At 49.6% G+C, this 69795-nt stretch overlaps 3 protein-coding genes across 4 annotated transcripts; 2 read left to right on the forward strand and 1 right to left on the reverse strand.

Moving 5' to 3' along the window:
- Positions 1-3862: 3862 nt before the first annotated feature.
- SPATA2 (spermatogenesis associated 2) lies at positions 3863-13245 on the reverse strand. 2 transcript variants are annotated; one of them, XM_090286554.1, is made up of 4 exons: positions 13083-13245; positions 7948-8098; positions 6618-7059; positions 3863-5580 (listed from the first exon to the last, which is right to left on the reverse strand). In XM_090286554.1, the coding sequence occupies exons 3-4, from the start codon at positions 6951-6953 to the stop codon at positions 4354-4356; spliced, it is 1563 nt and encodes a 520-aa protein (XP_090142680.1). In that variant the 5' UTR covers positions 6954-7059; positions 7948-8098; positions 13083-13245; the 3' UTR covers positions 3863-4353. The 2 variants fall into 2 exon arrangements, with proteins under 2 accessions (XP_090142680.1, XP_090142679.1); XM_090286553.1 differs by lacking the exon at positions 7948-8098.
- Positions 13246-24745: 11500 nt separating this feature from the next.
- Positions 24746-38145, forward strand: RNF114 (ring finger protein 114). Its single transcript, XM_090285315.1, has 6 exons — positions 24746-24937; positions 28667-28817; positions 30972-31078; positions 31445-31559; positions 37576-37683; positions 37991-38145. Exons 1-6 carry the CDS (start codon positions 24786-24788, stop codon positions 38054-38056), a joined length of 699 nt encoding a protein of 232 aa, XP_090141441.1. The 5' UTR covers positions 24746-24785; the 3' UTR covers positions 38057-38145.
- Positions 38146-52713: 14568 nt separating this feature from the next.
- On the forward strand, positions 52714-58128 carry SNAI1 (snail family transcriptional repressor 1). The gene is made up of 3 exons (XM_090285316.1): positions 52714-52860; positions 53512-54039; positions 57596-58128. Exons 1-3 carry the CDS (start codon positions 52779-52781, stop codon positions 57778-57780), a joined length of 795 nt encoding a protein of 264 aa, XP_090141442.1. The 5' UTR covers positions 52714-52778; the 3' UTR covers positions 57781-58128.
- Positions 58129-69795: the final 11667 nt, after the last annotated feature.

Genomic DNA, 69795 nt, shown 5'->3' on the forward strand with positions numbered 1-69795 from the left:
AGAGGTTGGCCACAGCTTAGAAACTTGAACCACTAAAGCTGAGTTCAGTGTACATGAAGGTTCATCATATTCCTCTTGTAAAGTTTTGTTTGTCAATAAGCAAATGGGGAAAATATGGCTTAAGGAAAAGAGCATCAGGGACCTCCCCCTTCCAGCTGCTGCCTCACCCTCTTCTTCACTGGCTTCCAGCTGAGTCTCATGTGGCTGCTCCCCTCCAGCCAGAACGGCCTCTCCAGACGAGGAGGATCAGGGAGGGAAGAGCACCTTAGAGCCACACAAAGTACTTTTCCATCCCAGGGACCAGACATAGTTGTATGTCCATGCCTGGCTGCAGGAGAGGCTGGGAAAGGCAGTGTTGCTGTGGCCCAGTAGCTCACTTGGTTAGAGCATCATCCTATACACCCAGGTTGTGGGTTCAATTCCCATCAGGGCACATACAAGAATCAACTACATAAACAAGTAGAATAACAAATCAATCTCTTTCTCTCTCTCTCGAATCAATCAATAAAAAATTTTTAAAGGCAGTGTTTATTCTGGATGGCCATATGCCTAAAACTCAGGGCTTCCGTTACCAAGTGAGAAGGGGTGAATGGAGACCAGGGTTCGATTTGCATTGTCTGCTACCGCTCTCATCCCTCTGACATTGGTAGAGGCAAGCAGGGTGCCACAGATGGGTGCTCAGAGCTGGCAGTGGAGCTAACAGCTACCGTACAGCTGGTGGGCCTGATGATGTTTAAATATGCTTGTCATTTACATATACAAATTAAGCAATCTGCTTGAAGTCTCCGCTCCGCTTTGGATGCAGAAGCGAGTGTCTGGCTTCCTTTGCTCTCCCAGGCTGGGTGTTCACCTCTAGTAAGCCGTGTTCCTGCAGCCAGGATGGCAGTGCCATTTCCTATGCTGTAGCTAGAACCAAACCCAGCACCTGGACCTTGATCTGGCCCGAGGCCTGGATATTTGTTCAGACAGTGTGTGGAATGGAGAAACCTGTTCAGTCTCTTCCCCTGGCAGCTGAGCCACCAGGTGGAGGCCAACCCAACAGAACACATAAAGCCAGGACGTCCCAAACCACAGCTGCTTTTATACCACCCTTAAGATTTTTGCCACGTACTTTGCTCTTCAGCCAACTGTTATTTTTTTAAAAAACACCTTAAAATTGGTTTTTAAAGGGATCTCCTATCATTGCTGTAGAAAGAAAACCAGTACGGCCTACACCTAAAAGAAGGTAACTGAAAATCTAGCTAAGATTCTGCCAAAGGCTCTGAGCCTGACGCCTGCTTTCTTTGTTAAAAACAAGCTAGCATTAAACTGACTTCCTCCTTGAGGTGTTTAAATGGATTGAAAGAATAAAAAATGGAATTAACTTTTTCACATCATCCTTCAATGTCATTTAATGCCTGTCAGTCACCAACAACAATCATTTCTCCTGGGCAACATGGCTGCACTCTGTAGACTTGTTTCCCCATCTGCACGATGGGGATCATAACAGTACTTACCTTACAGGAGTGTTGAGACTATTACAAGATCATGCATGTAAAGTCTCAGAATATCAAGTGCCCAGCTCACCCCCTAGCCAGGTAGCTTAGCTGGTTAGAACACTGTTCCGATACACCAAGGTTGCAGATTTGATCCTGGGTCAGGGAACATATAAGAACCAATCAATGAGTGCATAAATAAGTGGAACAACAGATTGATGTTTTTCTCTCTAAAATCAAAAAATAAAAAAAGGAGAAACGTATTTTTTTAAAGGAGCAAATTAAAAAATAAAGTGCCTGGCTCATCGTAAGCACTCAAATGCTAGCTCTTATTACTTGTCAGTTTCATGGAGAAGGTGAAATTAAAGAACTAAGCCCTGGCTGGTGTGGCTCAGTGGACTGAGGGCCGACCTGCAAACCAAAGGGTCACCGGTTCGATTCCCAGTCAGGGCACATGCCTGGGTTGTGGGCCAGGTTCCCAGTCAGAGGTATGTGAGACGCAACCACACACTGGTGTTTCTCTCCCTCTCTTTTTCTCTCCCTTCCCCTCTCTCTAAAAATAAATAAAATCTTTAAAAAACAAAAACAAACAAAATAAATAAATATGGCTTGAAGGGGAAAAAAAAAATCCCCAAACCCAAGCAACTCAAACGTCAAAGAAGCAGGGAAAGAGGACATAAAACCCCAAACACTTTATTTAATAATGGAAGACACTTTATTATTTTTTTAAATCGTCTCTCAACATTTCAGCTCTTGGTAGAAATCAAACGCCAAACGTCCGCATTTTAAATCAGCGTGTGTGTAACTCGCTCACAGCAACCTCACACGGTTAAGACACACGCCGGGGGACAGCACGCTCGGAGCGGTTCCTGTTCCAGCCCGCGACACAGAGCTTCCACGCTGTGATACACACACACCCTGACCTTACTCTCCGAGGACAAGTCAGCCGTTCCTGCCCTTGTCCCCTGCCTAAGTTACGTGGCATCACGGTTAAGGGTAACTGTAGTGCTGGAGTGACCTGGAAACGGAAAACTAGAAAACTAGAGCTCTCGGGCGTGGGACAGTCATTGACACTTCTGAAATGGGGAAGGGAAGGTCAAAGGTGAACGCCCCAGAAAGAGGTGGGCTTAGTAATAAAGTCGGTTGAAATTCAGCTTTGTATACACAGTGAATATCTACATGTGACCCACTAGCTATATAAAAAAAGCCATAGAAGATTTGAAAAACCTTAAGCTCAACTGAGTTAGAAGAACACCAGCAAATTCACAGTGGCCTCAGGATTCAGCCAGATTTAAATTTGTTCAAGAGCTGAATACTTCCTTCTACCAGAAAACCCACTGCATGTAAACTCCTGCAACATTCTGTACATCACAAACACTTATGGCTAGAAATATATTATTATTTCACAAAGAAGCAGTTTTATTTCCAAACTCTTACCCCACTCCTGCTCTGGCCCCCACAAGGAAAATCCAGGGGTCAAGTCATTCACATGAGGAGTGTAAGGGGCCTTCGGGTTTGGAAGCGCTTAGGCTCAGCTGAGAATCTCAGGAGACGTCCGTCTGACGAGCGCAAGCCGACTCCTGCCCCCTTCTAGTGCAAAGAGATCACAAACGGTGCGGAGTCCTAGACACAGCTGAAGAGGAGGGGACCGTGATGGAGGGGTGATGGGAGTCCCAGATGAGTTTCCTTCTGGTGCAAAAAGATCGCAAACGGTGCGGAGTCCTAGAAACAGCTGAAGAGAAGGGGACTAAGACGGAGGGCTGATGGGAATCCCAAATGAGTTTCCTTCTGAAGCGAGACTCAGGAAGTCCGGAGTGCAAGTTCACCCTTGGCAAGTGGCAAAGACCGGGCTGCAGACCCGCGGGCGGGGCTCCTGGCGCAGCAGGCGGCCATCACAGTCCACAGGGGCACAGACCTCGCGGCCCACGCCCGCCCCGGGGCGCACACTGGAGGTAGGTGTATAGGTTCACTGTAGGGAAGATGGTGGCTCTCCACCAGCTCAGGGGGTCGTCTCTGCTCCTTCGCCCCATGCGCTCCGCTCCACCTTCGGGCTGCGGGGAGCGTGAGACCCTCCCTTGGAAGACTAAAGAACCCAGGGCGTTTTTATAAATAGCTACATAATTAATGTTTTAACCACTTTGAAACACACAGCAAGGTGAATATTTATTTAAAAATAAATTTCAAAAATATCTATTTACAGTATAGTAAGAGGGGCATGTGCAAACAACAGAAAGGGGGAAAGTCAGTCCTGCTGTGGAAGGCCCACGCTCCCACGCACTGGAGCGAAGTTCACAAACACCGTGGGCTGAACTGAGCTGTGATGGCAACAGGATGACATTCAGCTAATACTGGACTCTGTTCACCTTTGAAACCTGGGGCGCGGTGGGGGGCAGGGAGCGCAGGTGGGGACCCTTGTATTTGGGACGAGGGTGGCGAAAGGATGAGCCATTGGGAGAGGCCCAGCATGGCAGGAGGGCTCATTTCACAAGCCAACAGGCCTCTAGCTCGCCGCTCCAGGTGGGCATGGAGGTGACCTGGAGGGTCCTCCCCAGTCCAGGCTGGCTTTGCAGTGGGAGATAGATGTGGCAAGAGTCCCAGAGACAGAAATCCTCTTTAAAGAAAAGGGAGCGGAGAGGTTAGCAACAATGAGTCTGAATGGAAGTGCCGCCCTCTCCCCCGTCAGGCGTCACAGCAGCCAACAGAGAGAATGTGTTAGTCACTAATGAGCTCCCACATAGTGCAGCCGACCCGACTCCCCGGCACCTACGTGGTCAAGTGCAGGCCTCTGCGTCCCAGATCAACGCGTGAACACCTCGTCCCCAGGAAAGCAGAAAGGTCCGCGGGGTAGCCCTTGAAGCAGGGGGGTGCGAGGCCCCGTCTATCTATACACGAGATGGGAGAACTGGGCGGACTTGTAGTTCAGCTGGGTGTGGGGCATGAACTTGTGCAGCTCGCTCTTTTTGCAGCAGGGGTCGTAGTGGTAGGCGACGAGGCAGGCGTCGCAGGAAACCTTCGAACACTGGGTGCAGGTGTTGGTGGCCCCCCGGCAGTTACAGAAGCTGCAGCGGGAGGTGGCTGTGGCGGAAGGCTTGGGCTTTAGGTGGAAGTGCGCCAGCCGGTCCAGGCCTTGCGTCTGGCCTGCGTACTTCTCCCTCGGAGATGACCCATGGGCCAGGCTGTCGTGCGTGGAGGACTTGCTGGGGAAGGCGCTGGGCTTGGAGGCTGGGGGACAGGAGAGCAGGCTGTCGCAGCGCTGGCAGAGGGAGGAGCTGCAGGACAGGCCGCAGGTTTGGCACTTGGTCAGGGCGGACTCTTTGGCAGGGGGCGAGCGCTTGTGGTAGAGGGCGTGGGCGTCGTTTCGGAGCAGCCACACGTCCGGCCGTGGGGCGTCCTGCCTCCGGTACGCGGCCCGAGGCTCCGAGTCCGTGTACAGATCCACGTCATCCTGAGCGGAGAAGTACGTGCCGCGCAGCAGGCCGAGGCCATTGCTGGGGGAAGAGGAGGGAAGGTCATCGGGGCTGCCATGGGGGGAGCTGGACATGGTCAGGAGCGAGGAGGAGGGGCGGATGATCTCATTCTTGAGGTCGTCCCCCACGTCTGTTCCCACGGGCTCCTTCCGCAGGCTCAACGAGGCCTTCAGGGGTGGCTTCCGGCTCTCCCAGTAGCTGTCGTAGGCGTCCACCGACCTTGAGAGTTTGGTTACACGGGGCTTGTAGTAGTCCTTGGCCGCCCGCTCGCTGGCAGACTTCTGGAGTGCCACACGGGCCATCGAGGCCGGCAGGTGATCCCGGCCCTCAGCGCGTCGCCGCAGGGCGTCCGAGCAGCCCCGCACGTCCTCTGCACTGCTCCTGCGCTCGCTCACCACGTCCAGCTCGGAATAGCCCTTGTCCTTGACTTGTGAGTGGATTTCCAGCATCTGCTCACATTCCACCTTGGCCAGAAAGAGTTCAAAGGAGACCATCTTCACCTGCAGGGTCTCCACCAACTCTGTGAGCTTGTATGCAGTCCCCAACTCGGGCACGTAGCCCATGTAATTCAGGATGGTTCGGATGTCCTCTTCCAGCAACGTGGACTTGACGTAGTAAACAAAGGGGCCTGTGTACGTCTAGAAGGAAGGGGAGCAGACAAAGAGGCAGGACTTTCTCTCTGAGACACACAAGAGAGACCGCCTCAAAGCACAGTACATCCAGCTCTGGACGGGAGCACAGGGAACCACAGAAAGGGAAGGCAGCGATCCCCGTATCTCTCACTGCAGAGGCCGAGGCTAATGCCTACCCGCAGCTCAGTGCCCGGGTGTGGGGGAAATGATGTAAGTGCAGGGAACAAAGCCATTAGCTTCCCGCACCCCCAGGCACTGTAGCTCTGCTCCCCATGAGGGGGCGGGGCAGACTCGGTGAAGAAGAGGACTGGTCAGAGGCTGGGGCCCAATGAGCAGTGAGAATGTCTCTTTCTGACATTTGTACAAAGGCCTGAAGAATGGGGGGGGGGGGGCAAAGTAGGTTGTTTACAGTTGTGGATCCGTTAAACTGTCTAATCCTGCATTATTAATTACTTACTGCACCAGTTCCCATACAAACCACTGGAAACCTCCTTTTGCCCCGCCCTGCATGTCAGACCGAAGGCCCTCCCTGGGTGGAAACCCTCCAGAGCCAGCAGTGCCTTCAGCATGAGTCAGGACTCTCTCTCTCAAACTCATCCTCCTCGCACCTCCCTGCTACTCCGGGGCCTCTCGGCAGCCTCCTCACTGGCCTCCCTGCGCTTCTGCCCCTCTACAGTCTAGCGCACACACACCAGCCAGAAGGGCTCTCTTCAAATGTAAACTGATTCCGGCACTGCCTTGCCTCCCAGCCCACTAAGGATAAATCCGTGCCCTCTGCCCTGGCTGCCACCTGCCTTTCCAAACTCCCGGCTGCACGTGAGCTGCCAGGGGCAGGGACCCAGTTAAGAGATGACATTAGACAAACAGGCAGGGTGGGGAGCCATGGGGCCAATTCTGGTTATCTCAATGGCAGGGGCACCGTGGGAGGGTCTGCGGGCAGAGGAGGGACGTGATCAAATTGGCACAAGCCCTCTCAAGACGGCCTGGAAGGGGCAAGGAAGCGGAAGGTGCGTGGGGGGGGGGGGGCCGCCCCTGGACCTCACCTTGATGCTTCTGAACTCCTTCTTCCACGGGTAGAGAAAGAGGTTGACGCCCACCGTTTCCAGCACACCGAAGGCGCAGTGCAGAGCCCGCAGGCTGGAGGAGCTCAGCGCGCGCAGCGAGCTCTCCACCACCTCATAGAACTGGATCAGCCGGAATCGATACAGGGGGTCCACCTTGTGCAGGCTGAGCAGGGCCGCCGCCGCCGCCCGCAGGTACTCATCGCTGCCCGGCCGCTGCTTGCTGGGCGTGGTGTCCGCTCTGCCCTCGTGGAACTGCACGTACTTCCGAAATAAGTCATCCTTGTATTTTGTATCCATTGAACTGGGCTTCCCCATCCGATCCAGGGACGAGGGGCTACCTTATCTCCTCCATGGCCTCTGGGTCAGAGGCAGGGACATGGCGAGAAGCACTACCACGTGGCCCGCCTGGACCAGCGCAACGCTGTGGAAGGGGAAGAACGAGAAGCACGTCATTCCACGCGACGGTCCACAAATCACCCGTGGCCGCTGCGGCAAAACAAACCAGAGAGCCGCCCTAAGGTACAGGGGCACCCCCAGCCAGGGGCTCCGTTCTGCTCTTCACTCGCACCTTCAACTGAACACGGGTACGTGCCTCCCAACTGAGCTCACCAGCGGGAAATACAATTAGGAGCACCTTCCCTGGTTTTGTGGAGAGAAGAGAGGTGTTCAAAAGCCCTCCTGAGGCGGGGACAGTCAGGCCTGAAGGCAGAGGAGTGTGCCAGGCAAAGTGGTGCCGAGCGTGTGAGGGCAGAGGCGGGGTGGGCAGGGAGAACGGCCCTGGGCGGACACCAGCAGCGCTTACTGCGTGCCCGGCACCCACGGTCCTAGCGCGTCCCATCTTCTCAAACCGCCCCAGGAGGTAGGCGCCGCTGCGACCCCATCTCACAGATGCAGTCACCGAGACACAGAGGGGCGGGAAGAAACTTGCTGCAAGTGGCAGCACCACCCAGACGGAGAGCTGAGGTCAGAGCCCCGGCGGTCCGTGCCCTCCGCCACACCCTGCTCTCCCGAGGCAGGAAGGAAGGAGCTTGGCCGAGAAAAGCAAGGCGCCTACAGGGCGGCCCAAGCGGTGAGAGGAGGGGAGGTGAAGCTGCAGGCACTCGCGGCCGGAGGCCTGTTCCCCAAGGCCTCAAACAGCACTAAGAATTTGAGGTTTATTCCAAGAGCCATGTGAAGCGCCTGCCTGAAGAGTTCAAAGCAAGGGGAAGAGGGACAGGATCCTATTTGCAATTTTAAAAAGACACCATGCTGGCTGCTGGCCTCCAGAGAGAGCTTTCATCTGCCTTTGGAGGCCTGCGCTCCCCTTTACCTTCGCAGCCGCTCACAGGCACACTGGGAGAGGAGAGAACGTTCTGAGCTGGGACACACGGGATTCATACACTCTGGCAGTCTGCTTGGCCACCCGTTAGTAGAACATCTACAGATCCAGCAATAACCTTTTTTTTCTTTTTTTTAATTTACTGATTTTAGAAAGAGAGGGGAAAGGAGAAGGAGAAGGAGAGAAGGAGGGGAAGAGAGAGAAAGAAACATCGATTTGTTGTTCTACTTACTGATGCATTCATTGGTTGCTTCGTGTACATGCCCTGACCTGGGGATCAAACCTGCAACCTTGACATACCAGGATGATGCTCTAACCAACTGAGCTACCCAGCCAGGGCCAGTAACTGGATTCATTGAGGGATATTGCCCGGGCCAAGGGCAGGCAACACGGCACAGGGGTGACACGGATTCCAAAGCCAGGCTTCCTGGGTGTGAATCCTGGGTCTGCTTCTCTAGGCTGCTTTGGCAAATTACTAAACCTCTCTGGGCTTCCATTTTCTCACCTGCAAAAGGGGGCCAGTAATAGTACGCAGAGTCCAGAATTGGTGGGAGGATTGTATACAATCAGTATACAAAGCTCTTCATAGAGTGCCAACCTAAAAAGTCCTTGGTAGACAAGCAGCCATTCCTGGTGTCTGAAGGTGCTATATCCCCTAAGATGCCAAGCTTTCTCAAGAAGATAAGATCAGAGTGGGACCAATCTCTGACTGGGTGAGGGCTGTGCACTTTCACCCTCGCCTGTCCTGCCTTTCCTGACCACAGCTCCATGGGTACGGGGGCCATGACCCAATTACTCAGTAAGGTGACCTAAGCACAGGTAACCTAAGCAGGGTATGTGCTTTAGAAATGCCCGCTGTCTGAGTGAAGGAGGCTTCTGCTGGCAGTGGGAACTGGTCAGGGACCGAGAAAGAAGCTGCAATGAATGAGATGGATGGACCTGTGGAGTACGTTGGCAGGTCTGAGTTCAGCTCTGCTACAGGCCTACAAGCCTGGCAATATTATGAGGTCAATAAAAGCACCCATGTCCCTATGAGCCATTCATCTGACTTCTCCAGTTTTGGGGAGTGAGGGGTGAGACATGCAGGAGAACTAGGGACTCAGAGGCCCCCTTCTCCCACCCACTGCCCTGCCAAGGAAGCCTAACGTTTAAGAACAGAGAGAACAGGAATTCACGAGGCAAACATAACTCCACTTGGAATAAATTCTACCTCCTGACCAAGGTCAAAGGCTCCACGTGGTCAGACCCCTGCTCACCACTCACAGTAGCCTTTCAAGTCCCTCTAGGTCCCCCCACATGAACTGCCTCTCGTTCCTCAAACACAGCAAGCGCCTTTCTGTCTCAGGTCCTTCGCACGTATTCCTTCTGCATCTTCTTCTTCTGATTATTCCCACGGCTGGCTCACTCTCATTCAGGCCTCGGCAGCCCTCCCTGACAACGCCAGCTAACTGACTCCCACCTTCCCATTTCCTCCTTACCCAGTTAGCCTGGGATAGTCACCACCCGAAATTATCAACATTATGACGCATTTACTAGCTTCCTCTCTTGGTCTCCCCATTACCCAGTAAGCTCCACAAGGGCAAGGACCACATCTGTTCTGTTCATCATCATGCCTAACACAGAGCCTGGCATTTAGCAGGAGTTTGATAAAACAGGTGACTGATGCCCACCCCTTTGCTTTCTTTAGCTCTCCCAAGAATCCTGAGAGAGCAGCTGGAGAAACCAGGAACAGAGGCTCCGTACCATGACGTGCCGTCAGTAGCTCTGGACTAGTAAAAGGTGGACCCCGGATTCCAAGCCTGGCCTTCTGACTTGGGGCCCGTGTTCTGCCCACCCCACCCCCGCGATTCCCGAGCCCAACAAGGATGTACGCAGCACCTACCTCATGCCAGGCCCTGGATGCAGTGGGGGCGGGCACAGGGTGGTAGGAGCAGGAAGGGACAGCAGTTGAGAAGACATAGCCCTGACCTCAATTCTAGCTGAAAGAATTTACTGTCTAGTATTAAATTATGTGTGTACTTAAACAAGAAAACTGTATTGCAACCTTGCTAATAAACACCCATATGCATTTACTGCTTTGTATCTAACGGAAGCTTCCATCCTGCCGCTGGCCCCAAGGGCTGTTTGTGGGTGCACCTGAGAACAATTTAAATGGGGGACGTCAAGCACCCCCAACACTGCTATGAGTTTTCTCCAAGGAAGTCAGCCTCAAGCCCACAGAAGCCGATTTTTTTAAGTCAGCCACCCTCAAGTTAGAGTCTGCGGCTCTGTGATCACACCACAGTCCACACCCTTGTCTGCTGCTGGCAAACAATAAACCAGGAGAAGGGATCCAAACAGCCCAGCTGGTGCTCAAAATCCTAACTCTAAAGTCAAGGGTAGGAAACCCATCTAAGAAGAATCTTGAACCAACCTAGGCTAGGTAAGTGAGGGAAAAGGTGAGAGAAAACAAATGCTAAAGGAGAGAAGGAAACGAACAAGGACAGTGATCCCTCCCTTATCGCGGGTATTACGTTCTAGACCCCCCACCCCCATGATAGGGGAAAATCCACGGAGTAGGAACCTTACATTTATTTTAGCATTTATATATATTTTAAGGCTTTATAAACCCTTCCCACACACTTATAAACCGTTCCCAGGCCCTTATTAACCTTTCCCACTCCCTTATTAACCTTTTCCACACTTTTATAAACACTATTTATGTTCTTAAACATATTCTACGCTCTTAAACCTACGTAACTTTAACAACATACGTATACAGTACCGCAAAATCCCGCGATAGAGTGAAAAATCCGCGATAAATAGTTAAATATAATATTTTTAAAAATCCCGTGATGCAGTGAGGCCGCGATAAGTGAACCGCGATACAGAGAGGGACTGCTGTGTTGAGATCCTATGTGCTAAGCATTGGGCTTCCTGCTTCGAAGGCATCATCCCATTTAATCCACACGACAGTGCTATGAGGAAACCAAGGCTCAGCTGTTCAACAATCTGCCCAACAGAGCTTCCGAGGGTCAAAGCCGCAACCTGAACTTCAGCTGGCTGACCCCGAGGCCAGCGCTGTTTTCCATCTATCGCACTCATTTAGTGTTAAAATTAATAGCATTCACGACAGCATTAGTATACAAGGGTCTTCTGCTGAGGCTCAATGATTCGAGGAAATCCACAGGACAGCTCCAAGGTTAAAGAGGAAACTGAAGCTCACAGAGGCCAAGTCGCTTGTCTGTGTCACAAGGCTAGGAAGAAGTGGATCTGAGATCTGAAACTCAGTCCATTGCCAAAACCTCAAGCTCTGAGCTGCACTGCTTTAAAGCAACGCGGCCCCGCGACATCTGCTGGACAGCTCTGCTAAAACGGGCTCGGCTAAGCTAGAATGTCCTACGGCTGGGAGAGCAGAGAGGAGTTCCAAAAATTCCTGTAGTAGCGAAATTCACATCTTCCCACACATAATGGGGCAGAAAGAGCCACAAAGCTCCATGATGTAAGCTCAAGGGCCAAGGCAAGAGGCTGGCCAGAGACTGGCCAGTGGGGAGGCAGCTGACATCATCTGTCCGGAATACATTTCCTGAGAATACGGGCTGCACTATAGCCGGAGTCTTTTCTGAGCACAGAACCAACAATGTATTCCCAGCACTCTGCAAGAACCCAAGACACGCTCGCTGCAAAAACAACGTGGTTACAGAAGACCAGACAGCGCAGTGACAGAAGCTGTTCATTTCTCCAGGCAACCCAAGAAGTAGAAAGCCAAGACGTGCCAGTCTGACGGGGAGGTGGGGGTGCGGGTGCTGGGGGGCCGGGGGGGAGCGCACTTGAGCATCCCTAACAAAATCAGGCAGGTGCCCAGAGCCTAAAGGCCTAGTCAGCACTTCCTGCACCCACAATCTGGGTCCCTTTGGAAAAGCACATCAATGAAGGGCGAGGCACTGGATACTGCAGGCAGGGAGGTGGTAGCTTTTTAATTATTATTTTTAAACATCTCAAAGAGAAACTGTATCTGTATAAAATCCCACTGACTGGAACTGCAACAATTCTGGGTAGCAAAGCCTCAACTTGGCTTTACCTCCGCTGGCCCATTCAAGCAGAAACATTCCCCAAGCTGCATGTGAAGGCTCCCCCCCTCCGTGCACGGGAAGGAGCTATTTTGGTCCCAGCATTGCCCCAGTCCACAGGTTTACAGACCCCGGGTCTAGCTTCGGCGGGCTCAGGCTTCCCTCAGCCTCTGAACAGTAGCAAGAGGAGAGCAGTCCAGCCCCTTCCACCTCCGCACTCCACTCCTTCGCACTCGTTCCAAGCCCGAGGCTCTGGAGATCCATCCAAGACGCCTTCCACTGGCTGTGAAACACCAGAGTCCCCAAACCCCAACCGGATTCCAGAGGAAATCAGAAAGAGGCCTTCCAAACCTCTGAAAATAACCTCGGCGGTGCTGAAATCGGGCTTCCCTAGTGGCAGCTGCCTCTCCGAGGGGCCCTGAAGGAAGCGCTGTCCCCTCCCTGCAAGGGACAGAAGCTGGCGGCTGCTCTTCCCAGCCACGTCAGCCGTATAAAAAAAAAAACACAAACAAACAGCAAAAAACCCTAGACCCCTGGTCCCAACCTCGGGCCGTCCCCACTGGCCTGGGAATGAATGAACAGCAGCCATCGTTTACTGACTGCCTGCTGTAGGCCAGGGATCTCGTTTCATCCCCCCCCGCGGTCCTAGCACGCAGGTTCACTCCCATTTAACTAATTAATTAGGCAACTGCGCCGCGGAAGATTAAGTGACTTGTCCAAGGTCACACAGTGAGGTCAGCCGCCAAAAACTGGGCTACGGACCACTGCGCCGTAACTGCCTCACACTGGAGTTGGGGTGCCCTCCTCCTCGGTTCGTGGCCGAAAAGGGGGTGTTCCTCTTGAGCCACTCATGGCCGATCCTAGGGGTCTGTGAGGCAGCCCTGGGGGGTTTAAGGATTCTGAGGACAACCTGAGCCCTTTGGGTGCCGAAAGGAGGGCCTGCCCGTCGCTCCCGCCCGTCGCTTCCGCCGTCCGCGAGAAGACCCGTTCCCTGGCCACCGAGCCCCACCGACTCGGGGGCGCCCTCCGCCCGGGGAAGCCCCAAAGGCCGTTTCCGCCGAGGCCGCCCGCACTTACCCTGGCACTTTCCTCGAGGATGCCTCGGCCGAGGAAAGCGAGAAGAAGCCGCGGCCGCCGCCGGAGCCCGGCCCGGGTGGGCTCTCGCCGCTCCGGCCGGCTGCAGGGTAAGCAGACCAGTACCCCCGGGCCAGCGGCGACCCGGAAACAATCGGCCAGGAAGTGACGTCCCTCGGAGGCGGGTCCAAAGGGAGGCCCGGTCGCGGCTGCGCGCTGGGCTGGAGGAAGACCGATGGCTACAGGCGGCAGGGGAAGAATCAGGAGGCAGAAGAGTGAGCACAGAAGCCGGAGAATTTCACTATGGAAACTAAAAAGCTACAGCCCTGGTTGGGGCTAGGACCCGGAAATAAACGGGCCAGGAAGTGACGCACACCGTCGGCCTCAGGATGGCAGCTAGTCAGGTTGTCATGGGAACCGGTCCGGAGCGGGCGGTGGAGCCCGGGAGCTGGGAGCGCCGACTGAGCGACCTTCGGGCTCCGCCTCCCGGAGCTGAGCTCCCGACTTGAGCTCCCGACTGCCCTTGAGCAGCAGCTGACAGTTGGATCCGTCGACTCCTTTTTACAGAAGGAAATACCGAGGCTTAAAAGGGAGCAAGAGATGCCCAGGATCACGCGAGGCTGAATCCAGCCCAGAGAGACTTGTTACAGGCTCTCAGGAGCAGGGTCCCATCTTTGCCTTTGCCACTTACTAGCTGCGTGACTTTGCACATGTTACTTTACCTCTCTGAGCTTCAGTTTTTTTCATCTGTAAAATGGAATAATAATAGTACCATCTCCTGGGAGTCATGTGAGAATTGAGTTCATATATGAAAACCAATTATTACACTAGTTGGCATAAAGATCTAGATACATTTTGCTTTTCGACTCTGGTTAAGTGAAAGGAAATGACCTCTCTCTGTCCTCAACTTCTTCAAATGGAAGTCGGCGTTGGGGAAGACCAGGGTATTGCCTTCTTGCCTTGTGACTTTTCACCAGGCACCTGTGGTACCCGCGTGGCCTACAGTGGCATCGATACTGGTGGCTTGCTACTTCATTTCATGAGTTTGTCTTTTCTCCCACCCACCACGAGGACCCAGTTTTTATGGTTCACCACTCACTGAATCCCTAGTGCTTGCAAAATGCCTAGTACACACTCAAGATTGTTGAACATACTTGCCACTGAACCATTCATTCTATCACTCTTAACTTACCCAAGACATTTATTAAAGACTGGAGCCCACTCCATGCCAAGTTCTCTTCCTTCAGCATGCTCTTGGCTCCCAGCACCCTTCTGGCCTCTGTGCCTCTACATGCTGTTCCTTCCGTGTGAATGTCCTTCCCCGCTTTTTTGGCTTCCATCTCCAACTCAGTCCTCACATCCTTTCTGAAGCTTTCTCTGATTTCTCCAAGCAAAGATGAGCTTTCTTCCGGTTCCCCACAACACTGTCTTTCATAATTTTATCTCAGCTCTTACCACAGTGGATTACATATATTTTTAAACATGACTCCCCCACAAGACCTGGAGCTCCTTGGACATCCATGTTTTCCCTGAGCTCTGAACAAGTCTGATCATGAGGTGTCCAACAGATGTTCCTTAACTGGAGGATTCTCCCTCTCAGCCTTGATGTCCCCAGCTAAAGCCGGTGGGTCTTTGTCTCAGGAGTCAGTGATATAAGCATACATGGGGAAACATGGAGAACCAGCAACCTGCTATTCAAACAGCAGCAATTACTATATCTGTTGCTGTCTGAGGGCCACTCAAGGTCTTTGTGTATCGTACTTTAGCCTCAGCTCATGTTTAAGCTCCTCTCTTAATCACCTGCAGGGTGATGGTGTTTACAGCGATTCCAGCTCCACCCAAACTTACTGCCTTTACAACAACTCAAAACGGTCCTTTGGAAATTGTTGAAAGGCTTGCACGAGCCTGCTAATAAGTCCCTTCCAGCGCTGTGGTTCTGTGACAGACAAAAGGGAAACAGATTTTTAAGAGAGCTTTACCAGTAGGAAACCCTGATCATTCAGACTTGGTGACATTTCATATCAGAAAAGACCTGGCCCAGGCCAGGCAGCTCAGTTGGTTAAAGCATCATCCCCATATGCCAAGGTTGCGGGTTTGGTCCCGGGTCAGGGCACATGCAAGAATCAAGAAATGAGTGCTTAATAAGTGGAACAACAAATTAATGTTTCTTATTCTCTCTCTCTCCCATCTCCTCTCTCTTGCTCTAAGATCAATAAATTTAAAAAAAATTTTAAGGAAAGAAAAGACCCAAAGTTGCTGAAGAGAACCATGTTACTCATCTTTTAGACAGGGTTGAAGGCCCAAGATTTTTCTGCTTGGTGATGTGAAATCACAGAAGCATCTTTTTCAGATTTTATTACATAATGATTAGCAGATTATATAACAGTCATGTAACAATGATTAGCACCTCTACTTCCTAACAGCCAACAACATGAACAATCTACCTACTTCTTTCTATTTTATAAGGTTTTTTTATAATCACAAAAGTAACACATGAATTCTAATGATACAGACGTGTATAGAACAAAAAAGTGAAAAAGAAAAGCAAAACTACAGCCCAGTAATTTGATTTCCTGGGCTCTACCAGAAAAATAACTGCACAAGATACCTGTTGCATCGTTGTCTGTAAAGCAAAAACAAAAAACAAAAACATTCTAAATGTCCCTCAGTAGAGGAATGGTGTATGCATACTAATGACTACGATATACCAGTTTAAAAGGATTACATAACTCTGCAGGACATGTGAAGCAGTGAAAAAAGAAAGACATACCCTGAAGTGGAAAACAAAACATTAGTCAATACTATATATTTTCTAAAGGTGTGTACACATGGGGACAATAATGCAAATATAGATCATTTGTTTTTTAAGTCATTCTACAAATACATCTTATGTGAACTTAATTAATTTATTTCTCCGCCAGAAATCAGTTATCTCCATGACAATATAACTATACCTGTTTTGCTCACAATTTTATCATTACTGTCTGCTCTATATGCAATAAGAGTTTCAACAGTATTTGTTTCTGATGGAAGTGTTTACTGATGTCAAGTTTAAAGGGCTTAACTGTGAGCAAAACAGACACAGGCCCTGCTCTTAAGGAGTCTACAGTCTCCTTATCAGAAAGAGAGTGTTAATAAACTAGGAATAGGATGAACTAAAAAGCCATAATTCGGAATTGAAGGTGGTAAATGTTATGAGAGGGATTTATAGCTTAGAGAATAGAGAGGGGACCTTTGACAGGGCAAATTGGGGACAGTCTCAAGAAGGAAGTGGCATTTGAGCTAGGCTTTGAGTGAGTTGGACATGTGAGGGTCTCCAGCTTTCCTTCTCACTGAAGGGAAGAAAGCAAGCAAAAAAAGTACTGGAAGCTGAAACTCAGCTGCCACCACACCCATAAGGTGGGTGTAGCTAGGTACTAGAGTAAGGCAGTCTCATACTGTGTAGTACCAGACATTAGTATTAACGTAGTCTGACATTGTTCCTGGCTCACGGGGAGCCTTCAATAAATACTTCGGTGAGAGAACAAATATCACTGAACCGCTACCATGTTTCAGCCAATTGTCGCCAATTTCCCACTTGATCATGATCAGATATTTAGGTTTCTGAAGAGGAGCGAGAAGTACAGATTTTTTCAGTGGAACTTCTCAGTTATAAACATCATGTGTAAATATGCTTCCTAGTAGTAGTCTGCTGAGGGAGCCCACAAGAAATAGCACCCTGTAGCAACAAGCACCTAACACCCAGATTCTGCTTTCTAAATACTATTCGTCCACTAAAAGGAGCTAAGTCTCCTTGGAGAAATGACTGATTCTTGGGGCCGGGGCAGGGAAATTTCAAGGTGAGCCTGGAACATCTTATCGAGCCAGAAAATAAGGACATGCCCAAAGAATAATGGGACACGTCAAAAGGACATGAAAACCACATTGGAGGGGGTTCCTAGTGGCCAAATCTGGGACAATTTGAACATCAAAATAAATAATGGTAGTATCAGACTATAATACTTCAGTGAGGAGGGAGGGGAGAGAGAAACCATTGTCCCATACTGATACCAACCATGAAATAACAACATAAAATACCGTGTTTGCCAGAGGAACATGCTCCAGGGCAATGTGGCCCTGGATGCCAGGTCTGACCTCTGCACTAAAGATGGATTATGAACAAGCCGCTTATGGTTAGAAATATGAGTGAACAAGGCAAGCTGGGAAATCGGGGAAACAGGAGATCAGCTCAGTCTGTCTCTGAGAACCTCAAATGTTAGGTTGAGTCTGACTTTGCCCCTGAGGGCACATGGAAGCCACTGAGGATCTCTGAGCAAGATGGTGATCACAGACCTTGCCCTCCAGACCAGGTGTTTGGTGCTGGGAGGCACCAGGCTATGGCGAATAAGAAATCAGCATTTAAAATGCCTAGAAACATGGCACAGTGGAACTGAAATGACACTACAGCCAGTAGACCTGATTGAAGTACCTGGTACGGCATTTAGTAGCCCTATGAGTTGGCCAGGGCAAGTCCTTCTAAGAGGCCGGACTCTGGGGCCAGGATGCCTGGGTTAAACTTCGGTGTCTACTGTGTATAATAACCTTTCTGTGCCTCAGTTTCTTCATCTGTGAGATAAAAAAAGATAACAATAGTACCTACTTCTATACAGGTTATGGGATAGTCCAAGTGAACACTTGGCATTGTACTTTTAGGCACTAGCTATTATTGTCAGTCCTTTTTAATGAAATGTGATAATGCTTAGAAAGAACACCCAGTTCTTGGAAGGGAGTAAGCCTGTAACTAAGGTTATCCACGATTAGGATCATTGCTGTACAACATGAATTTGCTGGGGACTAAGAATTCCGTCTGGTTCTCAAAGGTCAGAATTCATTCTGACCACCCACTGGTGGAGGCAGGGCTAGGGGCAGTTAGTAACCCCGAGGAAGGCTTGTCTTAAAATGAAAGCTGGCAAAATCAGCCTTCTTCACAAGCAGTAAGCAAGGCTTCCCCCCTCCCCCGTTATTACCTCAACATAAACCCAACTGCCAACCACTTCAAAGTCTTCATGTCAGCTGAGGGAAACAATCAAAAGTCTAAAGGGCTGTTTATTATCAGATTCCACCCAGCCAAGGCCAGCTCCAAGGAAACACAACACAGGGGGTTGGAAATGTCAAAGGCTCAGGCAGCACCTCATCTGGATGCTTCTAAATGGCTCCTGAAAACAGTAACCCAGAGGTTATGAGCTCCTGGTGTGCAGTACATTGGTCTCTTGAAGTATTGGGTTTCAAAGAACTGTTTCTGGAACCAGCCATCTTTGTCCTTCCCTTGAGGCAGGCAGGGGGAAAGCTACAAACAGGTTGCCTTTGTTACATAGTAATGCTATTTCAAGACAGGAAGGCAAAGGAGAGTCTGAAGCTAAAAGGCCTGAGTCCAGATCCCAGCTCCGCCACTTCTCAGTTGTGTAACTTTGGACAAGCTATCTAACCTCTGTGGGCCTTGATTTCCTTATCAGTGAAGGATTAACTGGAGTAAATACCCCCAAGAATGAGTGAAAGGTTAAATGAGCTAATACTTGTTGGCAAGGGAATGGAAAAATGGGAAAACATGTGCACTGCTGTATGTAAAACAGTGCAGCTGCCCTGGAGAACAGTTTGGTGGCTCCTTGAAAAGTTAAGCATAGAATTACCATATGACTTAGCGATCCTTCTCCTAGGTATCTACCCAAAAGAATTAAAAACAGGGGCTTGAACAGAACATTGTGCACCAAAGTTAACAGCAGCATTATTCACAATAGCCAAAGGGTGGAAACAACCCAAGTATCTATCAACAGGTGAATGGATACACAAAATGTGGCATACCTGTATACTGGAATACTATTCACCCCTGAAAAGGAATGAAGTTCTGATACATGTTACCACACAGATGAACCTGGAAAACATGCTATATAAAAGCCAGTCAAGAAAGGACAAATATTATATGATTCTACTTACATGAAATGTCTTCAGTTGGCACATTTGCAGAGACAGATAGTAAGACTAGGTATTACCAGGGTCTAAGGAGAGGGGAGAATGAAGAGTGATTGCTTAATGGTACAGAGTTTCTGTTTGGGGTGACGAAAAAATGTTTGTAACAGTGGTGATGATAGCACAACCCTGTGAATGTAATTAATGCCACTGACTTATACACTTTTAAATGGTCAAAATGGCAAATTATATATATACCCACAATAAATACATATATATTCATAATAAAAACACTTTTTGATAATGGCATTATGGTTTTATAAGTAAAGGGGCCTCATGTTTACAACTTACTCTCAAATATTTTAGGAAAAAGAGTATATTTATATATACATGTATATATATATATGCCAGCCATATGTATGTATATGTATATGAACATATATATATAGAGAGAGAGAGAGAGAAAGAGAGAGAGAGACAGAGAGAGAGAGAGATGAAACAATAAGACAAATGTGATAAAACTGGAGAATTTTGTTGAAGGAGTCTCCGGGAGTTCTTTAAAATAGTTTTGCAACTTTTCTGTAAGTCTAAAATTATTTCAAAATAAAAACTTACAAAAAGAATGACCTAGCCCTGGCTGGTGAGCACCCGCCTTTGAACCAAAAGGTCAGCAGTTCTATTCCCAGTCAGGGAACATACCTGGGTTGCAGGCCAGGTCCCTGGGTGAGAGGCAACTGATCAATGTTTCTCTCCCTTCTCCTTCTCCCTGCCTTCCTCTCTCTCTAAAAATAAAATTTTTTAAATTGTTTTTTAAAAAAGAATGGCCTAAATGTAAAATATTTCAGCTCCTACAACTAAAGAATAAAAAAGATAACCCAGTAAAAAATGAATAAAAGACTTGAACACTTTCCAAAGGAAGACATACCAATGGCCAATAAGCAAACAAACATATGCTCAATATCGTCCATCATTATGAAAATTAAAGCCCCAAGGTCCCACTACACACCCACTACAATGGTTAAAATCAAAACGGCAGACAACCAAATGTTGGTGAGGTTGTGGAGCAGCTCATACATCATTAGAGGCAGTGGAAAATATTTGGAAAATGGTTTGGTTTGGCAGCTTCTAATAAATTTAAATGACCCAGCAATTCCACATCTATGTGAATACTTAGTCTTTTTAATGTTTTGCTAATTGTGATTATTTCATTCTATGATTAGTCAATGTCTCAAGTCACAATACATGCAGTTGGCCACTGATGGTAGTGGATTTAAATCCCTATTTCAATCAGCCTTGATATTACTCATTATTCAGTTCTAGTTCCTGTCAGATCATACTGAATCATTGTTTTTACCTCATTATGTGGCTGATTCTTGATGTAATATAAACTGTAAAACGCTGTGTGGAGTAACTGGTAAACTATTTTTATGTGGTCATCCCCTGTGTCTTTCCTGTTTGTTCAAATCATTCACTGCCATATCCCAACCCCCTATAGGGTCCCAGGCACACAGAAGCTATTGGTTGAATGAATATTTACATGTCAGTGTTACTGATGGTAAAACTCCTTGCGATCCAGGACTACGTCCCTTTTTTATTTTTTATTTCCAGGCTAAGTACCGTGACCCACAATGGGCAGGGACAGTAAAGCCTTAAGGAACTGGAGAGAAAAAGGTGAGTCTCTGCGCTACCGGTCTGCCCCCTAGTGGTGTTGGTGGAAATTCCTCTTGCCTCTTACCAGTTTGGCATCTTCAATCTCTTTGAAATCAAGATAAAATTATTTGCCCATAGACTAATAAATGTAGTAATACATAATGGCGTGAATTCTGCCTACTTTAGATAAGTATAGTAGTAAGTTTTGTACGTGACCTGAGGCTGAGAGACAGGGTTTGAGGGTTACTTGATTTGAGGGCTGAGGTCACATCTCATCATCTCAGCCATTTTCCCATGGGGCCTAGTGCGATAGTCTTTCATTTTTACTTAAAAAGTGATGCGGAAAAGTTTAGAAAATGCAGTAGGGGAAAGTTCGAACAATACAAAAGGAAAGAGGTAAGGAGTAAGTCTTTCTCCAGGCTCAGAAGGTAAACCCTAGGCCCCTGGTTTCCCTTCCTGAACTGGTACCTGACTCTCAGCACCCCTTCCAGCAGCGTCATCAGCTCCTGTGCCCGGGGCTCTCCCAGCTTTAGCACTGAAAGCCTGACACCCTGGGAAACCCCTCAGCCGAGGCCTCTACTCACCATACACAAATACATACCACTTACATTACTCAGCATCTTGGTGTAATTTTAATTAAAATTATATTGCCAAGATCATTCCCTATAGAGTCATTTAATAAACAATACGGAGTTACATACCATGCACTAGGCGCTGTTTTCAAAGCTAAAGATACAGTGAACAAAATGGACAGAAAAATTCCTGTCCTCATGGAGTTGACATCACAGTAATTATATGTATTGTATGTATTTAATCACTCTGCTACTGTGATCAATGCTGTCCTGGACATTGATTTATCTCACAGTTTCTGTGGGTGAGTAGTGTGGGGCAGGCAAGACTCGATCACCTCCCACAAGAGCAAATCTCCCTGCAACTTCCATGAGGATCATTATTTAGTTGAAAAACTTTTTAAAGCATCAGTTGCCACCCATCTACCTTACTGCCTATTAGAGACCACATCTTTTCCCCTAGCACTGTATCTAATCTTCCCTGCACTCTGCAGAGGGCTTGGCACATAGTAGGCCCACAGTGACTCTTCATTGTATGTGAAGGCTTTGAGCAGAAGCTATTCCCCCACTCCAGGCTCACAGAACCCCAAGAGTAGCTGAGCCCATGTGGGCAACCTGGGAGAGGCTCCCAAAAACTAAGGAGAGGCAGAGACTTGTGGGAACTATTTTCCTCAAAAACGTTAAGGGGAAATGGGAAGAGGAAATTTTGTTCATTTGACACACATCATTAGGTTGATTGTTGCTGAAAAACAGCAAGTATGAGTGTGGGGAGGAGGAAGGACTGGTTATATATTTGCAAAAAAGGGATAATGGGGACATTGTCACTGGGGATGTCTCAGAAAAACAGGAAGGGATGTAACACATTCTGTCTCATCTCAGCATTGATGGGGGTTAAAGAAAGACAGTGCAGGCTAGTCGTACTCAAAGTATGGCCCCCAGTTCTGCAACTTCAGCCTCACCTGGAAAACAATTAGAAATGCAAATCCCCAGGCTACACCCTAGACCTGCTGAGGTGCTGCATCAGGAACTCCAGAGGTCCGTTCCAGCAGTGGGTGTTTTCAAAAGCCTTCCAGGTGACTCTGATGTACAGGCACCCTGGAGAGCACAGGTGCCCAAGTCAGACTGCATGTGATGTTGTAAACCTGACTCATTTTCCACCTGTGTTAAAGGGTCATTAAATCTCTGTGTTTCATTTGCATAGCTGTAAAATGGAGATAATGACAGAACCTAAGGCATAGGTTACCATGAGGATTTAGTCATGTGAAGTGCTTAGAACAATAAACATTCACTATCAATATTCTGGAAATGCTGTCCTCTTGTCTCTGCGACTAAATGTATAAGCTCTTGGAAAGTTCATTTCCAGAGACCAAATGGGGCACTCGGTGGATCTGAAGCTCAGCTCCGGGGGTACCCTGCTCACCCCCTTCCCCCACCCCCACAGCGTCTGGCATCAGGTATAAGGACAACATGAAGGCTTGTAAATACCCACAACACGCCTCTGCCCACCCCCAACGGAAAGGGGTAAGAGATCAGATGAGTGGGTGCCTAGCATAAGAACAGGAAGCAGAAACGGGAAGGTGTGAACATTGGCCCGCTTGGGCTGCTGCCTCCATGCCCAGTCATCTGCTGTAAGATGCCCATATGGATAGCTAACAATAACCCTCCTGCTGCTGCCAGGTCAAGCAAAACCAATCCAGATGATTGGGAATGGAACAAAGAAGGCACAAATTTGCATTCAATTAACCTGGTTTAACCAACATGATAAATTTATCCCCTCCTTCCTGGGAGGCCTTGGTGGCATTTCAGGTGGTTTAATTGATTATTAACTTTCCAGGTCAAGAAAACCATGTAGAATTGTTAGCACAGACTGCCTTTTTAAAAAGATGTCTCTTTTGTTAAATGGGCTGTAAGCAAGAGTTAATTGGGTGCAGTAGAAAGTCGAGAAAGTTGGGATTCAAAACATCTGGGGTGTAGGCCTGCTCCTTTCTTTTAAGACTGAGTTGAGTATATCTCTTCAAACTTCAACTTTCCCATCTCCACCACGCCAGCGCGAGCTGGATGGAACCCCATCGCCAGGAAGCATGTGAACACAATATTAAATAATGTTGATCCAGGGAAGGAGACGTGCTTCCCATTACTTCAGCTTCCACTAGCAAGCCTCGGGGTGGTGGTAGCCTGTCTTCAACACCTGCCTCATAATGGCTACTCTCTCTTTGCAGCGTCATCAGTATTCAGCATGAACTAATGATATTGTTTTGTTTCCATTGTATTTTTACAGTTTCCTTGTAGAAACAACTGATACCGCTTTTCTGTTTGTAGCTCAGGACTGACATCAAATCTCCCTTTTAAATTTGTTTGCTTATGTTCATTTATTTATTTTTTCTTCTTTTAAAATTCTTTTTCTGCCCTGGCTGGTGTGGCTCCATGGATTGAGTGCTGGCCTGAGAAGCCAAGGGTCGCTGGCTGGATTCCCAGTCAGGGCTGTGAGAAACGCTCACAATAAAACACCGGGACACAGGACTTCAGCAGCAAAGCGAGGCTTTTATTCACGAGTCTGCAGAGCTGGGCGCACCGCCAGCCAGGGGCATGAACGTACAAAGTAGGCAAAGAAAACTGGTTTTATCCTAATGCGATTAGCTCCCCTCCCTAACGAAATTAGCTCTCCCTCCCCTTTCCTCCCCTGTTTCTCCATTACTGGTTAATCTGGGTTCACAATCTAATGCAATTAACGACTTAACTCAGGGTGTGATTAAATAGGGGTAATCTAGTTACAGGTCTTTCTCCAACTTATTTGCAAAGTTATCTAGCTCCATCTTCCCCTGTCTCTGTGTTTGGTAGTAACAGCCTTCCTCCTTTTGGTCCCAGAGGTATGTGTGAGGAGCTGTGGAATGTGGTTTCCTCGCCCCTTTTCCATGATTCATCTGTTAATTATCTCCTACCTGTTTGAGAGTCACTGGCTTGCTTCTTTAACCCTAAAAGGGCACACGCCTGGGTTGCGGGCCAGGTCCCCAGCTGGGGGCGCACAAGATGCAACCACACATTGATGTTTCTCTCCCTCTTTCTTCCTTCCCCTCTCTCTAAAAAATAAATAAATAAAACATATGAAAAAGACATTCTCTAAATAAATAAAATTCTTTTTCTTTTTTTACTTGCTTTAAGTTTAAAGAAATCAACTCGGTTTGAAGAGAAATGTTAAGTAATAGTGCATAGCTAAACAACCTCCTTTTTACATTTAGAAAAGAGCCTGAAGCACAAAGCCGGTTCCAATTTTCCTGATCTCTGCATCCGTTTTCCACATTTCGCAGACTTCCCTCGGTCTCCCCTTACTCCCTCCCTTCTGGGAGCCATGAGGCGTGGCGTAGCCACTAGTCCCGCCCCCAGACCGCTGCACAGCCTATAATCCACGCCCGGAGAGTCCCTCACCGCCTACCCGCCCCGCCCCTGACCTGGCCCGCCCCTCCCAAGCGCGGGCTGGCTGGCCCCGCCTCGCTCCGTTGCGCTCCTCCTTCTCGGCCGCCGTTACGCTGAGCTCCGCGGCTGCAAGATGGCGGCGCAACAGCCGGACGGTCCGGGTGGTGCGCCCGCTGGTGCGCCACTGGCAGGGCCAGCGGCAGAGGCGGACCCCCTGAGCCGCTTCACCTGTCCCGTGTGTCTAGAGGTGTACGAGAAGCCGGTGCGCGTGCTCTGCGGACACATGTAAGCGGCGAGCCCGGGCCTGGGCGGGGGGCGCCTGCCTGGGAGGAGTCGAGGGGTGAGGCCCCGTCAGGGAGGGTCTCGGGCGGCAGCGAGAGGACTGACCTAGAGGGGGCCTCTGCGTGGGGCTCTCCCGGGATCCCGAAGACCCGTGGAAGTTGGCAGGGCGCTCTTGTCTCCTGTCCCGCGCACTCCCGAGTATCCCTCTCTAGTGATGAGCTCTTCCTGTGTTTCAGGCGGCCTGTCGGCTCCTTCCCAGGCGCGATGGTGGCGTTACGCCCCGCCGCGGGTTAGGTAGGGTCCGGAGTCCGCCCTCGAGAGCCAAATTTCTCGAGTAGTGCGTGCATCGCCCCTAAAGTGCAGTGCGTCTGGCGTCATGCCCCGTCAGGTAATCCCGACATGCACTGAAGTTGAGAGACACGGAGCTGGACTGGAAGAACAAAAGGGAAACCGACATAAATCTGGCCAAGCTGCCCTTAGCTGTGAAAAGGGTTGAGAGTCGGCAGATAGGGATTGCCATTCCGGCTCACGTAGGTACAGGTGCGCGTCACGCTATCGGAAGGTAATTAAGCCCCCTTGGCCTGCGGATTGCAGACGGGCGTTGGGACGGCCCAAGGCGGTGTGCGGGGAGGTGTCAGCCCCGGCCCTGGGCTGCGGGAGGAGTGTTGAGTTTGGCGGGATTTGCATCTCAGCCTTGCGCCGTCAGACGCAGAAACACAGCTGAGCTGAGAGAACTTGGCCACCTGCTCCACAGCCTTTCTCAGTGCGCATCATGGGCATCGCCTTGGCATTGGTCTCAGGACCCCTTTGCTGGTCCGTAGGCACCTGCCCTGCAGCCATTTTGCAGGAGAGAGGGCTGAGGCTCTACACGGTGGAGCACGGTGGTTCTCGCCCTTCCTAATGCCGCGACCCTTTAATACAGCTCCTCATGTTGTGGGGACCCCCAGCCATAAAATTGTTTTCGTTGCTACTTCATAACTGTCATTTTGCTACTGTTATGAATCGTAATGTAAATATCTGATATGTAGGATGTATTTTCATTGTTACAAATTGCACATAACTAAAACATAGTGATGAATCACAAAAACAATATGTAATTATATATGTTTTCCAATGGTCTTAGGCGACCCCTGTGAAAGGGTCATTCGACCCCCCAAAGGAGTCGCGACCCACAGGTTGAGAACCACTCGTCTAGCGCTTCCCAGAAGGACGGCGGGTGTCTGTCTGCCAGCCCGAACTGTTAGCACCTGGTCACGTTGACTGCTTTTTGCTTCAAGTTCACGAAGCTCTTTCTGGCGTTGGGCTGTCCTGTTTGCAGTTCAGTTAGCCTGAAACTTCCTGTCCCATCTGCACCTCCCTCACCACTACCCCAAATGCTTTTCAGATGTCAAGTCTCAATGTGTTAACCTCCCTGTCACCAGCCCCATTGAAATCACCTCCAGTTTCTTGCACAGAGTAAAAGTTAGTGTCATACGCGCAGCAGCTGTTATCTGTTTTGCCCCATTTGTATCCCCCGGGCCCGGCACAGGGGCATCCATGTTCCAGTCTTATGTTCCACAGACTAAAATATTTGTATGCCCACTATGTGCCAGATTCTTGGGGCAAAGTAAGAAATCAGGTGATTCTGCCCTCATTAGAGTTCGCAATTCAGTGAATTGATGATAAGTACCAGCAAATGTCCAGACTATTGTGAAAATGCTCTGCAGTGGGAGGGTATTAGGAATCAGCCCTGTGGGTGGGGGGAGGTAATGGATGAATAAAGAAGCTTGACCCAGAATTTACCAACTGAAGAGCCACAGAACTTGAGGTTTTCCTTGAGCCAGCTGAACCTTTCCTGGGTCAGAGGTCAAGGGGCAGTTCTAGGATTCGAACCCCGACTCTCTCCTGTGCTCACGGTGCTAGTCCCACATGTTCACTTCAGTGTTGATTGAAAACAGATGGATGCCCCTCTCTTCAGTCTCCCTTAGTGCCAGCCAAGTGCTTTTTGCTCTGCCTAGTTGGTTTTTGCTAACTTTTGTACTTGGAAACTTGAGCATCACTGCAGTTCTGGCTGGATAGAGCATTTGGTTTTTATAAAACTTTATTTTGAGTCTAATGGAATAGAGCTGAAGAAGAGCAGGTGGCTGGGTGCCCAGGAGAAGGGACTTTCTACCTAGCATTGTAAACGAAGGGGGTGGGGCACCTAAGGGGCTGAACCAGAAAAAGGCCCGGGTGTAAGAAACGGAAACTGAAAGCAGGCTGGTTTTTTTTTTTTTTTTTTGGACATGATTTAGGGCCCCAAAGGTCTTCCTTTCCGCTTTCCGGACACCCCTCTGCACTTGGTGTCATCGCAGGTGGAACTGTCTGCGTCCAGGTCTGTTTGATGCTCTCCTTACAATTTTAGGTCTCAGCTCAAACGTTACACCTCCTGCAGGAAGCTTTCTGTGAATTACCCCAGCTGATCTCATTGCTTCGTTTTATTTCCTTCCTGTATTTAATCCCGGTCTGCAACTGACGTTGAAACTGACCTTTGTGGTTTTCTCCACTCTGGGCAGAAGCATTGTGAGGACAGGGACTTAGTGCAGGTCAACGTTGCGCCCTCAGTGGTGGGTGAGGAGACCCCTCCCCTGCTCCCTGCCTGGTCTAGAACCATGCCTGGCAGAACCACATCTAGCTCAATGGCAGAGAGGAAGAAGATTCTTGGAGACAGTGAAAAGCTGTCAGATGTGCAGATTACCTCTGATGATACGCCCTGCTTTAAATCTATGAGGCTGGGTAGGGAGCCCGGTATTTTCATGCCTTATTTTTCGTTCTTTCCGTGCACTTGATCTCGGCATCGCAGCCTGTCTGGGCTTCAGGACGGAAACTTGGCCATCTGTGACTTTCATTTTTCCTTCTCCGAATTCAGTAAGTTACCTGTCCTGCTGCGTCACTTCCCGAGTTCAGCCTCTGTTGCCTCGGTCAGCCCCTCACAGCCCTTTGCTGTCAGCCCTCTGGTTTCTACTTCAAGTTTCCTCTCGTCTTTCCTCACCTAAAAATCATTTTTAAACCAACAGCTCTATTGTCTGTGATAATCCCCGAGTTATTTTTCAAAAGCTTGGATTTGATATTGTTGATACTTTCTTTGCTTTAAACATCTGGGTCCTCACTGCTTCTGAGGAAAAGTGGTAGGTCTTTATTTCCTCAGATATCTCATGAGTCTTTTAAGTCTAAGGGTCTGGAAAATTCTTCCCTTGCTCTGCCAGCTGGACTCTGTCTTGTAAGGCTTTGCAGGCTCCCCAGCCCTGTCCTTCGGTCTCTGCTAGCTGCTCTTGGACGCGTGTTTTTGTAGGGCTTCGCGTTCACCTCTCATGATAGTAGCTCCTGTTTGTGGGGCATTTCATATGTACTACACACTGTACCGGGGGCCCCCAGCACTCCTGCAGGTGAGTACTATGCATGTCACAGAGGAACAGACGAGATTCAGGAGGCCCCTCCGTGCCGGGGCTGAGGCTGGAGGGCTGCCCCGTGACGCCTTTGCCCTGCATCCTAGAGGTCTGCATTCTGCTTCCGTGGCTGGGCCTGTGTGTCCTTCGCAGGACCCGTCCCCCCACTCTTATTTTTCTGGCCTAAGAAGATCCAGTATTTGAATGAGAAGTAGGGAGCAAGCTGTCTTTAATCCATTATTCATTGATGTGTTTTTAAAAGTTGATCCATTTTTGTCGTCTTGTCCCCACAATGCATGACTCAGGTTCTCTGTGTGTCTTGTTCTAGCTTTTGCTCTGCATGCCTGCAGGAATGTCTGAAGCCGAAGAAGCCTGTCTGTGGGGTGTGTCGCGGCCCTCTGGCGCCCGGCGAGCGAGCCGCGGAGCTCGAGCGGCAGATTGAGAGCACAGAGACTTCTTGCCATGGCTGCCGCAAAAATGTATGTGCAAGGGGAACGGAGGAGTCAGCCTTCCTGTGATGGGACGGGGTGCAGCGTAGCGCTGTCGCCACGTGGTTTCTGGAGTCAGAGCATGACCGGATGACTAACAGCACGTGTGCATGCTAGTTCTCTGTGGCAGTGGCTGTGCTGTGTCATTTTGTGACCTTACTGGGTGTTTGGTTTTTGGGGCTTTTTCTTTTTCTTTTAAGTTGTCTTAGTGTATTAGATATTTTAGCTTTGAAAATTATAGAAATCAGTTATCCCAGTTTTTTTTCCTATAAAAGACTCATTTTCCTAAAGCATTATGCAGAATTTTAATTAGAGTATAATTACAGAATAATATTTCTAATATAAAATTAAGTCAATGACTCAAAAATTATCTGCTGCAGTTTAAGAGGAGATTTAAAAATCTATGTCATTACAGATATAAAATTTAATCAACTTTTAAGCACTTGACAGGGAAGAATTCGTTATACAAAGGTCAATATGAAACATTTGATTATAATGGCAAGATCTCACGTTTGAAATGCATCCATACTCTTGTATAATCATATTAGAGCCAAGTATATTTTAAAATCTGTTATAACTGCAAAAGAGAAATGTTTTCCTCTTTTCCAAGAGCTATTCACAGGCTTATTGGTTTATAAGTCATCATGATTTTGTTAATTCCACACAGTACAAAACTATAAAACAATGTAGGGGTTGGTATCTGATTTCAGGACCCCAGCCCACCATGTTGCACACTCAACAAACCATCTTATTGGAAAAACAAACAAAAAAAACCCCCAACAATGTAGGCTTCTTCCCCACTCCAGAGATTACCTCTTTAAAGTGGTTCAATTTAGAAGGCTGCAAAATATTTTCTGCCCTTTGACAAACACAGATGTAGAATTTTTACAAAATAGGGTCATACTATAATATAGTCGTACAACTTTTTTTTCACATTTGAGACAGTTTTCTCACTAAAGGACTGTTAGGTAGCCTTGCACATCAGTTTCATTACCCTGACACCTTAGAACAGATGGCCATGGGATGCACATCCCTTAGAATCTCCTTCCTGTCACAGTGCTTTAGCACGAGGGGTACACGGCGGGGACAGTTCTGAATAGGGCTGTTTCCCGTCCCCTTTAACTGGAGCTCTGGTTGGCAGCTTGAAGTCCGGTACTTTAGCTGGAGGTGAGACGGAAGCATCATGGCAAGCCAGAGCTCAAATACTGAAGTTTGGGGTTTTTTCTGTATGCTTTTGATTTTCTCCATTTTAAGGATTAGTGATGGCGGTATTGCGCTCCATCTCCAAATATGTTTTCGTTCCCTGCATTTCCCCTCTTTCTTCATTCCTTACACGTGTTCGTTCTTTTTAGAACACCTGTGATGAAGCACTCTTTGGGTTTTCTTTTCTCTTTACTGCAAAGACTAGACTTTGTAGAAGTAAATAGAATTCAGATTTGGGGTTTTTAAAGATCGTTTGGCACAATCTAATGATTTGTACTTTAGGATTACTAGCCTCTGTCCCTTTTGCTTACATGGTCCCTTTTCTCTGCTGCACATAATGGAATTTAGTTCTTGGCTTGCTATAAGGAGATGAGTTTAAATGCTAGTTTGGAAAACTTTAAAAACTTCCCTGGGTCTGGAGTGTGTCTGAGCAGAGAGCATATTGTGAGTAAAGCAGACCTCTAGGAAAGTTAGTGTAGAGTGGAAACAGATGTCCTGATGTGGTTAAGTAAAACATCAGCCTTTTTTTTTTTTTGGTGTTTTTTAAAAGATTTTATTTATTTATTCTTAGAGGGGAGGGGAAGGAGAGAAACATCAATGTGTGGGAACATCAATCAGTTGCCTCTCACATGCGCTCCCTGACCAGGGACCTGGCCCCCAACCCAGGCATGTGCCCTGACCAGGAATCGAACCAGCGACCTTTTACTTTGTTGGACAGTGTCCAACCAACTAAACTACGCAGGTTAGGGCACATCAGTCTTGATCTTAGCAGAAACCCTGCAACAAACAGGGATTCAGCCCTATCAGCACAGCTAGGGGACTGGTGAGATTGTTTGCCAGGGTAGTATAGGTCTAGTTTTCATCTTGCCCTTGCTTTGGGGTTATGCTGGGCCTGGTACAAGGTCCTGACTAACTCGTGGCCTCTGATTCTTCCTGTCCAAGTTCTTCCTATCCAAGATCCGGGCTCACGTGGCTACCTGCACCAAATACCAAAATTACATCATGGAAGGTGTGAAGGCCACCACCAAGGATGCGTCCCTTCAGCCAAGGTAAATGACTCAGTCACTCCTTTAGGCCGAAGTCATCTTTTGCTACAAAGACATGGAATACTTTGCACGTTCCGGGCTGAGTTGTATGAGTTTTAGAAAGTGGAGGTATAATCGTTAGACTGGCTAAAGCTGATGCAAAAATTTTTATGGGGGGTGGTATGGAGAAGGGCTCTGGTATTCACTTCAAATATGAGCTGTGCTGATAAGTTATTTTCAGAACACTTGACTGACTCTGAAGTAATCATCACAGGCCCTGTCATGACCATGCAGTGAACCTGGCTCCTTTTTGGAGGGTACGGTGGCTGAAGTTCTGTGGAAATGTACTCACGGAGGTGTGTTTCTTTTTTCCTGCCTTTCACCTTCCAGGAGTGTTCCAAACCGTTACACCTTCCCGTGCCCGTACTGCCCTGAGAAGAACTTCGACCAAGAAGGGCTTGTGGAGCACTGCAGGTTATCACACAGCACGGAGACCCAATCTGTGGTACGATTAGCTTTTTAAAAATATTTGTATGGGAAAGATGTCAGACTGACAGAAGAATCACAGGATTAGTACGGTGGACTCTTATGTATCCTTTACCTAGATTCTCAGGTTAATAACATTTTACCATATTTGCTTAACCATACTTTATATATACACATTTTTTGCTGACCATTCGAAATACTTTATAGATATTATGACCCTTTGCCCCTAAATACTTCAGCATGTACCTCCTAAGAACAAGAACGTTACATTTGCTTTAAAAAATTACCTTTTTTTGTGTTTAATTGTCACACTTAGGAAATGTAGCACTGAGACAGTAATATCTACTATGGAATTGATGTTTAAATTTTAACATTTGTAACGTTCCTTGTATCAGTCTTTCCCTGCCTACATATTCTGGATCTGCGTGTTGGATTTAGTTGTCATGTCTCTTTAGTTGTTAGCCTATCTTTGTCTTTCATGACCTTGACATTTTTAACAAGGATAGGCAAATTGTTTTGTAGAATCTCCTTCAATTTGGGCTTGTCTACTTTTTTTTTTTTTTTTTTTTTAAGAAACAATGGCAATAATAGTGATCATTTTTAAATTCTTACTATTGCAAAGTATTGTACTAGTTTGGTTTTGTTTGTTTTTTTTTTTTTTTTTGTTCTTTTTATGTTTTAAAGATTTACTTATTTTTAGAAAGCGGGGGAGGGAGAGAGGGAGAAAAACATCCATGTGTGGTTGCCTCTCACACTCCCCCCCAACCGGGGGACCTGGCCCACAACCCAGGCATGTGCCCCAACCGGGAATTGAACTGGCGACCCTTTGGTTTGCAGGCCAACACTCAGTCCACTGAGCCACACTGGCTAGGGCTTCTTATTTTTTTATTGTATTTTTTTTTCACCCACATACCCCCTGCCCCTGGGCTTACCTGTTTCTTCATGGTTAGATGCAGGGGTGCTCCATAAGGGATGTGTTCTCTGGGTGGCATGCTAGGGGCCAAATGATGTCTGTTGGTTCCATCGTTTGTATCATTAACTTGGATTCCTTGGTGTCCACCATGTTTCTTCTCTGTAAAGCTACTGCCATTTTCCTTTGAGCGTAGCTGTTTCACAGTTGTGGAGAACGTGAATGGAAGCTGAAATTGTTAGGAAAGTGCTTATCAGTCCTTTGACATTTTATTATCAGACTGACGTATAATTTGTTTATTTAGATAAAACTTTTTTAGTATATTTTGATTATGTTGTTACAGTATCCCAAATTATTTCCCTTTGCTCCCCTCTGCTCAGTACCCCCCTTCCCTCCAGCATCCGATGCCCCTTAGTTCATGTCCATGGGTCATGCATATAAGTTCTTTGGCTTCACCCTTTCCTATATTATTCTTAACATCCTCCTGTCTATTTTGTACCATCTGCTTATGCTTCTTAGTCCCTGCACCATTCCCCCATTTCCCCTCCTCCCCCTCCCAGCTGATAACCCTCCAAATGTTCCCCATACCTATGATTCTGTTCCTATTCTGGTTTGCTTAGTTGGATTTTGTTTTTATTTTTTAGATTCAATTGTTGATAGTTGTGTCTGTTGTCATTTTGTTGGTCATAGTTTTGATCTTTTTCTTAAATTAAGTCCTTTTAGCATTTCATACAATAATGGCTTGGTGATGATGAACACCTTTAGCTTTACCTTGTCTGGGAAGCACTTCATCTGCCCTTCCATTCTAAGTGATAGCTTTGCTGGATGGAGTAATCAGGTTGTAGGCCCTTGCTTCTCATCACATTGAATACTGCTTACCAGCCCCTTTTTGCCTGCAAAGTTTCTTTTGCAAAATCAGCTGAGAGTCTTATAGGCATCCCTTTGTAGGCAACTCTCTGCTTTTCTCTGGCTGCTTTTAAGATTCTCTTTTTATCTTGAACCTTTGGCATTTTATATGTATCTTGGTGTGGTCCTTTTTGGGTCTAACTTGTTTGAGACTCTCTGTGCTTCTTGGACTTGGATGTCTGTTTCCTTTGCCAAATTTGGGGAGTTTTCCTTCATTATTTTCTCACATAAGCTTTCAATTTCTTGCTCTTCCTCTTCTCCTCCCAGCACCCCTATGATTCGGATATTGGCACGTTTAAAGTTGTTCCAGACATTCCGAAGCCTCTCCTCATTTTTTTCAATTCTTGTTTCCTCATTCTGAACTGGTTGACATTTTTTCTTCCTTAAGTTCCAAATCATTGATTTGAACCCCGGTCTTCTTCCCTTCACCATTGGTTTTGTGTGGATTTTCCTTCATTTCATTTAGCATAACCTTCACTTCTTCCCTTATGCATTTGCCTTACTTAAGCATATCTGTCAAGTCCGTGAGCATCTTTATCACCAGTGTTTTGAATTCTGCGTCTGTTAGGTTGTCTATCTCCTCGTCGCTTAGTTCTCCCACTGGAACCCTGATCCGTTCCCCCTTTTGGGCCATACCTCTCTGTCTCCTCATTCTGACAGGCTCCTGTGTGTGTTTGCCTCCATGTCCCAGGTAGAGCTATCGCTCCTGTTACATTGTAAGGGGTGGAACCTTAGGGATTTGTCAGTACAGGGTGACCTGTTTCCCCACGTTGTGGCGCTGTATGTGGGGGAGGGGTCTAAGAGGGAACAATGCCACCTGCCCAGCACTCGCCCCTTTTCCAGGCACCTCTCCCACTTGCGCACCGGACTGGCGCCCCCCTAGCTGCTGCCCTGGCCATCATTCCCTGAGTGGATGCGTCTGCGGATGTTCTAGGTCCGTGGGGGCCCTTCAAACAGGCAGGCTCTGCTGAGAGACAGCAGTTTCTGCCTCCGCCCCAACCCCCACTGGTCTGCACAGTCAGAAGCAATGAGGCTTGATTTTCCCTGGTGCTGGGACGGTGAGCTGCGTGGTCTGGTGAGCTGGGAACACTCCCCAGGTGTCCCTCCTGACTTTTTAAAACATGTGACTGTACTTTCCGCCGGCGTGCTGCTGCCACCACACCGAGTCCTCTCCGCCCAGCTCCACCCCTCCTACCTGTCTGGATGAGTATTTCTTCTTTATATCTTTGTTTGTTGGACTTCCATGCAGCTCGATTTTCTGGAACTTCTGGTTGTCTCTAGTTTTGAGGTAGTTGTAGTCCTTCTTAGTTGTGGAGGGAGATGCAGTGTGTCTGTCTATGCCTCCATCTTGGCCGAAAGTCTCTGATCTTTTAATTTTTAACAATGATATATATTTTTAAGATTATTTATTTATTCATTTTTAGAGAGAGGGAGGGAGGAAGAAAGGGAGAGAAACATGGCTGTGAGAGAGGAACATTCACTGGTTGCCTCTCCCACACTCCCCAGCCGGGGACAGAACCCACAACCTTTCCCCTTGCGGAATGATGCCCAACCGAGTGACAACAGTCAGGGCTAGCTCCTGTTGCCTTTTTTTTTTTTTTTTAATTCTTTAAAGCCCTTTATTTATTTTTTAAAGATTTTATTTATTTTTAGAGAGAGGGGAAGGGAGGGAGAAGAAGAGGGAGAGAAACATCAATGTGTGGTTCCCTCTCACATGCCCCGAATTGGGAATCAAACGAGCAGGCTGGCCCTCAGTCCACTGAGCCACACCAGCCAGGGCCTAATTTCTTTTTTTGGAAGAAAAAAAAGTTTGATTTTGGTCCATCTCAGCAGTGTTACTTTTCCCTCTTAATGTGATTGACAGACTAGGGCTTTTCTTTCTTTCTTTTTTTGGCAGACTAGGTCTTAGTACAGTTTCCTCCATAGTCGGCTTCGATTTTCCTGTGTATCTCACACTGCTTCTGTTGAACTGTGTGCCTGGTGTGATGCGCAGTCTTCAGCTCCTTGCTGTACAAGGCGGTGCAGAACCAGTCTTCGTGAGCATTTGCTGTTAGGTTTAGGCCTTAGGGCATTCTTTATTTCTGTGTTGGAAACCTTAAGATCCAGCTGGCCTTTTCAGGACTACCTTAAATCTTCTCTTGACTTTATTGGACTATCAAGTCCAAATTCTGGTCAGTACAGCCACTTTTTACCCTGGGCTCCCTGGGTTCTAACGTGGTGCTGCAACAGATTTTACCAGTGAACCCTCCCAACTCCCAGCTAGGGGACTGGGCTGGCTTGGCCCGTCGGGCACCCCATTTTTAGGAGGACCCTGTTGCTCCTAGGCAGGCACAGTCTCTAGTGGCTGTTCTCTGCATTCAGTTCCTGGCGCAAGCTGTTCTTCTTTCTAGAGGTAACACTGGATCCTGCTTTTAACTAAGTTGAAAGTATCAGGTGTGCGTTCCTTTCTTCTCTCTCCCTTTTTCTATCTCGGGAGCTCCCTGATCTACCTCTGAGGTCAGAGACAGGCCTCACACTGTTCCTTGTCCTTATCATTCCCTCTTTTGTTGAGGAAGAGACTCCTTTCTGAGTCTGACTCTTCTCTGCCTGTGTCCTCAGGTCCAAGCCAAGGAACAAGACTAGGGCCTGGCCCAGAGACAGACTCCCTGCTCCTGAGGCTTTCCCATCCTGTGTCCTCTCTGCCTTCCCCTTACACGTGTTTCCTTCCAGCACGCCCATGTCTTCCGTGTCTGGTTGGCAGGATTTGGTTCAGCACTTGCGGTTGCGCTCAGTTTCTCTTTCCCTGCAGCTGGCGGTGGTCCAGCTGCTGCTGCCTCTCCCGCACGCACCCTCACCATGACTTCCTCAAGAACATGCTTCCCGCCTGCTCACGTCCCGTTCTCTGTGACCCTCACCTCCTTGTCCTTATTTTCTGTAACCTCCTGGCAGTTTTAAAATTTTGTTTCTTTGTATGTAGTCGGTTCATTTGTACAAAAAGTGAACTGTAAAACCTCTCTCTCGCCTCTTCCCCTAGTCCTCTAGTTCCCTCTACACCCAATGCATGACAGAACCACTTGCCATTTCAGTATAATAGAAATAAACACAATATAAAAGCTAAACATCACACCATTGTGGCCTGCCAGCCTTTCAGGAGATCAGACACAAAGAATTGATGATTCTCATTCCAAAAGAAACAGCCTCATCATTTGATACTAATACTCATCTTCCTAACATATCTTCATTACATAGAGAACTCTGGAAGTTTCTACAGGCAGATGCCGACCCGGGATGGTCATTGCACCTACTGTCTTACTATCCCTATGAGTCCAAAGTAGATGTACAGTATGTATTATTTGGCTGCACTAGGCAAGGCAAAACACCCCAAAGCCAAGTTTTCAGCTACTTCAAGAGCTTCGAGTTGTAGTCCTTGAGAACTAATTACTAACTGAAAACAAATATGCACATAGAGACACACACGCCATTCACCTGCCTCACTGCTCATTTCCCATTTTTAAGTTAGCCAGAGAAGCACAACTATTTTGGTAATTATGAAAACTGAAACGGATGCCTAAACCCTTTGTGACCATACCTTCCTTGTAAACGGTGGGGCTCCAGCTCCGAGGCAGACCCCTTACGCCTGCTCCTTCCCCACCCCAGCTTCCCTCGGCCCCTCTTTGTGGCTGGCTGTTTGCCTGTAACACTGCCTCATGGCCTTTTGTCCTTGCTGCTGCTGCCCCGCTTCTGGAACACTCTTTCGTGTTTCCTTTGTCTTTCCCAACACCTCCCAGTCTTCCAAGCCCAAATCAACTTCTTGTAGGCGGGCTTTTCAGCCTGAGCCCCTCATCTGAGCATTCACTTTGTAAAAAATAGCACGTAAGGCTGTGTTTTAACTTCTGGGGACATTGCTCATCTGTCATTTCTTTGGTTTCCTTTGTGTCTTGGATAATTTCGTGTGCTGTAGGCTGGGCCCTCACTGGGCTGACACATAGTCGTGACCACAGTAGGGGTGACAAAAGGATGGTACCACGGCCTGAGCCCTCGCCCACCCCCACATGTCATTTGAGTCGAGTAGGAGACTGGCAGTGTTTCCGGGGACATGAGTGTGCACACGAAGGAGGGCCCTGGCCATGGACTGGTGTGTCAGAAAAGCCATCCTAGAAGGAAGGGGGTCAGACACAAGCCACGGGGGTGGGCGTCAGCTCAGACACCAGGCACTGAGACCGTGCTTCTCTGTTGGAAGGTCTGCCCGATATGCGCCTCGATGCCCTGGGGGGACCCCAGCTACCGCAGCGCCAACTTCCTCGAGCACATCCAGCGGCGGCACCAGTTCTCTTACGACACTTTCGTGGTGAGTGGGGCCTGGGCTCCGCCGGCACCCTCCCCGCTCAGGCCTGGGAGCCAGGGGCCCCCTTGTTGGGTTTTGTCTCTGAGGCGATGGGTTTCCTGGAATGGCAGCTGTGGCCTGGGAGCCAGGCGAGTGGCCACGGGCTTCCCTGTGTGGTATTGAAGAAGGTGGGCTGGCCAGCCCCCCAGACCGAGACGTAGGGACAGCCTGCGCCTCGGTTATTTTTCTTGCCCCAGATTTTGCCCACTTCTCTTTAGGTGTATGTAGTTTCCACTTGTTACAGAACCCGGTTCTGTCTCTTTTCCCCTAGGATTATGACGTCGATGAAGAGGACATGATAAATCAGGTGTTGCAGCGCTCCATCATCGATCAGTGAGCAGAGATTCTGCCGTCAGTCTTGTGTTCCAGAGCTTCTATTACGTGTTATGTGTGAAACTTTAAATATACAACAGACCTGCAAGTGAACCACGGTATTGGGACAGGTCACTTCTAACAGGGAACCAGGTTTCCAGTTCAGAGACCTCCTTTCCTTCGGGCTCTATCCCTGCTGTTAACCCTGTTTGTCACATGTCTTTTATCGCTTCTCAGTTACTTCCTGGAGCTCCCGCTTCCTCTTCTGGAAGAGAACCCAGCCTCTCCACCGGTCCTTGTTTCACACTTGTTCCCCTCACCCATTGTTCGTTTCTCAGGTCCTCTGGGCCAGCCAGGACCTTTGGGGTCATGAATAGCACAAGTGAGATGGATGCCTCCTCTCCTTGTCCCTGAGGGGTGTGAGCTCTGGCAGCAGTGTGTCTGATCGGTCAGGGAGCTCCTCCTGTGCTGAGGGAGTTCCTGTTAGTCCGTGGCAACGGCTGCCCGAAGCTGGAGTTGCCTCCCAGCAAACCTTGCAAAAGTCCTGCTGGAGCGACGGTTCTGGGTTAGCGTGGTCTGATACTGGAGGTTTTGATGAGTGATATTTTCCTGCCACTCCTGCACACCCTTAGAACGGACTGGTTCGGTCTTAAATGCCTGTATTGTGCCTTTTTAGGATAAAGTGTAGCCACATATTCGTAGTAGAAATTAAGTGTCTCTAGGTTAGAAACTTAGGTTAAACTCCATTTCTCCATAAGAGGGGGAGAGGGTCAGCTAGGAGAGGCAGAAAGACCATAGCTTTTTCCCTTCTGATTTTCAAACTAATGAGATATTCCCAAGTGACTGGGTCATGTTTACTTCTGTATTTGGGAGCCTGCTTACATTCTTGTCCTTGAGGCACAAAACGGAGTCCTCACATGAATAAGACGGAAGAGGTTTGGGGACCCGAGAGGATACCAGTTTTTTAATCTCCTATTTGTTAACTTAGATTAAACTGAACATTGCTTTTCTATCAGAGAGGTTGTAGGAAATCGAGTACCAGAGCTGTCGCTTCTGACAAGACACTGTTCAGAGGCACAACATCTCCCATGAGCAGTTGTTACTGGAAACTTCTGAAATCTGGCTTTGGTAGCAGCTCAAGAAGCTTGAAGTCCAGCCTGTGTCACGACACTAATAAACACAAGGCTAAGAGCTGGCTGTCAGAGCCGGAGGAGCAGAGCCTCTGGCTGACCCAAGGGCGTCTGGATTCAGGCTCGCTTTCTCACATCAGACCTCTAGTCCGACAGAGGAGTTTCTTCTGGTCGGTGGCTGACATTGCAGGTGACAGGGCTTTGGGCCTGTGCACTGCTGCTGTGGGCCTCTCCCTGTCTGCCCGTGAGAACTGCGGGTGCCTCGTAACCGGCAGAGACGGGGCCCTGCGGGACAAAGTAACTTTTTCCAATGTGCTGCTGTTTGGGAGGGCCCAGCGGCTAAGGCCGCCTTCTTCACTGCGGTGTTTGCAGAGTTCGCTCACATCTCCCTGCATTGAGGTATCTAAGTGTAAAGGGGAAGTGAACAAAACCTTCATTTGAGGGAACTGAAGAGAGCATGTCTTGTCTTACTGGTGGTACCAAGAAACTGATTTCCTTGTATTAAGTGCACTTCATGTATTTCTAATAAGATGACTTTCCAGAAAGTGAAATTTGTTACGTTCTGGCTTTTAAAAGGCGAAATATAAATAAATTTCATAATTTATCCAACTGGTAAGCTGCAGTGCCTGTTTTCATTGCTGCCACTTGCTGAAGTCTGGGCCTAGGAGCCCCTAGAAGGTTGGTGCCCTTTCTGAGGGGAAGTTCTTGTGTGTCACCAGTGAGTCCCATCTGGCTCTGATCTCAGCTCCAATGCCACCTGCTGGGCCCTGCTGGGCCTGTCCTCTCCCGAACATGGCCACACCCCACTTCTCAGAGCTGGGGAGCCAGTGAGTGACAAGGCTGCTCAGGGAGCAGGGCTACAGACATGTGGCTTTAGCTCCGTTCAGGTGACTGAGCAGCAGCCCCGAGACATGGTAGGAAGAGTCTCAGGTTCTCAGGTAAAGATCTGAGGTCCGGAGTGCGTTTTAAGCTCTATACTCTGCGACTGGCTGTGGGACATCTGGCCAGTACTGTCCCTTTCTGACCCTGTTTCCCTACAATAAAAAGGTTTTCTGGCCAAGTTGATCTTTTACTGTTATAGGTGAAATACTCAAATGTTTTAAGTTACATATATATTTAAACCAAATGTAGGAATAGCTGGGTTAGCCATCAGTAAGCCCAGCAGAACATTAGTCCTCCAGCTCTATCTTCAACCTGCGTGGGGCTCTCGACCTCTCATTTTAGAAACAGTTGATTCTGCTGCAGCACCATCCTGGCTTCTGGGCCTAGTTCTCTGCCTTGTTCTTTTCGTGTCCTTGACAGCCACCTCCTCCTGGTTCCCTTCCCTTAGCTGCTGGAATTCTTCAAGGCTCGCCCCTAGACTCCTGCTCGCCCCGCGCACTCTGCCTGGGCAGGCTTACCCGCTCACCACGTGGCTTTCGTTGCTGTCCGTGTGCCGACGGGCCGAGAGCCGCAGCGCTCGCCCAGACTCCTCTCTGGAGCTCCAGGCCCGCAGCCCCAGCTTCCCCAGACCTGTCCACCCGCATGACTTAAAGGCCTCAGGTTCTGCATGGCTCTGGCTGAACTAATCCTCTGCCCTCTTACTACCCCACACCTCCTGCTAGGTTAGGTTCTTTTCCCCCTCAGGTGGTACTGCCATCTCTCCAGCTGCCCAAGAATTAATCTGAACGTGATCATGAACTCCTTCGTCCACCTCGGCACCCATGTGAACCAATGGTACTGATTTCAGCTCCCGCATGACACACTTGTGATTTCCCACCGTCCTGCTGCCACCACCATCTCAAAATCCACCACGGTCTCACCTGAACTGTTGCCACGACTCCTTTGGTCCCTCCAGTGCTCTCTAGCTGACATCCAATCCATTCTCCACCAAGCAGCCAGAGGGTCGTATCCTGTAAAACCCTTTGGAGGCTTCAGCCATCCTCAGGTGAAGTCCCAACATCTTCCCACGGACCGCTAGATCTCCTGTCCTCTGTCCTGCCTCCTCCTCCAGCTTCAACCCCTCACACTCCCACCCTTGAACCATCTGGGCCTTACTTCTGCACCACAAGTGGGTCACGTCCCCACATTCCCTCTGGAATATTTGGTGTTCCCCCTGCCCCCATCTTTGCCTCCCAACTGCAATTTGAACGTCTATATCAGGATGTCATGTGTGATGTTCCTGTGGAAGATTTCTACTTCTAGTGCTAATGAGGGCAGTCACTAAACTCAAGTATAAATGCCCCTGCTGGACCCCAAGCGTCCTGAGGTTAGGGTCCTTGTTTACCTCTGTAACCTCATCGCTCAGTATTCTGGTTGTCAGATAAAATACAGGACTCCCAGTTACATGTGAATTTCAAATAACTTTTTAAATATAAATATGTACCAAATATTGCATGGGAGAATAAGGTCTGGAAACCCTACTCAATGTGTATTAGCAGTAAAACTTTCTGAACGTCTGTGCCAGGCGACTCACCCCATCTGACTAAATTACTGTTTGTGCCATTGTTTTAATGGCTGCCTCGCACACGTAAGAAATAAACTCTCGAGGGCAAGGACTACGCCTGTCTATGCAGCACTGTCCTCGCACGTGGCCCTGAGTAGACGCAATCGATATTCCCAGAATTGAAGCAGAACTAAAACCGGGAATGGTAGTTCCTTCCGGGTCCACGCTTCCTGTGTGGGGTTAGGGGCCGGTGCAGTGCTAAGGGGGGCCTGAAGGGGGCAGTGTCTCCCCGAGTCTCTGGCTGCCTCACCGCCCACCCCTGCGGGCAGGTGAGTCCTCAAACCTGAAGCTCAGAAGCCAGGACTTGCCCGTGGCGGAGGCACACTCGCTCAGGTGGGCCCATAAGATGGCCTCCGCCAGGTGGAGGCCTTACCTGCATGCCCTCCACATGACTCCAAGGTGCTCTCTGGCCTTTGTTCCTCTCCTTATCCCCTGGCCTTCCACAGTGTCAGCTGAGTGTCCCATATGGGGCCCAGTGGGGCATTATGGGCACCAGATCAATGACAATAAGACTAATCTTATCACTGGTCCCTGACACAGTGCCTGCCCTCAAATAAATTTGATTTAATCCTCCCTCCTCTAACTCCTGAAAGGTGATCAAAGCCAGGCACTGAGGAAAGTCCATCTCCTTGAATCTTCTTTACCAGCCCTGCAGGAGGGACACTAAAATTATTCCCATTATACAGGTGAGAGAGTGACGGCGGGGACCGGGAGCAGTTTGCCCACATGTTACAAAGTAGAGGTGTCCTTCGACGAATGGTCTTGGGCACACAGTGCAGTCCCCTATCCCCAGCATTCATACTGCTAGCTGTGTGACCTTGGACAAGTTATTTGAATCTCTGTTCCTTGGTTTCCTCATCTGTAAAATGGGGTTAATAAAAATGTCTTCCTCATAAGCTTGTGGGAATCTCGTGAAATATCAACCTAAAGCATTAGAACAGGGCCACTGATGTCAACACCGTTTTTTCTCATTCGTTTCTGACACCACCCAGTGTCCCCCTCACCCAGGCAACTAGCAGCTGTTTGATGACTCAACAGCGCTCTTAGATGAAGCGTTTCCCAAGCTCAGCCTGAACACCGAACTACCTGGGAGGCACTTGTTACAAAATCGTCCTCAGGTCCCTCCCTTGGAAATTCTGGTTGGTAGTTGTGGGTGGGGCCTGGGAATCTGTATCTTTTTCAAGAGCCTCAGGTAAATCACATCCTTAGGCTAGTTCAGGAAATAACGTAAGGTATGTTGCAATTAAGCTATCGCAGCTGGGGTGGGGCAGCAACTTGGTTGATGTTTAGAATCAGGTGGACAAGCCTTAAAGGCTGCAAGACTTGAATGATGACTTTCCTGATAATAACCTTCTAGAGGCTCTGGCCAGTGTGGCTTGGTTGAAGCCTTGTCCTGAAAGGTCTTGGGTTTGATTCCCAATCAGGGCACATGCCTAGGTTGTGGGTTCGGTCCCCAGTTGGGGCGTGTCCAAAAGGCAACCCATCGATGTTTCTCTCCCTCTCTCCCTCCCTTCCGCTCTCTAAAAAGAAATAAAATCTTAAAAAAAAAAAAAAAAGGGCATTCGAAAATATAAAGAAGAAACTGGAAACCACTGTTCATCAACCCACCCTGCAGACAACCAGACCACCACTGCCGTCAATGGTTTTTAATGGCTGCATGATGATGTTCAGGTGAGGAGGAACTATACTTTATAGATCAGTAGGTATTTTGGTTTAGTTTGACTTAATAGTGCTATAGTGAGCATCCTTACAAATGTATCTTTGCCCACTTATCTGAGTATTTTATATGCAGGATCAAATGGAGAGAATTTGAGAGAGACAGAAATAGGGAGAAACAGAGACAGAAACAGGGGAGACAGAGTTACACCCAAGGAGAGACAGAGAAGAAAAGGGACAGAGACGGAGAGAGACTAGGAGACAGAGTGAGAAAGGACGCACGGTAGCGGGGAGTGGTGGGGGGTGGCTGGGAGAGACCAGGGTCGCTGCTCTTCAGAGTGACTGAGAGGTAACTTGTCTGAGGCCTGGCCACAAGAATTCAGGCAAAGATGTGACTAAGCGACCTTAGGCACACACCCTTGCAGATAAAATTGTGGACGAGGTCAGAGTCCTTTGTGCAAGGATTTTCATGGAACTATTGTTCCTGAAAAGCACAAGATGAGAAGTGGCCTAATTACCCACTGCTTGTAGATTGTGCTGGAAGTGCTGATAGGAGCCCGTCTCCAAGTTGGGCTGCCAGATTTAGCAAATAAAAATATACGAGGCCCAGTTAAACTTGAATTTCAGAGAAAGAATAAGTGTTTCATGCAATCCTGTTATACTAAAAGCTTATCCTTGTTTATCTGAAATTTAATTTAATTGGGCATCTGTACTTTATCTGGCATATGTCTTAAAAGTGTTCATGTATTAAATAAAAATATTAAAGCAACCACACATTTTTAAACTCCATTTGAGCATTTCTGACTTTAAAACATCTCTAAAACTCTAAGGGGCTTGGGGCTGTGCCAGGGCCGGAGCCTCGGTCTCCCTGAAGGACTTTTATATCCTGGAACACTCATCTACCCCGGGGCCTGTTCATCATGGAGGGCACCGGTTGCTGCTGCCCGGAATGCCCTGTCACTTTCTCCTATCACTGGTCCATCCTTGTCACCTCAGCCTGGAGTCAATCTGGAACTCACCCTGGGTCCCTCCCCGGTGAGCTCCATGGGAGGGGGCGTCTGTCTGATCTAGCACAATGGCCCAGCCCGCTAGGCCAGGTACACGCCACCATTTGCTCACTGCAATTTGAGCACCTTAGTACCACACCTCTCCGGGCCTCACTTTCCTCACCTGTACAACGAGGCTGATCATCTCACCTGCCATGCGGGGCCTGCTGTGGGGATGAAAGGGGACAGTGGGACCAAGGCGGGAAAGGGAGATGACATTAGCATCTCTGGGTGATTTTGTTTGAACTGAGACAAGCTCTAAGAACATCTGGGGAGGGGAAGGGTGTTTTGGACAGAGGGAACAGCAAGGACAAAGGCAGTGCTTTGGAGGCAGAAAGGCCAGCGAGGCTAAATGAGAAGAGGGGTGATGAGCCCCAGGATTTTGTTTTGGGTTCGAAACAAAGAGCTAACTTTGACCTACGAAAACAGTTCGCTGACACTTTACCCTCTTTGCCCTTGTCTGGTGCTCAGAAGCCTAGAGGTATCACAGGTGGGCGTGTGGGCGAGAGGAGGCCCTGGGGGCTTTTCCTGGAGACAGGTTCAGTGTCCTGCCAGGAAGGTGGAGATAACCAGGTGCTATCAGTCCAGTCTAGGGCGAGGCTGCCAAGGCCCAATTAGTGTGCGAGATAGTCAGAGATACTGGGCCGTGAGCCCTTGGCGGCAGAGGGCTGGGGAGGATGCGCTGCGCTGCGCTCCGCACCATATGGCTGATCCCAACGACCTATCTCAGTCCTGGAGTGCCAGGGTGGACGCCCTAAGGGTGATGCCAGGCTAGCAGGTGCAGAGAGCTGCTTTTAGGCCCACTCCCTTCAGCCCACACACATCCACCTCTAAGCCCTGGGCAGTTTGCTTTGAACCCGAGTGCCCACCTTGTTCTAGTTGCTCAGGACCGTCTCAAAACTCCCTCAGATCTGGGCAAACCCAACATATTACCCCATTGGCTAGATGAACAAACCTGAGTCTCAGAGGCTGTGAATATCTGCCTCGGTGTTGTGGTTGGAATTTTTCATGGAAAAGTTTTTCTGTTTTTTTTTTTTAATGGTGATGCACTTATCTGAAATAAAACACTCATACCCTTCAAAAAATGTTTTGGAGAAAAAGAAGCCTCCTTCCTACCCCTGGTCTGCCCCCTTAGAAGGAACCAGATACTTCCGTCTCCTTTCACAGACAGCCTGGGCCTCCATGGTGGATATTATCGTATTTATTTTCTTCTACACAAAAGGCAACCTATTATGCATTCTGCTCACTTGATTTTTTATTCCACTTAAAAGTCTACCAGTTCATGCAACCATTCAGCTAATATTTATTGAGCACCTACTATACAGCAGGCCCTGTTCTGGGTGCCTAGGTCACAGCACCAAACAACACGGACAGTTTCTGCCCAGGTGGGGCTGCCTAGAGCAGAGTGGATATTTCGGTTTTGCAGGCCTCAATGTGTACTTATATAAAATAAATCTCCATATTTTTTAATTTGACAAAATTCAAAATATAAGTATTTACATATACTCTCTTTTTAATTTTTTTGTAATACAGGTCTATGAATGAGGGTGGAATTCTTTTTCTTTTTTTAATTCTCTTTTGAAGATTAACATTTTGCTGTAATTGGGTCTCCAGGTTAGTGTGTCTTAACCTCAAATCCACTGCAAATGTTAATCTGTAAAAGACATTCTTGGCTCAAGAGCCATACAAAAAACCCTCAGGCAGATTTGGCCTCAGGCTCTCGTTTGCAGAACTCTGCTCTAAAGGGCAGTCAGCAACATAAGTAAAACATACACTGTGTCAAACTGCGGGGTGTGCTGGGGAGAAAAATTAAACAGGGAGGAGGGTGGGGAGTGAGGTGTGGGGCCACCTGGGGCCAGAGCTTTCGGGAAAGGAAAATTCAGATGCAAAGTCGCTGAGGCTGGAGCAGGTTGGGTGGGGCCCGTTGCTGCCAGAGCCTCGGGGGCTGGGTGAGCTCAGAGGGGCCACGAGGGGCCGGATCCTGCAGGCCCCTTGTGGCCACAGTGAAGACGGGCTTTTCCTATAAGAGATGGGACCCGCAGACGGGCTTCGACATCTTAACAGCTGCAAAATACTCCACTGATTGGACTGTATATTTTTCTTTAATACGTCCTCTCGGAAGGACAAGTTGGCGATGCTATTAAAGAGGTTAATACTTGCAAGTAGTAATTCAAAAAATGTAAGACGAGGGAAAGGGCATGTAGTAAATCTCCCTCCCACCCCTGCCCTGCGGCCACCAGATCCCCTCCTCAGAGACAACCAGTTTCTAGTGCCTTCCTCCTCCGGAGGTGGGATCTGCCTCTACGAAGTATCTACCTACTCTTCCCTCTTTCTGTGCAAACAGTATCACCTTGTCCACATTGTTTTACACCTTGCTTTTTACCACTTAATGTCTTGACATGATTCCACATCCATTGCATAGAGAGCTTTCTCCTTTGCGGCAGGTGCAGGAAATGGCTGTACCCTAACATGTTAACTGGTCCCCATGTGGGTCTTGCCTCGAGGACAAGAACCTGGTGCAAAGCAGGTGCTCACGCAAACGGAGATGAAAGCGCTTGTACCTCTTTTGCTGGGCCCCCCAGCTCTGGACCACACTCGACAGACTCGGACCCAGAAACTCTCCCTGACACCATTTGTATCCCGGGATAGTGACCGGTAAGGTCGCTTCACTGCTTCACTGCTTGAGTCAGGCCCAAGGCTGAATCACTCTTCGTTTTCAGGCAAGTGTGAGACACTCAAAAGGTTTTTGTTTTTTAAATCAAGGATAAAGGTGGAGGTTGAACCTTGACTCATTCCCCAAACTTTCCATAGACAATGTATTCTCCCCAGTCGGGAGTTAACACTCTGACACTGATTGATTCACTCACCGATTAACGATCTTATCAGCAGGGCCAGTTAGCTTAATATGCAAACAGCTCTTAGCAATTAAGAATTTCATCAACTCGGTGACCAAAGGACAAGAAAGGATAGTTCAGAATGTAGAGAAACAAATGGCTTTCGAGTATGTTAAAAAAAAAAGAATGCTCCACCCAACTCATGTGAAATGCAAATTGTTCCGGGACTCTCACTTTCCCTCCTCAGATAGGCAGAGATAAAACACACAATACTACCTCCCCCAGGTTTCTTGAAGGGTCCCTCACCTCCCTGCTGTTGGACGTATAATTTAGTTTAACCTTTTGGAAGGACATTTGGACAAATCTATCAACATTTTATATAACACACCTTTGTACCTGGAGTACAAAGATATGTGTACAAGATATTTAATTGAAATTGCCACCTTGTTTGTAGTAGCAAAAAATTGTGATCTAACCTAAATGCCCATCACCCTGTTAGATAAATTGTGTGACTGTGGTATAATCCGTGCAAGGAAAGTTCGCAGTCCTGCAAAAGATAGCTGCGTGTAATGATATGGAATGATTTTTCGAGACTCTGACTAGTGTTACTTGGGAGGAAAAAGCAAGGTGCAGAGTCCTGTTGTGTTACGGTAAAGAAGGGATGTGCCTACAAACTATGTATCTCCTTGTTTCCATAAAGACCATCTCTGAAGGGTCATCAACACACTAGTGAAAATAGTTGCCTTTGGGGAGGAACACGGAGGTCTGGGATGGAGGGAGACTTCTGGTTGCTTGGCGGTTAATCTCATTTTTAGTTATTGTTTTTGCTTTGGGGGAATGAACACCTGTGGAAGACGCAGCGCTGTAGTCGAATTTATCTTCCTCTCAGAGGCCTTTCGTGATCACTTTAGATATTCCCAAACTGCTCCCCAAAGCAGTTGTACCAGTTTTTACCCTTATTGAAGGCTTGTGTGCCCGGTCCTGCGCAACCGGCCCGAGACGGTCGCAGGGAGCGCCCCAGCCAGCAGAGGGCGCCGGGGAGGCAGGCCCGGGGCCAGCTGGTCCCCGGCAGCCCTGCGGCGGAGCCCGCCCGTTTCCGGGAGGATCTGACACCACTATGTGGCCTCGCCTTCCCCTGCGGTCCCGGGGCCTCGCCCAAAGCCCCCTTCCACCTCCAAGACTCCTTCGCCAGCGTGAGGGAGAGGGATGAGGGCTGGTCCGGAGAAGGGACAGCGGAGCCATTGAATGAGACGGGAGGGGACAGTCCAGATTCAAGAAAGCTCTCCCCCGCCTTACACCCCCTCCAAGGCGCAGGTTCCTAAGGAAAATCGGAAGGCAAGGGCCCCGCTTTGGTGTTTTTGAGCACTAGGGGCCTCTAGGCTCTTCACCCATTCCCCGCATCTCCGGGAAATAGGAGTCACACAAACACACACACACACACCCCGTTACAGTCTAGGGAACTGAGGCTCGGACAGGCTGGGTAGCTGGCTCAGGGTGACGTGGAGGAGGTAGAGCCGGTAATCAATCTTTCACTAAGTACTGGATTGAGCTTCTACTGAGTGCTTTAAAGTTAAGTGAAGAGGGTAATGGAATTTAAAAATAGTGGTGTTCAGGGCGGCGAGATCCAACTTTGGCTAGTTTGGGTGGTCAGGACAGGCTCCCTTGAAGAGGTGACTTAAACTGTATTTTGTTAAATATATCTTTTATACTAGAAGTGTTTAAATTGCCTATGTTCAGTTTAAAGACCAATAATAAAGATCTTTCTGGTCTTAAGAAACAGAACATGACCAAGAATTCCAGAAGCCCTTCCTCCCCCAACTAACTACTCTCTAGAATTTTGTCTTAAACATTTCCTGACTTTTCTTTATAGTTTTATCACCTCCATATACATCCCCATACAATATAGGGTTTAGTTTGCCTGCTCTTTGAACCTTATGTAAATCCAACTAACTATGTATTTGTCTATGACTTATTTTGCTTAACATTATGGGGGTTTTCCTTTTAGCTTTATTGCGGTATAACTGACAAAATTGTACCATTTAAAGTATACAGTGGGATGGGTTTTTCCTTCTATTCCTCTGTGCTTTTTTTTAAATCTTTCTTTTTTTTAAACTTATTTTTCAATTATAGTTGACATACAATATTATGTTAGTTTCAGGTGTAAAATATAGTGGTTAAATATTTATACACCTTGCAAAGTGATCATCCCAATAACTCAAGTACCCATTTGAGTGCATACATAGTTATTACAATATTATTGACTATATCCCCTATGCCGTACTCTATTTTATTATTGACTGTATTCCCTATGATGTAAATCCCCATGACTGTTTTTATAACTGGCAATTTGTACTTCTTAATCCCTTTCACTTTTTTTTGCCCATCCCTTCACCCGCTTTCAACTGCAACCATCAGTTTGTTCTTCATATCTATGAGTTTCTGTTTTTTAGATTCCATAAGTGAAATCATATGGTGTTTGTCTTTCTCTGTCTTAGTTCACTTAGCATAATACCCTCTAGGTCTGTCCATATTGCAAATGGCAAGATTTCATTCTTTTTCATGACTAATATTCTATTGTACATATGTGCCACCTCTTCTTTATCCATTTGTCTGTCCATGGACTCCTAGGTTGCATGCATATCTTGACTATTGTAAATGATGCTGCAGTGAACAGAAAGGGGTTGCATATCTTTTCGAACTAGTGTTTTCACATAAATACCTAGAAAATGAATTGCTAAGTCACATGGTAGTTCTATTTTTAATATTTTTGAGGACCCTCCCTACTGTTTTCCATAGTGGCTGCACCAGTTTACAACCCCACCAGGGATCCCTTTTCTCCACGTCCTCGCCAACACTTGTTGTTTGTAAAATTATGTTTTTGAGATTTATCCCTGTGGCTACATGGGGTGGTAGGGTTGTTGTTGTTGTTGCTTTCAAGTTATTGATTTTAGAAAGCCAGAGAAAGAGAAACATCAACCCCTTGCTCTACCTATTCATGCCTTCACCGGTGGACCCTTGAATGTGCCCTGACCCGGGATTGAACCCAAAACCTTGGCATATCAAGATGATGCTCTGATCAGCTGAGCTGCCCAGTAAGGGCAGGTGGTTCATTTTTACTGCTCTGTAGTATTCATGACTGGATTGTGCCACGATTTATTAACCCATTCTGTTGGCATTCAGGTTGTTTCCAGTTTTTTTTTTTGCTCTTAGGAACAAGGGCGCAATGAATGTTCTCTTGTCTCTTCTAGGTTTAGGGCTGGGCATCAATCAATTCTCAACTTTGGCTGCTCATAGAATCCCCTGGGGAATTTTTTAAAATGCTAATACCTCCCTATCAGACTGATTAAATCAGGATGTCTGTGGGGCTGGGGCCCAGGGATATAGTTGACTTGGGAGAATTCTGGGAGGAGGAGAATCACCTGTTCCTAGCTCATGCCAGAGTTCAGTGGCTATGCCCATTGACACTCCCCTCAGCATGCAACAAAGGTCCCCTGTCCTCACATCCTCATCAACACTTGATATGGACCAAATTTTAACTTTCTGTCCTTCTGATGGGTGTGAAATTGTGGCTCACTGTGGTTTAATTTGCATTCCTCTCATTACTAATGAGGCTGAACAGTTGCTGAAATTAATGCCGAAACAGAGACTGCAAGGGAGCCGGCCAGGTGATGATCTGGGGCGAGAGAGATTTAGGGAACAGGGAGGAGGGCAGGTGCCAAGGTCCTGTGCTGTCAGAAACAGAAAGAAGTGGGCGGGGGGCTCACTATGCCTGGTGAGGGGGGAGAGGAGCTCCAGGCAAGGTCAGCAGAGGTGAGATCAGGGTGGAAGGCTGTGGTGAGGACTTTGGCTTTTACTCTGGGTGAGATGGCAGCACAGGAAGGTCTGAGCAGAGGGATGTGGCCTTACCAGCTCTGGCTGCACGTGGAGGGAGAATCATGATTGGAACGACATAGACGCAGAAGTGTGTTCTTAGTAATGACTGCATGTGGCCTGTCTCCCCCACCCTACCCTGGTCTCACCCACTAGAACCAGGGTAAGGACTATTTTATTCACCATTGTTTTATCCCCAGCACCTACTGACCCAAACAACGGCCCCTGCCTTCATTCTAGGTGGTGAGTGGAGGGATTTACAGGTTTTCATAGTCCTCGATTCACAGGTGGAACCAAGTTAGACCCCCGCCCCAACCCCAGGCCTGGCATGGCCCCGTCTAGAGTCAGTGGGCTCACAGAAGAGCTAGGGATGAGGGTGCAGCTGTCCCTTCGCTGGGCCCACCCCACATTGGATCAGTCAGTACCCCCTGTGGAGCCCAGTGTCAGGTCTTTTAGATATGCAGGACTGAGGGTCCCAAGACAGGTGAGGAGACCCGCCTGGGCACCACACTTCCCTACTACTTTCTCCCACCTGCCCGGAGTGATCTTTCTCAATGAAATGCAAACAGGTCCAGAAACAGCTGAAAATCCTTCCTTGGCTCTCCAGTGTCCTTGGGGCAAAGTCCAAACTCCTCTAGACCCTGGAGGCCCAGCAGATCTGACCCCTCCCGGCCTGCCTACCCCACCCCCAGCCCTGGGAACTGCTCCCAATGGTTCTGCAGTAGTTACTGATTCTTACCTCGGGCCTGTCCGCTCAGTATTTCTGCATTTCTTCTGAGAAGTTACCCTGCCCCCCTGTCAGGTGACCTGCCTATTCTTGACTGTCACAGCGCCCTGTGACCTCGCCCTATCCCCCATCAAAGCACACTTTCGTTTGCATTGTAGTTGTCTGTTTACTTCGTCTGTCTCCCCTACCGGACGGCGAGCTAGTTAGCCTTCGGTAGAGACCCCGAGTGTTTTGTTCAGGCCTGAGTCCACAGGTCCGAGACCAGTGCCTGGCCCATAGTGGGCGCTCAGTAAACATTTGCTAAGTGAAGGAACGAATGCATTTTGCTAGAAGATACCAGCCCAGCTTTGCAAAAAAGCTGTGGTGCTTCGCACAGCTAGCAGCCGCGTGCAGATGTCCATTTCCTCGCATCCCACCCCCCCCCCGGTTATGTGCTGGTTCCTTGTCTCCCCCACGCTCTTTGCGAAGTGCCAGCGGGCGGAGGAAATTTCCGCCCCCTCCCAAGCCAGAGGCGGAGGCGGTTTCGGAACGTCAGGTGCCCCGACCTGGTGCGCACGGCACCAGGGGGCGCCAGAGGCGGACGGCCGTGCAGCGCTGAGCGGGCCGGTGCGAGGGGTCCCGAAGGGGGTCCCGCCTTGCCTGGGGTTCCCGACGACCGGCGCCCCGCCTCTCCCTGCCCCTCCCCTGCCCTCCTCAGCAGCTCGCCGCCGAGCGGTCAGTACAGCGCCCCGAGCTGGACGTTGGAGCTGCCCCCGCCCGGAAGGCTTCCAGCGCCACGCGGCGCGAGCCCCGCCAGCCCCTCGCGCACCTGCTTGGGGTGTGGCCTCAGGGAAGGCGCTCCTCGATTGGTGCAGAGGTGACAAAGGCCACGCCCTCCATGGCTGGCGTACTTAAGGAGTTGGCGGCTCGGCTCCGCTCACAGCGCAGTGGCTCGGCCTCGCGGGAGAGGGTCCTTGCGACGCCACCGCCGCTCGGCGACCCCGGCTTGCTTCGGCCACCATGCCGCGCTCTTTCCTCGTCAGGAAGCCTGCTTGCTCCCGCCGGAGGCCCAACTACAGCGAGCTGCACGACTCTTCTCCCGGTGAGTGGACGTGGACCCCAGGGGTGGGGGTTTGGCGAAGGGGAGCCTTTAGGGGAGGGAACGTGGGGAGAAGGGCGAGGGGCCAAAAGCGAGTCAAAGGCCTCGGCGCGGGGGAATGGGAGGAGGGGTACGAGGAGCCCGCGGCAGGTGGATCGGACTGTTGGGGGAAGGCTTTTAGAGGTCGACAGTCTTGGTTTGAGGGCAGTTCTCAGCCGCCGGCAGGACCCCGCGAGCGAGAAATGCGAACGAGATACTTCTTTGGGAGAGACATCGGTCAGCGGCTGGGAGGAGTCTGGAGTTCCGAGGATTTGGGGGTTGGGGTGGGAGAAGAGGGGTGTATGAGGAGGGACAGTGGGACGCGGCTGGTGCCTCTGACCTGGGGTGATTGAGGACTGGGGGGCTGGGATCTTGCCTTAGGCTGGGGATTTGCGGAATTCCTACGAATGACCTCCTTGGGTTGGGCCTGGGAAGGGGGGAAATCCTTCCTGTAAGATCTGGAAGCTGCGGTGGAAGAGCCAGAACGTGTCTTTGATTTATCTAATACATATGGAGTGTCAGCCCCATTCAGCCCTGGCCCACGCAAGGCTAGTGTTTGTTGACTGACTGAATGATTGAACACCTGACTGTGCCTTTCTCTCCGTCTCTCCTCAGAGTTTACCTTCCAGCAGCCCTACGACCAGGCCCACCTGCTGGCGGCCATCCCGCCTCCCGAGGTCCTCAACCCCACGGCCTCACTGCCCACGCTCATCTGGGACTCTCTCCTGGCACCCCAAGCCCAGCCGATTGGCTGGGCCTCCCTCCTCCCCCAGGAGATCCCCAAGGCTATTGAGCTGACCTCCCTGTCCGACGAGGACAGCGGAAAGGGCTCCCAGCCCCCCAGCCCCCCCTCCCCAGCTCCTTCCTCCTTCTCTTCCACCTCAGCCTCTTCCCTGGAGGCTGAGGGTTATGCTGCCTTCCCAGGCTTGGGCCCATTGCCCAAGCAGCTGTCCGGGCTCTCAGGGGCCAAGGACCCCCAGGCCCGCAAGGCCTTCAACTGCAAATACTGCAACAAGGAATACGTCAGCCTGGGCGCCCTCAAGATGCACATCCGCAGCCACACGCTGCCCTGCGTCTGCGGCACCTGCGGGAAGGCCTTCTCCAGGCCCTGGCTGCTCCAGGGCCACGTCCGGACCCACACCGGTGAGCGCCCCGCAGTCCGGCTGCCGTCTCCCTGATCCCCACAGCCGCCTTTCCCCGCTCGGGCGAGGCTGGGCTTGCCGGCGAGTTCCGATCGTAGAACCGAGTTTTAGGACTCCCAGCTCAGGCGCTCGGGGGACCTGGCCCTCTGCAGTCACAGTTTCCGAGCCAAATGGGCTGGCGCTGGATGTGGGAAAGGTGCAAGCAGCACCTTGCTGTTGGAGCCAGGTGTGAAGGGGCCCTCCCCGCCCCGCCCTCCCCCAGCCCACCCCCTACCTCAGCCAGACAGGATGTTGTTAGAGGCCCCCCACCTGGCTCTGACTGCTACTCTGAGAACTTCCTCAAACCTTGGGCTAATGTTTCACTCTGAGCCTCAGTTTCCTCATCTGCAAATTGAGTATAAGGTATCTGGGGGTGTGTGTGTTGGGGGGGATGTTTCTGTGAGGGTTAAATGAAAGAATACAGAAAGCACCTGGGATGGGCCTGGGACGTGACCGGCATGCACCAAAATGGTAGTCGGTATTTGCTTCCATGCTGTGTGACCTTTAACAGGTGATTTAACTTATGTGAGCCTCAGGATTAGGATTGGATAATCATATAAGGCAGATTATGATAGTGTTTTATAGGGTGGCAATCAAGATTCGGTGGCTCTGTAATCACTTTATAATAAGTTATTACCATGATGGTTCTCAGATCTGCTCTCCCCACCCCAGAGGGAAGTAGATAAGCTCAATCCTATCATGCAGACCCAGGAACACCTAGGCCCTGGCTGGGTAGCTCAGTTGGTTGGAGTGTTGTCCCAATGTGCCAGGGTTGATGTTTGGGGCTGCTTTTAATTTTTCATTATAAGTTTTCTTTTTATTAGAGATAAACCTTGATCTGTTTTTCCACTCATCTGTGAATTCATTCATTAGTTGACTCTTGTATGTGCCTTGACCAGGGATCGAACCTGCAACCTTGGTGTGTCAGGACAACGCTCCAACCAACTGAGCTACCCAGCCTGGGCTTGGGGCTGCTTTTTAGAGAGTGACTGTTGAGGGAGAAGGTTCAAGGGTCATATTATCAGCTTTGGGGTCAAGCTGTCCAGTTGGAGACTCAGTTCTGGCATTTCCTGGCCCAGGGGCTGACCTGTGAGCCATGAGGGTCAGTGGGTGGTTTGTGAGTAATGCATTTTCCAGGCATTGTTGGAGTCCTTAACACTCCTACAAAGTGGCCCTGGCACCCTCCCCAGCCTGCAGACTATTGCTACCCATTTCTCTCACTTGGTGCACAAATGGCCCTGATTTTCACATGTAAAAATCCAGCTGTCTGGCCTCTGTTCTGTCCTGGGTGCCTACCCAGCTGACGGGGTTCTATTGGGGGGAGGGTGTTGAAACCCTGGGGTGCCCCCCTGGCCCTCCTTCTCCAGTCATGGGACATTATTTTAATGTAAAGGCATGGCTCAGCACAAAAAGCTTGTTGAAATTCACCATCACCACCCTCATTGACACCCTTTGTGCGCCTTAATGGTGGCTCCAGTGGGTGGGGGCGGGCTGGGTGGAGCAGGTGCACAGGGCAGCGGTGCCCAGCACCTGTTCTGGGCCGCAGCTGCTGGCCCACAGCGTGTCAGGCCCCTTTAATCCGGGGAGTATCGCATGTACAGTGCCCCCCTCGGCGGCCTTTGTCCCTGCGGCCTGGTACCGATTTCACACTCGCCAGGAGCACCAAAAAGGCCTCTGGGGGTGGGGGTTCTGTGAGGGGTGGAGGTCTGTTCTCCCTGCTTGCGCATAAACCTGCACCCCGTCACATCCTACGAGGCCTCCTTTCTCCGGGTGTCCAGGCGTCTTAACACATTGCATGAGGGTGGCGTTTGTGCCGTGGGCGTTTGCTGGGTGGGAGTGAGAGCCCGCAGCCTCCTTTGCCTGGGTAGCGCCGTGACTCCCGCGGCGGCCCTAAGAGGGAGGTGCCATAATCCCCATTTTACAGATGAGTAAACTGAGGCAGAAAAGGTGCTTTCCCAAGTCACAGCTTATGAGGCTGGAGCCAAGGGCTCCTTCACCTCGCCAAGGCGCTCAGAGGGAGCTGCCTTGCTGTGCCTGGGGGAGTGCAGACCTCCCTCCCCTTGACCAGACCTGCTCACAGTGAGCTCTTTGTTCAGGAGGGAGTGTGCGAATGAGGAAGAACCTCACTTAGACCTTGTAGAATGCAGGCGTCAAACACTTCAGGCCTGGTATGCAGAAGGTGCTCGGTCACGACAGGAAATGACGTCCCTTCCCCACTCCTCGGGCTAGGCGGCTCCGTCTGCCTCAGGAGAGGGAGCCTGTGAGTGCAGGATTCGGCAGTCAGCCTCAGGCCCTGGCTTCCGGATCCTCCCTCCCGATGCCCAGCTCCAGGCCCCAGGCGCCCAGGAGGCTGGTGCAATTCATTCATTCCCTGCTCCTTTGGATTCCGGTGCTGGCGTTTAACAGTGGGCCATGGTCCAGGGGCTGGCTGATCAGTGGGAGGGTAGGAGAATTGTGGTTTTTGGAAAAGAATATTCCGTGTTACAAAACAGTGCCCAGCACCTAGTGGGAGCTTGATGAGTATTTGTTTAATGAGTTAACTACTCTGACTTTTTATCTGGGAAGTGCTGCACCCCTAAGAAAAAAACAAAACATAACATTACCAATGTTTTTGGGCTGTGAACTAGATCCTCTTGGTTGCGGCAGGAGTTTTGAAAAGACAGTAAACAGTGTAATCTGGTGGAGACTGACTGGTTTGGTTTCTCCGAGGCCTTAAAAAAAAACTTATTCATTGTACAAGCACTTACTGAGCACTTACTGTGTACCCAACCCTGTGTGTAAGACGCAAAAGCAGTCCTGGCCAGGCAGGTGGCGTGAGGGTCACCAGTGGGGAGGGGTTTGAAACAAGTCCTAAGGTAACAGGTTCCTGTAGCCTCTCGTGGGGCCCAGCCCCTGGACCCTGGACTGCAGGCTTGGAATGGGTTCAGGGGAGGCCATAGCCCTTGGGGGACTCAGGATGATGGCGGGGCAGAGAGGAGGCTTGAAATTACCCCAAGTGTGATCAGCTTCCATTTGGCCTAGAGCAGTGGCCCAACTTGCTGGGGGGTGGGGAGCCCTGAGGAGGCCTTTAAGGCTGTCTCTTAGGCTTTGTCCCCAGATGAAGCACATTCAGGACTGATAATAAGGAATCCCCACCACAGCCTCCTTAGCTGAGAGCAGTCAGTGGAGGGCTAAGTAAACATCAAGGCCTCCAGAGTCAGGCCGTTTGGTCCTTTCCAGGCAGCCTGCATATGCCACGTACAGTCTCTCTGCCTCAGTTTCCCCACCTCTCAGCTGCAGCCAGCATGAAAGTAAGGAGAAGTGTAAAATGCTTTGATGGGGCAGCACTCCCAATCAATCAAAACCAGGCCTTTGCACATGGGCTATGGCCTGGTTTTTCAGGGTCATGGGACTCCTGGGTCATGGGGTGAGCAGGGCTGTAAAGCCTGGGAGGGGAGGAGCAGGGATTTCAGTAAATGTCAGCTGGCGTCCCAAGCACCTTAGCAGTCTCCTGACGGCCACCTGCTTTCTCTCCCCAGGGGAGAAGCCCTTCTCCTGCTCCCACTGCAGCCGCGCCTTCGCCGACCGCTCCAACCTGCGGGCCCACCTGCAGACCCACTCAGATGTCAAGAAGTACCAGTGCAAGACCTGTTCCCGCACCTTCTCCCGCATGTCCCTGCTCCACAAACACCAGGAGTCCGGCTGCTCAGGGGGCCCCCGCTGACCCCCGAGCCTCCTTCGCCTCTCCAGACCCTCCCCCTGCAGCGGCCTCCCCCAGCTCTGGAAAGAAGGACCACCCATGTCCTCACCACCATGGAATTCTCTTCTGAGCTCCCCTTTCGGCTGTATTGGCCCCACAGACGCTGAGGACCATTTCCCCGTCGGTGTCTGCTCCGGAGCCTCAGTTGGCTCTGTGGACGGCTGATGGGAGGGTGGCCCTTTCTGTGTGGGCTTGTGTATCCAAGCTGCTTGGAGCAACAGGACAGAAGCCAACAGACTGATAGGGGGCTCCCACCCACTCAGGGGACCCCACTCCTCCCCACCCCAGAAACCCTCAGGCCACCTCTCCAGGAGGTGTAACTGCAATAATGCACCCCCGGGGCACCCATGGGCCTGTGGGGGCGGTCGCTGACTGAGGGCATGGCTAGACCCCAGGATGCCCTCAGGCCGGGGCGGCTATTTCAGCCTCCAGTTGGTCATGGTGGCACCTGTTTCACGGGCGATTTAACAGCGTCTCAAAAGGGAATGTGAGTCGTTGCCATCACTTGTCGGGGGCCCAAGTAGGGTGCTTCGGCCCAACCAATGTGTCTCCCAGAACTATTTTCAGGGCCCCAACAGATGGGCCCAGGAGGAAGATGTTTACATTTTTTAAAGGTACACTGGTATTTATATTGCAAGCAACATTTTGTACTAAGGAAACGTTTGTATAGTTATATGTACAGTTTATTGATATTCAATAAAGCGGTTAATTTATATATAAGGAAGTCCTGGTTTTCCAGAGGAGTGGGTATTTCCAAGGGCTTCTAGGGAGGGGGCAGGGGCAGGGTTTCATGGAACTCATATTCCTGACAGAGCTTTAAATCATGTCCTCTTACACATCATGTGACTTTGGATGCCTGGGTTTGACAATCAGGGACCTTGTTTGTGCAGACGGGTTTTCCTCTGAGCCCAGTGTCCTGTGTGACGTGGAGGTTGGGAAACACCTGTCGCCGGCTGGACAGTAAGGGTGTGTGTGCAGGCTCCTGCACTGTGTACATGTGGCCCTTAGTCTCTCATTGTGCCCTTTTGAAGCTGACCAGGCCTACGGGCTGAGATGCCGGCTTCCTGGGTCTTATCACCCAGACAGGCTGGGGGCTTGGCCCAGCGCTCCAGGCCTTTGGGAGAGGGCTGGGCTGCTTCTCCCAGCTGAGCAAGCGGAATGCCCTGAGCAAGAAGGGGACAGAGGATGTCCTTCCTGTTTCCAAGGGCTCTGGGCCCCACTCTGGCCTCCCTGTTGGACCCACACCTCCGTCTGGCTGCTGGGTACCAAATGGCCTTTGATGCAAGGAAATTGTCTGGCTGGAGCCAGGAGGGTGAGAAGCCAGGCCAAAGGGTAGGGGTCATTCAGCTTCCTGCTCCAGGACAGGACGGGGAAAGACAGTCAGCCTGCGTCCTGGGCCAGGATAATTCACTCCGGGCTGGCGGGCTGGCGTGGTGACTTCACCTCTGGGGCCCTCCTGGGGCCAGGAGAAAATGAGTGTCCTTTTTGAGCACAAAAGGTGCTGAAGGTGCCAGTTTCCTGCGGGGAGCTGAGCAGGCGTCCCGGAGCTCAGAGCCCCGGAGAGTCAGGCTGGGGGTGGGGGGAAGCTTCGTGTTCCAAAGGAGAGATGATTCTTTCTTCTAAACAGGAAATGGTGACCCGCAGGCTGGGAGCAGCCCTTAATGACTTGCAGCTTTCCTCCCAAAAGAAAAAAAAAAAAAAGTTCTCTAACAATCACCAAATTGTAGCCGGCCTCCCTGAAGGGAAGTTAGAGAGTTGGGGGAAAGTTAGAGAGTTGGGAGGGGGGGCTGTAGGCGGTGCTGCAGGGGCTCAGCACCAGTTTGCTGAAGGCCTACTGTGTCCTGGGTCCCCAGGCTGCCGTGTACAGCCACCCCACAGTAGGTGCTGACCTTGATGGTGAATGAATGAGTGACTTCGCTCAGAGGGACAGGCCTGGAGGAAATCCCCGCCAGCATTTAAAATTGGGTCTATCCTGGGAGCCAGGGATGCCTGGCTCACGCCCCTGACTCGCAGGGCGCCCGGAGCAAGGGTCTCCTGGACCCCCAGATACTGCCTCTATAAAATGCGGCGCTGACAGTGCCTTCCTCTGGTTTTGATGAGCCCAGTGTGCCAGGCCCTGTTCTAGGCCCTGGGGTTACAGCCGTGGACAGATGGACAGTCCCTGCACTCACGAAACTCGTGGTCTAGCTGGGAGACAGAAAACACAGAGTGATTAAATAAACAAGCCACTTTCCTACGGTGCCGGTGACGGTGCCAAGATGGAATTAAAGTGAGCACGTGCTGGAGAACCCTGGGTGGGGCTCCCTCAGATAAGGTCCGCAGGCCGGGAGCTGGAGAGTCAGAGGCTGGGACGGGCTGACATTCCAGTGGAAGCCTGAAGGAGAGAAAGTTCCCGTCAGGGCGGGGTGCAGCAAGTGCAAAGACCGAGGCTGGGAAGAGCTGCCCCCACCCCCAGAAAGACCAGCAGCCTGGGGGCTAGGGAGGCAGGTGGGATTCGTGAGCCCTCCGGAACCTGCAGAGCTCCCCTGCGGTTGAGATCCCAGCGCAGCCCAGAGGGCAGACACTGGGGCTTTGAAGTGCGGAGGGCTAAGGCCTGCTTCCCTCTTATGCAGATTCCCGGGCCCCTGGTGGAGGATGGAGTTAGTGGGTGTGGGGAGGAGAGAAAGAGGCTAGGAATGCGGCTGGCCTGGGCCTGGCCTGGTGGAAGCCTTGGGAAAGATTGGATTTGAGAAGCATGGGGCAGGCATACCAGCAGTACGGTACTGGGCGCACCTGGGTGCTGCTAGCAGGTGAGTTATCTGGACCATTAGAAGGGGACCTTGGGCCCAGTGGGACAGGGTTGGGGTGGAGGTGGGGATAAAACGAATGAGGACCGAACAGCCCAACTTGACATGGAACAACCACATCGCTAAGTGAAAGAAAAATAATAATAACATGCAGAACTTGCTGCCTTTTGTGGGAAGAAGAGGGGTGGAAGTGAGCATGATATCATTCTCACTTATATTTGCCTTTGGAAACTCTAGGAGGATTTACAATAATCTAATGAAAGCATTCTGGGGGTGGGGGAGGCGTCAGAGGAGATGGAACGGAGTGGATGGGGACAAGAGGGAAGTAACGGAGACAGGCTCTTAGATTTTTTTTTTTTGTTTTTTTTGAAGCTTTTGATTTTGAAATAACTTCAACTGGGCAGAAACGTTGTAAGAAAAGGACACTAAACTGGAATCTTTCATTCAGATTCTTCAGTATGTTAACATTTTATCATGTCTGCCTTCTCTCTCTCAGACACATACCCAGCTATTATTTTTCTCAGAACCATTGGAGAGCAAGCGTTTCTTAAGGACAAAAACTTCCTCTCGTATAACCACAGTTCGATGATCAAAATCAGGAAATGTAGCACTGCTGCGATGTTGTTGTCTCATCCAGAGTCCTGATCAGTTTTTTCCAGCTGTCCCAGTGATGTCCTCCAAAGCCCCTGGGAGGGTAGGGGTGGAGAGAGACCCAGGACTGCAGGTTGCATTTACTTGTCCTGTCTCTTGACTCTTTTATTCTGGGATAACTCCTTTCTTGGAAGTTTGCAACGTGGACATTTTCGAGTCGTTCAGGCCAGCTATTTTGGAGGATGGTCCCCAAATTGGACTTTGCCAATGCTTCCTCAAGATTAACTTTGGGTTGTGCACTTCGGCAGAGTCCCAGAAACGGCATGTGTCTTCATGAAAGGTCGCGGGAGGCACACGAGGTCAGTTTGAAACGTTACTGCTGACACCAACTTGAACCACTTGGTGACGGTGGCGTCCGGCAGGTTTCGCCGGGATAGAGTTCCTCTTTTCCCCCTTTTGTACTGAATCCATATCTTGTGGAGAGACATTCGGAGACTGTGTGAATAGCCCCTTGTTCTTCAAACTGCCACTCACAAGGTTTAGTCCTCACTGGTGATTTTTGCCTAAATCAGTTACTTCTGTGGTGGCTGCCAAATGGGGATTTTCTAGTTCCATCATTCCCTCTGTTTTTATTGGTTGGCTTTCTACTGTAGGGAAGAGCTTTCCCTCTTCTGTCCGGGTGGCAGCTCAGAGCCGTGGGGTGGGGAGAGACGGGACAGGGAGCGACAGGGTCTGCTGGGGCCGTGAGATCCTCCCCTGGCGTTTTCTTTCAAGCGAGTGCAGAAAATAAATTGGCTGTAAAGCTGATCGCTATGCAATGTCCAGGCAGGCAGATCTGGGGCCAGGGCCACCTCTGGGCACATCTGGGCCCCATTAGTGACCTGGCAGCCACTCACGGGCGTCCCTTGAGCTGGGATGGGCAGTATTCTGACAGGCAGGGATCTGGGTCCTCCTTGCTCCTCTTTGCTTTCAAATTGCCAACTTCACACATGTTTTGGGAATATATTTTTTCATTTAAAAGCATGAAGAGGTTAGATGTGAGGCTCAAATTGTGTGTGATCAACACCCTATCATGATGCCTTTGCCGTCCCTGGTGTGATGCTGTGAATATCTTTGTAGATTACAGAAATAAACACATATATTTACATGCACACATGGCTCTAATCTCACAGGAAAAGCCAATGTCCTCACCTGGGCCACAGGCGCCTGAAGAACTGGCCTCTTTCCCATCACCTGCACCTCTTTCCCTCCCCCACCCCCTCACTCCCTCCAGCTACAGGGGGCCTTCTGCCACCTCAGGGCCTTTGCACTTACAGTTCTGCGAGGAAGACTGGGCCCTGAGAGAGCCACTTGGCTTGATTGCCCCACTTTTGTGTTCCAGTGCCCTCCCTGCTGTTTTTCTCCATGGCACTTGTCACCATCTACAAACGACGGATGTCACTGTTCACAGTTTCTCTGTTGACTCTCTCCCGCCAGCATGTCAGCTTCACATGGGTGGCAATTTTGTCTGCTTTATTCACTGTGGGCCCCTGGTGCCTCACGTCTTGAACACGGGAGGCATGCACTCAGTACAACTTTGCTGAACGGAGGACGAACGCATGCGTGTGTGACCCGCGGAAACACAGCGTGATCGCCGCTCTTAGGGAACACTTGCTGTGGGACAGGCACAGTGCTGAGCACTACATGTAGATTAACTCATTAAACCTTCACAACCGACTCCAGAAAGAGGAAACCAAGACACAGAGAGGCTAAATAACTTGCCTAGGGTCACACATCAAGTGACAGAGCTGGGATTTGAACCCTATGTTCTTTTATTTCTTTTTTAAAGTTATTTATTGATAGATTGATTTCAGAGAGAGAGAGAGAGAAAAAAAAACTGATTTGTTGTTCCTCTTATTTGTTTATTCATTGGTTGAGTCTTATGATTCTTGCATGTACCCTGACTGGGAATCAAAACCCTTATCTTGGCTTCTTCTGGAGTCTCCTAGTCATCCTGTCGTTCCCTGGTTTGTAGCTGGATTGTTTCAATCTCTGCCGTCACCTTCAATTCACAGTCTTCTTCTGTGTCCTATTTCTCCATGTTCTTTCTTATAAAGGACCCCAGGGATTGGGTTAGGGCCCACCCTAACCTGATAACATCTACAGAGACCCTATTTCCAAATAAGGTCATATTCCCATGTTTTGCAAGTTGGGACTTGAACATGTCTTTTCAGGGGGGACACAATTTGACCCACTCCAGGCGGCTAGAGCCGAGGGGGCTGCCCGTGTTTCTCAGGGCCTGGAATGCATCCGGGAGCTTTTTATTATTCACTTGCCAAACACTGAGGGAGAGTCAGGAAGCAAGCCTGGAGGGGGGCCTTAGCGGGACGAGGGGGTGCTGAATTTTGCACGTGTTCTTCCTGGAACAGAGAGGGCCAAAGGCACAAGCTGCCCTGACCCCTGATCTCGGAAGGTACAGTGTGGGGACGCGGGGGAGCCAGCAGAGGTGGGAAGCGGTCAGCTGGGAGTAGGGCGAGGACCGCGCAGCCCTGGGGGGGGGGTGCGGATTTTGGGTTTATCCTGAGAGCCCTGGGGAGCCACGGGAGGGTCTGAGCCGGGGAGGGACTGAGTGGGTTTGTTCTTTGGGAAGATCCCTTGGGCGGCTGTGTGGGGAGCAAGGAGGTCCCAGGCCTCTCCGTGGCCCATGGAGCAGAGGGAAGGGTGGAGTCAGAGATATTTAGGAAGTTTGGCCACTGGTGGATGTGGTGAGCGAGGGAGAGGGCAAGGGCAATGCCTTGCCTAGATTTTCCAGCAACTGAGGGAAATAAAGACCAGTGAGGCAAAGTGCCATCCGTCCGGCAAATATTAAGAATAACAGAAATCATTTCGTGAGGGCTCACTACCTGGTTTGTCTAGATCTAATCTAATTTAATCTGCACAGCAACCCTGGGCAACGTGAGTATGATAGGGGGTCCCACAGTGGGAGTTAAGAGCTCATTTCTGGAGCCAGACTGCTTGGCCTCTCATCTCTCCTCCATTGCCTACCTACTGTGTGACCTATAGCAAGTGGCTCAACCTCTCTGTGTCCATTTCTTCATCAGGTGAATAGCCCCTCCTTCCCAGGGTTGTTGTGCAGATTAAGTGAGTGAATACTTACAAATTGTTTGACCTGGGGACCGGTACAGAGTAAAGCCTCAGTAAACACTGGCTATTATGATGCCCGTTTTACAAATAGGGGAACACCAGGCTCCAGAAGGGTAGAGAACTTGACCCAAGTCACACAGAGGATAATCCTAATGTTTCTGGCTCTTTGAGTCTCCTCACCCTTACTGAAGTTGGGGGGCCTGAGCCGGCCTGCTGACTCCAAGCATCCGGTATCCTGTACCCCCTGAGGCTGTGAGTGTTGCTGGGTAACCAGGGCATGGGGAGCTGGAAGATTCTCCGTGAAGTCTTGTGTCCATCCCCTCTCTGTGGGTGTGAGTTGGAAGAGCCTCAGGGGAAGGCAGCCGGTGCTACCAAACAATTCTATTTAGCTGGTGCTATGGCCTGAAATAAATGCTTTAGTGGGGGGCTGAAAAGGCAGACACAGAGAGAAGTGAACCCCACATGTTACTCTGGGATAGGAGTCTCACAAGGAAATCTTTTTACCCCAGGACTGGTCAGGAGCTTTTGCTAAGAAACTTGTCCCTTCTTTGTGGGTCTGAGTGCCACCAATGCCTCACTCTGTGACCCTGGATGAGTCCCTGCCCTCTCTAGGCCTCACTTTACACATCAGTAAACAGTGTTCAACCTTTGACCCAATAATAAAATAACAAGCACATTAACACATCTCCCCAGCACTTCCCAGAAGAGCGGAACGCCACAAAAAACCTACATGCCCAGCACGAGGGGATTGGATGTGTTCACTGGGGTCTCTGCATATTCTGAGAGTGTCGTGGCTCTTAAAAACGTCAGTACAGCTCTGGCTTGTGTGGTTCAGTGGATTGAGTGCCAGCCTGCAAAAAAGGGTCACCAGTTCAATTTCCAGTCAGGGCACATGCCTGGGTTGTGGGCCAGGTTCCTGATTGGGGCATGCGAGAGGCAACCACATATTGACATTTCTCTCTCTCTCTCTGTCTCCCTCTCTGTCTCCCTCTCTGTTTCCCTCCCTTCCCCTCTCTCTTTAAAAATAAATAGATAAAATCTTTAAGAAGAAATGTCAGTATAGTCCTTAAAATACACCTTGTGTGTACAGCGCATGAACAGAGAAAGAAAAATGTCTGGCGCATGACAAGTACTTCGAATATTTTTCGAATGATTAAAGGAATGAACACATGAGTGGCTGGTCCCCAGTGGCGATCTGTGGACAGGAAGAAAAGAAGAGAGGAACGGAGGCTCTGTAAGTCATGTACCCACCGTTCGTAGTGACCGTCTCTGGGGGTAGGTTGAGGTGCCGGTCATGGGGGCATCGCGGCTTTATAACTCTTTTTTACCTTTTCCGTTTCCATATTATTGTTGCTTCCCTACAGTAAGCAATCAATCAATCAATCTTTTTGTGGATAAACTAGATGTTCGTGTGCTTACTTCCAAAGGTGCCGACACCTGCTGACAGGGAGAGGAAGCAGCTAGCAGAGCGGCCTGAAAGAAAAAAAATCGTATGGTCCCTTTTGCGTAAAATGCCACCAACATTTTTTTATCCATCTTTGCTCTCCTGGAGAGGGCCTTGCGTGCTCCGGGGTCAGCGGTGGTTCTGTCTGGATGGCGGGGCTGCTGGGGTTTGAATTCTCTTCTCTAGTATCTCTGAATTTTCCATGACGACCCTGCGTTTTTCTTTTGTCCTCAGCAGAAACACACACGCTAAAGAACCATTTTCAGGACTTGGGAATGACGCAGGAAGAAAGCAGTCACACTTGCTGATGATCACGGCCGCGCTATCACTTCCTTGAGGGCGGCAGGATGACGTGTGGATGCCATTCGGTGTCAACCCTGGGCACTACCTGTGGGTTTAGTTCGGTCTCAGCCTCTGGGTCTATGGGTGGCCTGTTCTCCAACCCCCGTGGGTGTGTTATTCACCAAGAATGTAAATATTTACCACGCGGGCTGTTTACTGGCTGTGAGTAGGTCAGTCCAGTGAGGGAGTGAGGCCAGGACTGAGCTCAGAACGCGAGGGGGACTTTCCGAAGGACACGCAGCTGTGAGGCCACAGGTGGTACCAGGTGGTTTTAGTGGCTTTATTGAGATATAATTCACATGCCGTAAAATTCATCAACTCCAGGGTACACCTCAGTGGGTTTTAGGATACACACAAAGTTGCGCAACCATTTCCACTATCTAATTCCAGAACATTTCATCACCGGAAAAAGAAACCCCGTATCCATTAGCAGTCATGCCCCGTTTCCTCTCCTCACCCCTGGGCAACAAGTAACCTGCTTCCTGTCTCCGTGGATTGGCCTATTCTGGACGTTTCATACAAATATGGAATCATGGAAGTGCATCCCCCAAATCACCACAGGCCCTCCGTGCCTGGCTTCTTACACTCAGCAGATGTTTTTGAGGTTCAGCTATACTGGACCGGGTGTCAGAACGCCTTCCGTTCCGGTAACACCCCTTGATGGATGGACCACATTGTGTTTACCATCCATCAGCTGATGGACGTTTGGGTTGTTTCCACTTTGAGGAGCTTAGGAAGAATGCTGCTGTGAACACTCCTGTACAGGTTTTGTGGGGACCCCAGCAATGAGTGAAAGTGTTCGAGTTGTACTGTACCTTCGCCAGCACTTTGTTATTATCGGTTTTTATTTTGTATTTTAGTAGGTAAGTGTGTGAGGGTGGAGCCATTTTCTCAAGATGTAACGACACACAATGAACTGCCATCTAGAAAGTATACTTTAGATAAGTTTTTATTTCTCTTGGGAATTGTTGGGTCTCTACTTAGGCATCAGGATTTGAACTAGGGTCTGCCTTGGGGCCCACTGCCTTGGGAAGGAGAGACCGGGGCGCCCCCAACTCTCCCACCTGGGTCTGTCTGGGCAAAGGGCAGTTCCCTGGAAGGTCTGCAGCTCCAGCTGTGAGCCCAGCAACAGCTCCTCCATCACGTGTGCGCTGAATCCCTACTGTGTGTGGGGCCCGCTTCCAGGCAATAGTGATGCAGCAGCCAACAGACAGGCAAGTCACTGTTCTTAGGGAGCTGACTGTCCAGCAAGGGGGAACGTGTGGGGGACATTGAGGGAACCCTCCCAGAGATGCTGAAGAAGCAGGAGTTAGCCATGTAGAGAGAACGTCCCAGTCAATGGGAGGAGGAAGTTGAAGGCAGTCTGGAATAGTAAGTGCAAAGGTCCTGGGGTGGAAATGTGCGTGATGTATTCAAGAAGAGGTAGCAAGGAGATCAGCGTGACTGCAGGGGAGCAAGGTGCGACAGAGGCGGGAGATGGGGGTGGGGAGGTGGGCAGTGGCCCACCATCCAGGTGTTTGGATTTTATTCTAAGCCATGGGAAGCCACCAGGGGATTTTATGCGGAGGAGTGACTTCCCTCTGGCTGTGTGTGGGAAACTGACTAAGGGAACTGAAAGGAAGTGGGAGACAAGAGAGGAGGCAGCTGCAGGCTATGGCTTCCGCTGGCGGGTGGGGGGAGGAAGATGGGTGGGAGATGTCTCTGTGCAAGGGCAGGGAGAGTGGGGAGTGACTGAACAGGAGGAAGGATTCCAGCGCTCCTGCATGTGGGCTTGAGCCAGGGGAAGGGGGCTGGTGGATGGTGGTGCCAATTCACAAAACTGACGCTCGGAAGAAGAGACAGCAAGGGAATGACATCAAGTATTTCTGTATAATTCTCTTCTCGCCAGACCCTCCCCCAGCCATCTCTGCTAGCATCCTCATGCCCCCTCCGCCTCTGTGTTCAGCCCAGGACCTGGAGCCTGAGCCCCGACACCTCACACTAGCCAGCAAGTGGACAGAGCCTGGACTCTGCGTACCCGCTCCTCCACTCCCTCCCTGGCCCTACCACCTTCCCCTACCAGCAGAGCCTCCTCCACCAGCCTGTGGCGAGCACCTCGGAAGGGCACCTGGAACAGTGCCTGGCACATAATGGGCACTTGATAAACATTTGCTGAATTAAAAAATATATATGAGCTTGTTGGAGACTATGGTACTGGGGAGCCATGGAGGAGCTTGGAGAAAGAGAGGGCTGAGTTCTCTCCCCCATCCTCTCCCTCTTCCCCCTGGGCCTGGAGAAGGGCAGAGGCTGAGGTGGAGCAACCAGTTTCAGAGTCCAGGAATGAAGGTTATCACAACAGCCCTCAGGAGATGCTATTACTGTCACCTGCCCATTTACAGAGGCGGAGACTCAAGGCCCAGAGGGAGGAGGTATGTGCCCAAGGTCCCCCCAGGTGATAATGGCCTAGCAGGGATTTGAACCTAGACCTGTCTGACTGCATAGTTCTTATCTAACCTTTTGTTTTCAAAAAGCCTCTTTACAAAAACAAGAATTAAAAAACTTAAGTGCTCAAGGGACAGGGAAGAATTTCTGTAGGTAGAGGCCTTTCCAGAATGTTCCAAGAGTAAATACAGATATGTGTTAGCATCTGGGTCTGGTGGCCTCTGTGGAGAAGACCTGAGGCTGGGCTCAGGGCAGGAGGAAGATTGATGTCACATTTTTCTTTCTGAACTCTCTGGGGTTTTTTGTTTTGTTTTGTTTTGTTTTTTAACTTTTAACGAAAGCCTAACAGTTGTACAGAGATGAACACATCAGAAGTGTTTGGCTCGATGCCTTTTTCAGAGGGAACTCACCTGTGGAACCAGCAGCCATATCAAGAAACAAACAGAACATCCCAGTCCAAAGAGCCAGCTTCTTCTGCTCAGCACCGTATCTGTGGGATTCGTTCACATTGCGGAATGTATCCATACCTATTCTTTTTTAGTGGTGATCACTGTTCCTCCACAACGGTGGCCCACCGTTGCTTCTTTGCTCAGCAGCGGATGGACACTTGAGATATTCCCAGTTTTTTGTGATTATGACTAAAGCCACTTGAAGCATTCACGTGGAGATTTTTGTGTGAACATAACTTTGATTTTTTTTTTAAAGATTTTATTTATTTTGTTTTTAGAGAGAGGGGAAGGGAGGGAGAAAGAGAGGAAGAGAAACATCAATTGATTGCCTCTCTCCCGTGCCCGACCTGGAACTGAACTTGCAACCCAGGCCTGTGCCCTGAACTGGGAATCGAACCCATGACCTTTCACTTTGTGGGATGATGCCCAGCCAACTGAGCCACACCTGTCAAGGCAGTTTGATTTCTTCTTGGGTAAATACCTAAGATGGGGTTGTTGAGTTGTATGGTAAGTATGTGTTTAACTTGATTTAAAAAACCTGCCTAATTGTTTCCTGGAGCTCTGTGCCACTTTGCACCCCCACCAGAAATGCCAGAGTTCCAGCTGCTCCACCCCTTGGTCAGCACTTGGAAGCCTCAGTTTTTATTTTTAATTTTAGCCATCCTACCAGGTGAGTAGTGGTATCTCATTGTGTGTGAACGCGTGCGCACGCATGTGTGTTTACCAGTTTTTCAAGATGTTATTGACATAATAAACTATCATATATAAAGATCTAAATTTGATAAGCTTTGACACAAGTATACTTGTACCTCTATGACAGTGA

Source organism: Furipterus horrens, unplaced genomic scaffold, assembly GCF_987537825.1.
Source record: "Furipterus horrens unplaced genomic scaffold, mFurHor1.1.pri manual_scaffold_8, whole genome shotgun sequence".
NCBI classification, from domain to species: Eukaryota; Metazoa; Chordata; class Mammalia; order Chiroptera; family Furipteridae; genus Furipterus; species Furipterus horrens.

What these genes read in the sequence shown, in the direction of transcription:
- SPATA2 (XM_090286553.1), bottom strand. Translation starts at nt 6,953, where the DNA reads ATGGGGAAGCCCAGTTCAATGGATACAAAATACAAGGATGACTTATTT. An exon ending in AGGAGTTCAGAAGCATCAAG is followed by an intron (nt 5,581 to 6,617) that starts GTGAGGTCCAGG and finishes CCTTCCTTCTAG; the next exon opens with ACGTACACAGGCCCCTTTGT.
- RNF114 (XM_090285315.1), top strand. Translation starts at nt 24,786, where the DNA reads ATGGCGGCGCAACAGCCGGACGGTCCGGGTGGTGCGCCCGCTGGTGCG. An exon ending in CGCGTGCTCTGCGGACACAT is followed by an intron (nt 24,938 to 28,666) that starts GTAAGCGGCGAG and finishes GTCTTGTTCTAG; the next exon opens with CTTTTGCTCTGCATGCCTGC. An exon ending in GCACGGAGACCCAATCTGTG is followed by an intron (nt 31,560 to 37,575) that starts GTACGATTAGCT and finishes CTCTGTTGGAAG; the next exon opens with GTCTGCCCGATATGCGCCTC.
- SNAI1 (XM_090285316.1), top strand. Translation starts at nt 52,779, where the DNA reads ATGCCGCGCTCTTTCCTCGTCAGGAAGCCTGCTTGCTCCCGCCGGAGG. An exon ending in GCTGCACGACTCTTCTCCCG is followed by an intron (nt 52,861 to 53,511) that starts GTGAGTGGACGT and finishes GTCTCTCCTCAG; the next exon opens with AGTTTACCTTCCAGCAGCCC. An exon ending in CCACGTCCGGACCCACACCG is followed by an intron (nt 54,040 to 57,595) that starts GTGAGCGCCCCG and finishes TTCTCTCCCCAG; the next exon opens with GGGAGAAGCCCTTCTCCTGC.